The 72,089-nt window shown below is 36.4% G+C and overlaps 2 protein-coding genes and 1 long non-coding RNA gene across 13 annotated transcripts; 1 reads left to right on the plus strand and 2 right to left on the minus strand.

The window, feature by feature from the left end:
* The first annotated feature begins 7,085 nt into the window (after nt 1-7,085).
* Nucleotides 7,086-15,426, plus strand: ARP2 (actin related protein 2). Its single transcript, XM_028232640.2, has 15 exons — nt 7,086-7,349; nt 7,931-8,041; nt 10,329-10,463; nt 10,585-10,656; nt 10,767-10,845; nt 11,121-11,170; nt 11,970-12,073; nt 12,186-12,254; nt 12,342-12,405; nt 12,775-12,843; nt 13,375-13,458; nt 13,987-14,045; nt 14,384-14,450; nt 14,608-14,691; nt 15,009-15,426. The coding sequence occupies exons 1-15, from the start codon at nt 7,305-7,307 to the stop codon at nt 15,087-15,089; spliced, it is 1,173 nt and encodes a 390-aa protein (XP_028088441.1). The 5' UTR covers nt 7,086-7,304; the 3' UTR covers nt 15,090-15,426.
* Nucleotides 15,427-15,839: 413 nt separating this feature from the next.
* Nucleotides 15,840-17,162, minus strand: LOC114316343 (uncharacterized). Its single transcript, XM_028263004.2, has 2 exons — nt 16,738-17,162; nt 15,840-16,352 (listed from the first exon to the last, which is right to left on the minus strand). Exons 1-2 carry the CDS (start codon nt 17,096-17,098, stop codon nt 16,015-16,017), a joined length of 699 nt encoding a protein of 232 aa, XP_028118805.2. The 5' UTR covers nt 17,099-17,162; the 3' UTR covers nt 15,840-16,014.
* A 10,847-nt stretch (nt 17,163-28,009) lies between these two features.
* LOC114283276 (uncharacterized) lies at nt 28,010-46,631 on the minus strand. 11 transcript variants are annotated; one of them, XR_014328509.1, is made up of 5 exons: nt 46,418-46,584; nt 46,096-46,277; nt 31,760-31,835; nt 31,033-31,106; nt 28,010-28,365 (listed from the first exon to the last, which is right to left on the minus strand). It is a non-coding gene; the product is annotated as an uncharacterized LOC114283276 (long non-coding RNA). The 11 variants fall into 11 exon arrangements; XR_014328500.1 differs by lacking the exon at nt 31,760-31,835 and having other exon boundaries at nt 31,033-31,067; nt 46,418-46,631; XR_014328501.1 differs by lacking the exon at nt 31,760-31,835 and having other exon boundaries at nt 46,418-46,575.
* Between the last annotated feature and the right edge of the window lie 25,458 nt (nt 46,632-72,089).

Raw genomic sequence — 72,089 nt, forward strand, 5'->3', positions numbered from 1 at the left:
GCATTTGTAGATATAGTTCTGGAAAATTTAAAGAAAAATATACAACCATGACCAGCCTAGATTTTGAGATATTAAGTATAGTATATGCAATAAACAAATTTAGATTATTCTTACACAAGCCCTTTACAATCAAAACAGACTGTGAAGCTATAGTTAGATTCCATAATAAACTTAATGAGCGCAAACAAAGTACCAGAAGATGGGCAAAAATTTTAGATTGTATAATAGGACAAGGATATAAAGTAGAATCTGAACATATTAAAGGGAGTGACAATAAATTAACAGATTGGCTAAGTAGGAAGATTTATTTAGAAAAAGAAAATAACTAGTTTAATTTTTGTGCAGATAATGGAGAACAGCAAAACCATGAACTTTGGGGGATTTGCCCTTCCCATTTATGAAGGCAGAAACAAATTCAGACCATTAACGGGAATCGAGCTAGACCCAGTTCAACAGTGTCTTCTAGATAACCTTTGGAACAACCACCAAGCTAAACGTCTATCAGCCTTAAACTCTCTTAGTATATATTTTTCAAAAATCCAGAATAAACCTTTGTCTAAAAGCTTTTCTTTTTATGCAGTAGCTAAAGGAACCAAGCCTGGTATTTACCATGATTGGGTAGAAGTTGAACCCTTAGTTAAAATTTTTCCCGTATCTCAGTTTAAAGGATTTTATGATTTCAAGTCAGCCAGTACATATGCCCGTAAACAGATAGGGATCGGTTACTTTATCAGTCAAATAGCTAAAGATTATCTGGACACATTGGGCAAGATGCAGTCAACCATTCTTGCTACTAGTGGAGTTCCAGTTAGCCAGATAATTGGAAGCAGTAGTACTAACCATCAGACAGATTTTCAAAATCCTCTCCAAATGTGCAAACATTGTGAAGGCCTTACCAGAAATTTCAAAAAAATTATGGATAAAGGCAAAAAGGTCAGTGAAGAGCTAGACCAGCACCAAGACGAAGTAAAACAATTGAGAGCTACCATTTGAACCCTAACCAACCAACTTAAAAAACTATCTCTAAAAAAAGCACCCACTCCATTTCTTGACCTAGAAACCAGACAACTCACCAGTGAGGAATTTGAACAATTGAGTGCTAGAATGTATTTCTTCAGGCATTCTATCATTTGATCTTTTTGTGAGAAAAACCAAGAAATAGAGGACCTTAAACCCTATATATACTCCTTAGCCGAAGATAGCAGAAATAGTGAATTAGTCACTATACAACAGTTTCTTCAGGATCTCTTCATAGCAGGAGTTCAATGCCCTAGTATAGCCTATCAATGGACTTATCTCTACAAGGATTAAGAATAAGTACCCATTGCCGAAGATCGATGATTTGCTTGATCAACTACGAGGAGCACGAGTCTTTTCTAAAATTGATCTTAGGTCGGGTTACCATCAGCTTAAGGTTAAAGCCGAGGATGTTGAGAAGACCGCTTTTCGGACAAGATATGGCCACTACGAATTTTTGGTAATGCCTTTTGGAGTGACTAACGCTCCTGCAGCATTCATGGATTTGATTAATAGAGTCTTTAAGCCTTACCTAGATGTGTTTATGGTTGTTTTCATCAACGACATATTGATCTATTCCAAGAGTGAAATTGAGCATGAGAAGCATCTGAGACTTGCCTTACAGATTTTGAGAGACAGAAAGTTATATGCCAAGCTTAGCAAGTGTGAGTTTTGGCTTTCTAGCATTTCATTTTTGGGACATGTGATTAATGAAGAAGGTATTTCGGTTGATCCTAGCAAGATTGAAGCCATTGTGAATTGGCCGACACCGGCTAATGTGTTTGAGGTTCGTAGTTTTCTGGGCTTGGCAGGTTATTATAGAAAGTTTGTGAAGGACTTCTCGAAGATTGCAGTGCCATTGACACAATTGACTCAGAAGGGAGTGACAAATGAATGGACCGAGGCTAGAGAATCAGTCATTCAGGAACTCAAGACGAGGTTAGTTACAGCACCAGTTCTTGTATTGCCATCAGGTAATGAGGAATTTCAGATTTATAATGATGCTTCACATAAGGGTTTGGATTGTGTATTAATGCAAGGGGGTAAGGTTATAGCCTATGCATCTCGCCAGTTGAAGCCCCATGAAAAGAATTATCCCATCCATGATTTGGAACTAGCAGCCGTAGTATTCGCCTTGAAAATTTGCCGTCATTACTTGTATGGAGCCTTTTGCCAAGTTTTCACAGATCACAAGAGCCTAAAATACTTGTTCACTCAGAAGGAATTGCATATGAGACAGAGAAGATGGCTTGAGTTATTGAAAGACTACGATATGTAGATTCAGTACCATCCGGGTAAAGCGAACTCAGTGGCCGACGCGTTGAGCAGGAAGTTAGTTGGGAATTTGGCATGTTTGGCAATGATTTCAGTGGAGCCGACTATTATGGATGAAATGAGGACAAGACAGAGAGAGGATAAATTCTTCAAGAAGGTAATTGACGAGTTTGTCACCAAGCCGAGGTCAGGGTACACCATTGAGAATCAGGTACTAAAGTTTGAAGGGCGATTGTGCATGGCTGACATCCCGGAGTTGAAAAGGAGAATTTTGCAGGAATCCCATAGTTCCAGATTTGCCATTCATCCAGGAAATACCAAGATGCACCAAGATGTGAAGTAAACTTTTTGGTGGCCAAATATGAAAAGAGAAATAGCCGAGTTTGTATCTCAGTGTCTATATTGTCAACAAGTGAAAGCAAAGCATCAAAGGCCAGCAGGACTTCTTCAACCTTTATCAATTCCTGAGTGAAAATGGGAACACATCTCCATGGATTTTGTGATTGGTTTGCCGAGGACACAAAAGGGTATGGATTCGATTTGGGTTATAGTTGACAGATTAACCAAGTCAGCACACTTCTTGCCTATTAAGACTACATTTAATGCTGATCGACTTGCCTTGTTATATATGAATGAGATTGTTAGACTTCATGGAACGCCGATGTCTATCGTGTCAGACCGAGATCCGAAGTTTGTTTCTAGATTTTGGCAGAGTCTACAAAGAGCCTTGGGAGCCAAATTAAGGATTAGCACAGCTTTTCATCCCCAGACCGATAGGCAAACAGAAAGCACGATTCAGACACTTGAAGATATGCTCAGGTTATGTGTATTTGGACTTCAAGGGAAGTTGGGAAAAGCATTTGCCATTAGTGGAATTTGCCTACAACAACAGTTATCAAGCTAGCATTGGCATGGCGCCGTATGAAGCTTTGGATGGAAGGAAGTACAGATCGCCGATATGTTAGACCAAAGTAGAAGACAAAGCTTTAATTGGTCCCGAACTGGTTCAAGTGACAACTGAGAAGATTGAACATATCCAGCAAAGAATTAGAACTGCTCAGAGTCGACAAAAGAGTTACGCCAACCAGAGGAGAAGAGAGTTAGAATTTGAAGTTGGGGATCATGTGTTCTTGAAGAGTTCGCTAATGAAAGGAGTTTCAAGATTTGGGAAGAAAGGTAAATTAGCACCTCGTTATATTGGACCATTTGAAATTCTTGAGAAAGTTAACCCCGTTACTTACAGACTTGCTTTGCTGCCAGAACTAAGTCAAGTCCACAATGTGTTTCATATTTCGATGTTGAGGAAGTATATTCGGGATCCATTGCATGTGATTGATCATTTCGAGATTGTGATTAATGAAGATTTAGGTTATGAGGAAAAGCCAATGCGGATTCTTGATAGGCTAGTGAAACTGTTGAGGAACAAGTCGATACCAATGGTGAAGGTTGAATGGAAAGAGCATTATGGCAAGGATGCTACATGGGAAATGTAAGAAGAAATGAAAATCCAACATCCGGAGTTGTTTGTGGGACAAGGTAACTTAAGTTTGGGGACCAAACTTATTTAACGGGGGTAGGATGTAACAACCCTCACCTTGTCTCAGTCATGCTTGCATGCATTTGCATGATCTTTGTCTTGCTTAAACTTGCATCTGCAGACCTTGATTTGTTTTATCTAAGTGTTGATTGCATGCTTTGTTCCTTGCTTAGTTTGTCTTAAGCCGAGGTCACCTTTGAACTTCTTACACCTAGGACCATCTTGGAACTACTTTGGTTGACCTCCATCTTCACCCTGGCGTCTTGATCGAGATGTTATCATCTAGGCATCCGACATCCTTGAACCTTGCACCTAGTGATCTTGTTCTGGGACTGGAATGACCTAGACCGATGTGTGGCACATCTAGGCCGAGCTGTGGCACAGCTGGGCCAAGTATTATCCTTCCTGGCCGAGATCATTGAGACCTTACTTGCCGAAACCTATGTCTTGACCCGAGGTCCTTACCTTGTTAGAGTACCCTTGTCACCTTACTTGTTGTACACACTTTGTCATGTTCTTGTCTTGTCAGTCAGTCACCTTTTTGAGGAGAACCAACAAGTCGTTGCCACGTGCCCCAGCAGAGGGTTAAGTCAGCCGGTAGAGTGAGAAAACATATCATTTGTTATATCTTTGTCTTAGAAGGGAGAGAAGCTCTAGGAAGAGAGGAAGAAGAGTTTTTAGAGTGAGAATAGATTTTCAAGCTTGATCTTCACACCTTGAACCTTTAGATTCGTGTTGTGAGGTTAGATTCTTGATCTACTCTTGTTATTCTTTATGTTCATATGATCGCATTGCATGATCTAGCATGATTCATGAGCCATGCATTGATTTAAAACTTGTTTTAGAAAGAGAAAATGATGTTCCTGTGTTATTGAAATAAAACCATGTTTTGATCCGAAAGTTTGTATCAAGATCCATGTTTTTGTGTTTATTTTACAAGATCTTCAAGTATGGGTACCCAGGTCTATGTTTTCAAACTCATCTCATGAAATCTCAGATTTTGAATAAAGAAGTTATGATTTTAGCATTCATGTTCTTCAAAAAGAAACCTAGAATTTCTAAACTCCGTCTCCCTGAATGTGGTCGTCGGGACCATACCTTGGCCAAGAGGTGTGGGACCTCGGCCAAGATCTGGTTGGTACCCAACATGTTTTCCCGAGATGGGAAACAGTGTTTTAACTCTCCGCACATGTTTTGCTTTGTCTTGACTTAGTTTTGAAAGAAATGCCGAGATCATTTACACTTATGCAAAGCTTGTTTTAGGAATGCATTTCATATCTATCTTTGAACCTCTCTTCTAGTCTTCTTGAAATGCATTCAATGAGATTTATTATGTACTTGTACGCCTTGGATCCTTGCTTGAAATCCCCACACCCGAAGAGTTATGTGAGTGGTATTTTTAATAAAGCTATGCTCTAACGTTTGATAAAACTTTGCTTGTTTCGTTTTGGAAAAGTGTTTGTTCAAGCATGAATGATTATCCCTAATTTTTGTATTAAGTATTATGTTCGTTTTGATGACAGTCTTGGAAAGTCCTTAGTGCTAGGGGACTATAATGCAACTAGCGCGTTTGTCTTGGAAAGTCCTTAGTGTTAGGGTACTATAATGCAACTAGCGCATTTGTTTGAGATATCTCCTTTGTCTTGCCACCGATGGTTTTCCGCGTGGGTTTGTCCAGAATGTCATCCCTTGTATTATATTGATGCTAATAAGCATCCCTTGAAGTTTTGAAAGACTAGATAGATGAACTTGGTTCATCCTTTGATTTTGTACAAGCTATGACATGTATTGTTTGATAAAGATCTCGGATATTATTCATTTAAACCTTTATTACTAATATTATTCACTGAGTATCCAAGCTCACCCTCTCTTTATATATATGTAGGTGACGAGCAAGAAGGCGATGGCGCCTAGATGATTATTTGCAAGATGTTTTCGGATTCATGTTTTGCTAGCATCTTGAAGATTATGCTTTTTAACTTTGTATTACATGTTTTTTGTATATGTCGGCTTGAGAAGCCTTTTGATCAAGATGTAATATATACTTTATTTTATTTGTATCCAAGTTGTAAAGCCATGTTAAGTTGTATGTCATTTCATTTTATCTATGCACAACTCTTAGGGGCTATTTAGATTTAAATTTATTGCTTCCGCAGATGTAAGCCCCATATGTATACTCTGATTGTGTGTGAATCTTTGTAAGTTGGCCTTTGGTAATCTCGGATTACTGGCCTTCATGGCACCATTCTACTAGGGCGCGGGATAGGGTCGTGACAAGATTAGACAGATAGTTTTGGAAATAAACTTGCTCATTCAGTACTTTGTGTAATGGGAGAGTATCGTCCATATGTAGAAGCATTAATTGATAAAAAAACTACCAGAATTGAAAGGAATAAGGTGCCTCCCAGCCAAGCATAAAATGTATTTCAGAGGAACTTCAACATTTCCAAGATACCCAGGACTTCTCAATCGGAGACCCTGGCCATGCAGAAAATTTTCACTCAAAGATCAATTCAATAAATGGAGGAAATTTGCTAATAATCCTCTATTAGCGTATAATGGAAATTATGGACATCTAGTTTGCGAAGATAGAAATCAGAAGATATACTGCAACCTAGCTATCCCAGGTTATCCTTTCAGCAAAGAAACATTCGTCGATGAAAGTCAGTATCCCAACTATCAGCACAACGTCTTTCATGGTAATGACTAAGATAACCAATGGGGGAATGAACCAGTTATAGGGGATGATTTTTACGACCAACTTTCAGCAGCAGATCTTGACGATCTCTCATATTGAATGTATGAATTAAAAAAAAAAAAAAAAAGCTGCACTTGACATAATTAGACTCATACTTTCATATTCTATACAAAAAAATTGATTTCATATTGGCCTGGTTTGGAAAATGGGTTTACAGTTTTTTTTTAGTCTAAAATTTATAATAAGACAAAAAATGTTAAACGTCACATTAAGGCCAAGTTTGGCATCCTCCAAAAAATCTAAAAAGTCAAAAAATCACTATCCTATTTAAGTCACATTATCTTATTTAAGTCATATCACTCCTCTAACACTCACTCCAAATCCAACCCAAATCCAACTTATATTTCATAAAAAATCAAAAAGTACACTTATTTAGTTTTCCCAAACTTGACCTAAATTTACATTCATTTATTTTTTATCTCACAAGTATTACATCTAATTAAAAAAATTCAAATATCACAAAAATTTTAATTATTAAAATAACCGAAAACTAAAACAAGTTACTAAAAAACTTACCAAAGGAGGCCATCGTGTTGATTCATCTGATCCGAGCAAACCTAGCAATTGACGAGACATATTAACAACTGCAGAAAGAGTCCTTCTCCTTTCTGTTACTTCACGCATCTTCAGAGTCCAAGAGAGAAAGTGGCAATGGCGATTTGGTGAGAGACTTTAAACTCCAGCCAACAACAAGAGTAGAGAGTAAAGACGAGGACGATGATGGACAACAGAAATGTCGTAGTCTGCGACAACGGCACTGGGGTAACAACACTCCTCTCTCATCTTCTTCACTTTCCTCCAATCTTTCTTTCTTTTCTCCGATCCGCTAATTTATCTGAACCTGTTGTGTTGATCGAATTTTTGCAATTCCCTTTTTTTTTTCTTTTTTTTTTTTGTTTCCTTCTTTCTGGGTTTGTTATTTGCATTTCTCTATGTGAATGTGTTTTTCTCTTCACTCAGCAAATGCTCAGCTAATTGCAATCTTTCGATTATTTAGTTCGATCAAATTCAAGACTTCATAAAACTTGATTTTTCGGAGCTTTTTTTATTCGCTTGATGATCAGCCTCCACCCATCCTTAATTTTTTTTTTCTTTCGTTTCTTTCTTTTTTTAAGATTTTAAGTATAGACTCAAATATAGATCTAGACTCAATTATAAATCTAGACTCAAATATAGTGCCCCTTTGGATGATAGATTTGTATTATATGTCTCTTAAACAGAATTAGCAATTTAACTTCCATGAAAACATACAAACATACCACAGAGATATAGGAAATTCACCAATATGTAGAATACCAGTATTTTTCACTTCTTGAAAATGGACTTATTCATTGCATTTGCAGTATGTCAAGTGTGGTTTCGCTGGGGAAAACTTTCCCACCTCTGTGTTCCCTTGCGTGGTAGGAAGGCCGATGCTACGATATGAAGAATCCCTCATGGAACAAGAACTGAAGGTGCATATATGTATTTTTTACATTTTTGTTTATGGATAACAATATGCCTATATAGTAACTTACATGACAAAATTAACGAACACAACATTTTGTTTTTACATTTACTAGTTCTACTTATTTGTGTTGGCAATGCAAAATAAATCTCATTTTATTTCCTCATCAAGAAGACTTGAAAACTTTTTTGCCAAGCGGTTATGATTTCTTAAAAATCTCAGGGACCAATCATCTCTTATTTTACTATGGGTGCAATACTTATATACATACTAACGCCACCAAACAATTTAAATTGTCAAGTGATGATTTAGGATGGGTGTGGCAGATACACACTCTCCTACAAGCACTGAGACCAAGATTGATGTAGAGCAATGGAAATGAGTTTATTTAGGACTGAATTATATTTAGTTTTAGTGGCCAAAGGTTGCTAAAATTCTGAGGGTTATAATGGTGTATGGGGTAAGTTAGTGGTAGAGATTTGGAACTGAAAGTTCAGGGCTGTTTTGGGTGCTGTGATCTGTATACAAGAAAAGTAAATTTGCTCATTTTTGGTTTGGCTAGATGCTAAGGTTGTTGGATAAATGATGAAACAAATAGGCTTGTTTGATGGAGTGATTGGTAGTACAAACAAAGGAGCATTCGGATCTGGTTTTGGGATTCGAAAGGTTTTAAATTGTAAAAAATTAAGAGAAGAAAGAAGGCATTACACCTGGAAGCGAGTCCATAGGCATCAATCTTAGGATCAGTTTTTTTTGTTTGTTATATCAAAGTTGCAGTAAACAATCTCATTGGAGCTTTATAAAATTCTATAAAGTATCTTCTCCATTGAACTAGAAGCATTTCATAACTTGGTACAAATTTCTAGAAATTTCAAACCTTTGATTGTGGTTCCCAAATTTCAAAACTAAGAGTTTGTGATGTAGGACGAGTGGGAATTACTTTCCTACAAGTAGTGAGCCCGGTTTAAGTATACTGGCAGCAGTAACAATAGATTTATAAAGCTGGATTTGGTGGGATTTTGTGGCTGCAAAAATATTTAAAAATAGGAGTTTAAGGGTTTGTAAAATGATAAGGTTTTGGGAATGAAAACGCAAGTATTTAGGGGCTGTCGGGTGGCTGTTCTGAGCACTGTGAACAGTGATGTAAACAATAATCTTGCTGGATAGAAGAAGAGAGAGAGAGAGAGGTGTTTCACCCTCACAAGGGATAGGCCAATCACACAAACACAATATCAAAATTTTACAATATTAACTCTACTATTGAATCATTGAGATCACATATATATTTATAAGTTAAAGACTCTCCTAATTCTATAGGGACTATTACTCAGCTAAAAATATTAAGCAACTACTAATATTCTAGACCAACTATGACTTTCAATTCTACTTCAATCATAATAGGAAATTTAATGACTTCTAATTTTACTTCAGTACCCATTTAATAACTTGACCCAAAATAAAACCCATGGGCAACCCCACAACCCATGTCCAGCAAAACTAAAGTTACCATAATACCCTTAACTGCTAAACACTACCATGGACACTTCTCTTTGGATCAAAAAGGCTTCTTGACGAACATAGGACCCTCAAACTTTGTGTTGGACTTCCATAGCCTATTGTACTTGTTTAACCATGCAATAGATGCTGCATCAGTTTGACTTCTACAATCCATTTAAATTGAACTAAAGCATATATGCAAACAATTACAACATTACTTTACCTAGATTGCAAAGGCAGCCATACATGCTACAACTCATGTATAGAAAAAATTTAAGTTATGCATATACCCCCTATCGATAAGACATTATAAAGCATTGAGTAAACTCACCAGCACTACCCTAACCATAACATAAATATATTACTTATAAAAAAAGAAAAGAAAAAAAGAAGCTAACTTGATCCTTGAAATTGACCAATCAACCTTGAGGTAGTGGGTTTGAACTTGAGGCAACCACTTTGTGCAAATTATACCAAAGATTGGCTTTGTACCCAATCTACCCCTCTCAGTCCTCATCTAGTGGAGACTAAATTGGGTGTAATCTTTTTTATTTTTCCAATTTTTGCTACTCCTTAGAATTTTTTTTTTTTTTTTTTCATCTTATGGACATCAGGTGAATACACATTTCACACTATTATCCTGTTATTGCTATCAAGGAGACCATCTTAGGTTTCTTGGGGGTTTATATATGCTATAATTTGTATACAGAGTGAATACTTTTTTGCATTATTAGTCTTGGCTGCATAGCTTTACACTTCAGCTTGTTAGTTTTAAAGTATACCTCTTGTTTGTGTAGGATATTGTTGTTGGAGAAGCTTGCCTAGACTTGCGGCATCAGTTAGACGTTTCTTATCCAGTCAACAATGGTATTGTGCAAAACTGGGATGATATGGGTAATGTATGGGACCATGCATTTTTCAATGAGTTGAAGGTGAACCCTTTTGCCTCCTAACAACCTACCTTAATGTTTCATGGTTTTTATGTTTGTTTTTTGATATTTCAATAGTTTCATGATGACAGAACTAATGTTGTTACACATTCTCATTTAACAGATAGATCCAACAGAATGTAAAATTTTACTTACAGACCCACCTCTTAATCCGTCCAAAAACCGTGAAAAAATGGTCTGAGATCATCCTTTCTTAAATTTTATTCCATTTAGTTTCTTTAAATAATTTATCCAATTATGCACAAAAATATGCAGCCTTTGATCTGAAAAAACTTCATATTACAGGTTGAGACCATGTTTGAGAAGTACAACTTCGCTGGTGTCTTCATTCAAATCCAAGCTGTTTTGACATTGTATGCTCAAGGTGCTTATAGAAATGTTTAAAAGATCAAACCTCACAAATCATCTTCTTTTTTTTTTTTTTTTTAACACTCTCTTAGATGTTATATCAAATTTTTTACTTCCGTCTAAAGTCCAAGGAAATGACGGACACAAATCTACTTATTAACCTGTTCAAATTCTCTTTTGAAGATATTTCTTTCTACTATTGTTATTGCTGTTAATCAACATCCTCTGCAAATACGCAATATCCAGCATGTGAGTGATTTCATCTAAAAATTTATTTTTGAACTCGTGCAGGCTTACTGACTGGACTAGTCATTGACTCTGGTGATGGTGTCACTCATGTGGTAAATCATTCGAACCATTTGTGTAAAATGATTTTGAAGTGTCAAGAGGTCTTTCTTGCTTTTTTATTTGTATTTCCCCCTGTTTTTATTCAATTAAACCTTTGGCTGCCTGCATTCCTGCAAATGAAATCCTCACGTAACTGCTTATTGTCTAATATAATTTGAAATTTAATTTTGGTACGGTATTCTATGATATAGGTCCTTGTGGACTTTCCTAAATCGTTGTGTTTTTAAGGTTTTGCTTTTTGATTTGTGCAATGACTTCTTTCTAAAAGTCAATTTGTTGCTTCCAATTTATAGAAAACAAAAATGAAATGATTCCACTCCATGGGATGTTCAAATGTGACTAAAGTGTTTTCCTATGATTTGTATTGTGTGGCTTGACAACTCTGAAGTTGACTCATCTTTTAGTAAGACTAATTGCATGATCTTCTTAGTCTTAATGGGTATATATATATATATATATTTTAATTGAGTGTCTACATATAATCTTTATGTAAAGATGTTCATTTTGTGTGATCCATGAAGTTGGTAAGCACAAAGCAATTCAAGAAGTTGTGTGCTTGCATCCTCAGATTTGTTGGCTGTATCAACTTGGTTGGTAATGCATTTCACTATTTGATAAATTTAGAATTGGACTCTTAGTGCCATATTGTTGACAAATCTGGTATAGAATTATTAGTAAGTGAGAGGAGCTATTATTGCTGTGACCCTAGATAGGGAATCACTACTTGGGGAGTATAATTACTCGAATCTTCTATTTGGGTCTCACTGGCTGATGGCTAAATCTTCTCTCCAGGTTCCAGTTGTTGATGGCTACTCATTCCCACATCTTACAAAACGAATGAATGTAGCTGGACGGCACATAACATCTTATCTTGTTGATTTGCTTCTGCGTAGAGGGTATGGCCAACATCTTTCTAAATAGTCAGTAAGATTAGTATCATTTTTGCCATACCTGTTCTTCACAGTAATTACTTTTGTTTTGATTGGAATACAAACTTCTTTCCTGAAGGTATGCGATGAATAGGACTGCTGACTTTGAGACTGTTAGGGATATCAAAGAGAAGCTTTGCTACATAAGGTGACCAAATAACATCATTGTGTGGTATGCTTTTATGGAATTTTTTTCATTGCAATTTTGCAATTTATTGGATCTGTTTCCTTGCAGTTATGATTACAAGAGGGAATATCAATTGGGACTTGAGACTACCATCCTTGTTAAGAATTATACTGTAAGTTAATTCTGTTAGTATGTGTAGTTGTTTAATATCTTGTACCTAATATTCAATTTTCAATTCTTTTATGTGTGAGTGTGATTGTCACACAGAAGGCCCAAGTAGAGAGGTTCCAAGCATTATTAGTAACTTATATAAAAAATAAAAAAATAACAATTTGTATTATAATAGTTTCATGTGCTTTTCCTGCTGAATTCTTTAGCAGTTGTACGTGTATATATATCATTTGACCTTTTCTCATTCATTGGTATCTTCATTTTCTAGTTTCTAAGACATTAAAACCATATGTTTGACGTAGGTGATTCTTTTTCTTGTTAAAATTGTTTGTGCGTTTTGTTAATTTATCAAGAAAATTACTTTAATCAGCTGCCAGATGGAAGGGTCATCAAAGTTGGCACGGAAAGGTTCCAAGCTCCGGAGGCTCTTTTTACTCCTGTAAGTCTATTTTTCTTATTAGTTGCTTATCTTCAAGAAAATGGGAATTTTAAGTTTATCTCTTCTTTATATGTCTCTTGTTCATCTGAACATGGTATGCTGACTTTCACGAGTTTAGTCTCTATTTATATATTTGACCATATTAATTTATGTTGTTCTAATAATGTGAACTATTGAAGCTCAGAATTTGGAAACGTGATGGTATATTTGCAGGCTTTCTACTAAGTATTAACAAAATCTTTGTCAACTTATAAAGTTTTCATAATAAAGACCATCAGATGTTCATAATCAGTTTGGTATGCTGATAAAACAATCATTTTCAATTGACGATAGACCTTGACCTAAATCAGACAGTTTCATTGGTGGAATTCAGTATAAACTATGATATTGTTGGAGCATTCTCAACACCTAGAATGCTGATTTTCAGGCCTTTTAGTGTGCTTGTATTCACAAGCTAGTATGTCACACAGTTCTAATATCGTTTTGATAAATCGAAATAAATAAAAGTTTAAGAGTGCTTTCTTATTGCAGGAACTCATAGATGTCGAAGGTGATGGAATGGCTGACATGGTATTTCGTTGTATTCAAGAAATGGATATTGATAATCGGATGATGGTATGTAGATCATTTCATAAGAAATAATCCCTGTAGTTCTTAACTTTTATTTGACATATTCTTAATAGCTTGGCACATATATGTTAACTAGTTTGATGAAGATATTCTTTCTATACTTCTTTGTTCCCTGAAAAAATTTTAAAGATGAAATCTTGTGGCAGATTGTCATATCATGGATAGGGTTTCTACTATTTGGTACATATACACAGCTATGAGGGCTGGTTGATGGATCTTTTTGCCTTAATTAAAATATGGGCACACTTCCTCTGCACATGTGCTTTAACAAGATGATTGTGAATAGGTTAAAATTGTTGGTTTGTACAACTTTCTAAGACACTTTGTAAATTGATGGGTATATATGATCAATTGAAGAATCCAAATTGATGGGTATATGCACTACAACTATAGAGGCAGGTCCTTTTGCCAAGGGCCACTCCTTACCTCGTGCAATATACACTTTGTAATGCATTTGGGTTTATTTCATTTATTTTGTTTTATTTAACTTTTAAGTTGTTTTATTTTTCACAGCTGTACCAACACATAGTTTTAAGTGGGGGGAGTACTATGTATCCTGGATTGCCTAGTCGGTAAGAAATTTAAATCCCCTTTTGCATTATATAAAATCATTGCACTGCTTTCTTCTTGGTGATTAATTTATCTCTCACAAGTTATATTTGCAGTGATTTTTCAACTTATTGGACTTTTTGAAAACTTGGTATTAATTGCTCTATGTTCTTCTCTTGGAAAACATCTGTTCACATGTGTTACAGTCTTGCAACTAAAGTAGTCTTCTGCCTTTGTGATTTTAATAATGAATCGCTAATCTAGTTTTGTAAGAACCCAAGGAGATGCCCTCTTTAGTTCTGATACCTCGATATAGCTTTAAATTTAGTTATTGAAGTTTTTCATTTTTATTTTCCTACAGCCTGGAGAAAGAAATTTTAGACCGTTATCTTGAAGCTGTACTGAAGGGAAACAAGGATGGGTTGAAGGTAAGGCCCAAGTTACATGTGTTATGGTATGGAAGGAGAAGAAAAAAGAAAAAATTATCATGTTTTTTTTAATTTTGTTCATCCAATTTAACAATGAGGCTCTCACTTCATGTTAGCGAACAATTCTTCTGATCTTCTTCTACTTCTACTGTAACAGAAACTACGGTTGCGGATAGAGGATCCACCGCGAAGAAAGCATATGGTGTACCTTGGAGGAGCAGTCCTTGCAGGAATTATGAAGGTACAGTATTGCCTCTCTCTCTCTCATACAAACCAGGACACAGTGGTTTCAGTGATGTGTTCTGTCAACTTGCATTTTTCACCCCCATTTTAAGCATGTCTTATGCTTCTAAAAGTAGACCACAATATTTGGATAGTGCATTTGTTGCTTTCAGATTTGTGAAAAGCAAACTGAAATGAAGAGCAAAAAAGGAAAGCAAGAAAAGAAAAAATAAAGGAAAAATAAGTTTCTTAACAAAAAGCAATTTTTCAGATATAGGGAACAAAAACATGAATTGATATGAAGTTGGACATTGAGAAATTTGATTACTTGTGCAGGATGCACCGGAGTTTTGGATTAGCAGAGAAGATTACCTGGAAGAGGGAATTGCATGTCTAAGCAAGTGTGGCCAAGCATGAATTTTTGGATAGGAGAGAGTGTTAGCATTTAAGTCTTCCAAGAGTTAGGTGGCTATGCAGTGATCTATTTTTGTGATAATTCTAGCGAAAGTTTCGCTATGCCATATGTATCGCCCAAAAAAAAAAAATCTCACCATGCCATACCCCTATCGCTAGGTATAGGGAAAAAATTATGTATTTTAATGCTTCCCGCATATCTTTGTATTGGTGGAGCAGATGTCTATCATGTATATCATTGTAACAATTTTTGTGCTTGAATTTTCCTTTTATCCTATTTGGTCATATATAATACAGGGAAATAAATGAACTTGTAGTTTTGGAGTTTCTAACCATGTCAGTGACCATTCTGCATACTCTTGAAATATGACGTATTTTGCTTCTCTTGCTCACCATGGTTATTGAGTATTTTAATCTTTATGGTGTCTCATCTATCGTAGGAAATTATTTAGGCATTTCTATTTATGTTGTGTGGTTGAGCTCATTGCTGGGATTTCATGATACTTTTCGCTGCTAATAATTTTAAGTAATTAAGAGAGTTGTGAATTAGAGAGGATGAAACTGATGTGCTATCAGAGAAGAACTTGTTTGAAAATTCCGCACTTTTGAGGCCTTATAACCGTACAATCAGCTGTATAATAAGTGAATTTGTATTAGACAGTTCCAATATTGGAGAGATTCCTAATCCCTATGTTTGAATTATGTAAAAGTTAACCAACATAGGTGTCAATCAACTCTCTTTCTCCTCAATGCTTTCTGGATAATGCTTGCAAATTTCATTTTTATTGTAGTAAAATGAAAAACTTGAATACAACATATTCATGCAACCAAATTGTACATACGCGAAAATTTTTGTGGGTAGTTATTCTTAGAGCATGAGACTTGGAAAAGGCAGAGTAGGCAGATGGAAAGAACTTTAGTACAGTTCCTAATTTTTACACAAGGTAATATCTCTCCTGGATGGTCTGTAATTCAATGCATTTAGGCTGTAAATGCAGAGATTGGATCGTCTTGATTTAACTGCTATCCCATCTGACGTGGTTATGTGACCAGGAATGTTGCATGAAGAAGATGAGCTCCACATCAAGCTTGCCCTGCAGGATGACACCATTGCTTTATCCCTTGCACAATCAATTCCATCAACTGAAGGTATTTCCGACTTATAGACTCCATACTGGTTTGTAGTTCTATTGACCGAGAATGCTATCTGTTCAATTGTTTGTGGAGAAGTTGCTTTGAATGTGCAGTCTATTTTAACATCCACACCTGCTTATACAATTTAATATGTGAAGAAGCATGAGGTTCTATTATATTCTCTACCTAGATAAGTAAAAGGGCAGACCAATGCACAAAGTTTCCGTCATCCCGTATGCCGTATGTGGAGTGTGTTATGAACCCATGATGCCCATATTACAGTAAAGCCCAGTTACCCTTGTGCTAAGCACCTCCCCGTTTGATGGGGTTTGTACCCAACAAGGGGCTCATTGGTTCAGTGATTAAAACTCAGCCTACAAACCGTGAGGTTGTGAATTTGAACACAAGAGCAGTCACTTTGTGCAAATTATGCCAAATGTTACCCAATCTACCTAGATATGAATATAAAAATAAAAACAAATGACAAAAGTAGAAGTGGGTATTTGAATTTGAGAACCTGGTAAGAAGTAGCTGTGCCTGGAGAAGGTGTTGTTGGAGCAGATATCACAGTAAACAATACCCATAACAGTGATTTGGGGGTTGGCTGTTGTTGCTGGTTCAATTTCTTGAGCTAGTGATAGAGTTAACAAGGATGAAAGTAGAAAAAGAATTTTAGAATCCATAAGAACCAAAATTCTGGAAGATAAAAGTTCTTCCTTTAGGCTTGTGCACCAATAACTAGCAAGCAATCTAGTTCTCTCTCTGCAGTTGAGAATTGGGTGCGAGTGTGTGTGGTGTGAATAATGAGTGACAGATGGTGAACCAACTGTAAGCGAAGAGTTGGAGGAAATTTTTATATTCACAACAAACAAAGACATGTGAATGTCCTTTGGCAGATAGTGGAGTGGCTGGATGTTTAGAAGAGAGAGAGAACAGCTGCTTGCTTTTGGAAACATTTGGAGAATGGTTCTCCAAAACTCTTTTATCTTTGGATAAATTACAAACACACTCCTTGAGATTTGATTAAAATACGAATCGCTTCTGTAATTTTAAAAATTACATTCCATCCCCTGAGATTTTTTTCATAACAAATTGCCCATTTTATTAATAAATCATCAAGTCAATTAACAGTTTTTAATGATGTTAGAAATATATCTCAATTAATAATTTAGGTAATTTTATTATTGTGTAGGAGGGTAATTATGAATTTCATTTTCTTAGTTAATTCTGTTAAATAAAAAATACTAACATTGAGATATTTGTAAATTTTTAAACCACGGGAAACGATTTGTATTTTAAGCAAATCTCAAGAGTTGTATTTGTAATTTATTCTTTATCTTTTATGTGAATTTTAATGTAGTATAACAACTTATATTATTAAGTATGATGAGCCTTGTACATACATATAACTGTCATCGTACAAATCCTGTATTAATACACCTAAAAGATGAAACAAAGTGACAATGATAAATAATATTTCAAAAATGCTAGAGGCCTCAAAAATTTTACCAAAAGTTTTACCAAATGTCTCACATGGGTGTAGGACCCACATGGGACCCACATTGTGTAGGTCCCACACCCATATGAGACATTTGATAAAACTTTTGGTAGAATATTTGGGGTCTCTAACATTACTCATAATATTTTCTCTTTGGATGGAGAATCAATCAGATATCAATCAAGGAGTTTTATTGTGTAATTATCTAGCTCAAACTTTTTAACTACTGCAGGGTGGTTCTTTGCATGAGAAAGCCCAACCACTACCTAATAACTGAATTTGCAGTTGTTTTTGCTTTATTGATTTTGCTTGGGAGAGTAACTGTTAGGGAAGGATAAGCATTTGAGGAATTATGTTGCTGTGACGAACTTTTTAAGAAATTGAAATTGCACCACAAAGTTTCACCAAGTTATGACATTTATGTCCTTGGTTTTGACCTATTATAAGGCCTGTTTGGTAGAGCTTATAAACTGCTTATTTCAGTTTTTAGTTTAATTTAAGCTAAAATAGTGTGTTTGGTGCAGTTTAAGTTAACCAACTTATAGCTTAAATCAAGCTATTTCTCAACTTATCTCAAAAGTTGGTCGGAGGTGCTTAAATTTTTGAATTAAGCATGCAGTTGGTGTAAGGGGGCTAAAATTACTTAAATGTCCTCGTCAATACTCAAATATTAATATTAATTTAAAAATAAAAAATTGTATACTTCTAAGAAAAAGAAAAAAAAATCAATATTAATTGAAAAATTAATTGGTATTAATTATTAATAAATTCATGTTGTATATTTTTATATTAATTAAAAAATAAAAAATTGTATATTCCTAAAGAAAAAGAAAAAAAAAATCAACATTAATTAAAAAAATCAATATTAATTGGTGTTAATTATTAGTAAATTAATATTGTATACTTTTGTAATGAATTAATTATTAATTGATACTAATTAATAACAATTGTTGATTATTAATATTAATTGATACTAATAAAAATTAAATATTAATATTAATTTATACTAATTAATAATTTTAGTATTAATTGAGACTAATTAAGCCATTAATTGATACTAATTAAGCAATTAATTAATACTAATTAATTTATAATGGGAAATAATTGTGACAATAATACTTCCATTCATTTTTAGCAAATGTATCAATTTTTATATTAATTGATACTAATTAATACTAATTATATTAACTTTTATTAATGAAAATTAAAACTGAAAAAAATAACCAAATAATTATTTTTATATCATATAAGGGTAGAAAGGACAATTATACAGTAAAAAACTATTTTACAGCTGTAGACACCCCATTTTTGACCGACCTTGAGACTCAGACGTCACCAGTTGAGCGCTCGGTGATATTGCATATTGTGCTCGTTCAGAAGTTTCAGAGTCTCGGCTGCGAGCCTTGCCTCCGGACTCTTGGACTCTTTTGTGCTTTGCCTCGGTTTGCGAACCAGGCTCCATTTTCTCTGTTTTCTCTTTCCGAAGGGAAGGAGAGGTCTCGTAGATCATCTCTCAGTGGCCGTAGGCTACGTTTCGTGGTCGTAGGCCGTTTTGCCCGTTTGGAGTCCAGTTTCCGATTTTTCGGAGCCGTTAGCCGTGTGCCTCAGTTCGGGACCGTTTAACCACCTCCGTTTGCTCCAGTTTTTGGCATGCATCTTATTTACTCCCTTTTGAGGGACACTGCGTTCCGAGAGACCAACTTTGTGGTCGGACACAACTTCCGGTGCCTAACAGCCCACTTTCGGGGCCCCGAACTGCGTGTTTTGGCTCCCGAACCTTCATTCTACATTTTTGGGCTCCGACCCGAACTCGAAATAGTCATATTTTGAGGTCCTTTCATGTTTGATTAAGGACCTTTTGCTGTTTGAGATCTCCTCCTATCACTTGCTTCTTTAACGCTCTTTTAGGCCTATTTTTGCACGGTATTTTAGGCTTACTTGTGAGCTGTTTCGGACTTGGTCATAAACTACAAAGTGTCTTGTTTTGAGCCCCTCTTCAACTTTGTTGAAGGGCTCTCGGCCATTTGGGTCCAGCAGCTACCACTTGCCTTTATATCCCACTTTTTGGCCTTTTTTGGGGGGAAACTTGAATTGTTTTCCCCCCCTTTTTTCCCCCTCTTTTCCAACTCTTTTGCTTATAAAACCAGCAGCTCCCAGCTGTGTTGGAGAGTTAGAAAATTTTGATTTTGAGCTCTCTCATTAAATTTCTCTCTCTCTCTACTCTAAACCTCAAAACCCCTTAAGTTCTTAACCATTTTTACACACCATCACCTAGCACCACACCACCACTTCCATTTCCAGCAGCTTGGAGGTCTTCTCAGAGGCTAGGAGGCAGCAAATTTGGTCCAAGAAGTTGCTAAAGATTGGTTTACAAGGGTGAGTTACCATTTCCCTTTTTCTAGCTCACTTTTTGCAACATTTCTTAGCCTCTCTTTCTTGTATATCTGAGCTCCGGCCATAAATGAAAGTAGTGTTTTTTTGAGCTCTATTTCATGTTTCATTAAGGGACTTTTGTCATTTGAGGTCCCCATCTTGCACTTGCTTCATTATCTCTCTTATATGCCTATTTCTTGCGTAGTATTTTAGGCTTATGTATAATCTGTTTTGAGGCATGTCATAAACTGAAGAGTTGCTTATTTTGAGCCCTTCTTCAACATTGTTGAAGGGCTCATTGCTGTTTGTGGCCTCCATTTACTACTTGTCATTATATCTCTCTTTTGGCCATTTTTTTTGCATGATTTGTTAGCCTCGGATGCTTCTGTTTTTGGTCTCTTTTCAGAACTAAAAACAGTCTTATTTTGACCCCCTCTTCATGTTTCATTAAGGGTCTTTCATGGTTTGAGGCATCTTTTATATACTTTGTGTTATGTCCCTATTTTTGGCCTTATTTTGCATAGCATTTTGAGCATTCTTGCATACTGTTTTGGGTCCGGCCATCAACTGTAAAGTGCATTATTTTTGGCCCCTCTTCAACATTGTTGAAGGGCCCTTTTGTGTTTAAGGCCAGCAACCACTACTTGCTTCTTTGTCCATCTTTTGGCCTTTTTCTTGCATGAGAGCTTAGCCATACCTGTGTTGGTTTTTGTGGTTTGCCATAAACTGTAAAACATCATATTTTGGGCCCTTCTTCAACATTGTTGAAGGGTCCTAATCTGTTTGGGGTCAGCAGCTGTGAGTTGCTTCTTTATCTCACATTTAGGGCTATTTTTGCATGCTAGTTTTGCCCTATTTGTGTTTGCTGTTTGGCCTCGCTTAGAACTGTAAACATGCTTGTTTTGGGGCTGCCTTGAATCTGTCTTCACATGTCATGATCAAATAATGCATGCTTGATGTAGCTACAAGTCATTCCATGAGCTTAATCTTGCATTTCGGGACCATTTCATGCATCGGGTGCCATATTCCTATGATTCGGGGCTGTTTTGGGTCATGTTTTGCTGCTGAAACTTGCATGTTTGAATGCCATTTTTCATGCCTTGCCATGTCTTATTAGAGTGACATTTGGTGCCTTAGGGTCGATCCTCGATTTGCGTGCATGCGTGCACGCATCTCGAGTTGTCTCATTTTCATCTAATGGGCTCCTATGTGAGTGTGGCTGAGGCCTACTTGTGTTGGTGTAAGCCCATATTGCATTGTGTATGCCATCTCATTTCATAGCATTGCGTATGCTAGATTGTATGTTAGCGCATTGTGTATGCCATGTTACCTCGTGCATCGTGTATGCCATTTCATAGCATTGTGCATGCTAGGTTGTATATTAGTTGCATTCATGCATCTCATGCATATTGCATTGTGCTTGGGGTAGGAGTTAGCCCGGGCACGGGAAACGAGGTACGTTTCGTACTCTGAGTGACGAAATGTGTCTCAATTCCCAGTCACCGACACTCCGGATTATCCATGATGGAGTCTAGGTTTCATTGTGTTTTTCATGTGCATTCATTCCATATTGAGTTGCACAATTCGACCCCTCGGCCATCATGCATCGAGATGCGTGATTGGTGGCACGAGGATTGAGGCATGCATACATCTGTGAAAATACATTGCTATGCCCCTTTCCTGCTCTCTGTTGCAGCAAATCAATAATTAGCAGCCTTCCGGAGCTTGGCGCGCTTTCCAAGAAATTATTATGAAACAGAGGCTAATCGGGGTATCGCTGTGGATTTCCGCGCAAGGCATCCCAGACATGCATCATTCATCAGAGTCAAGGCAGTCCCTGGCTTGCATGCCAGTTTATAGCTTTCCTAGATTAATTTGTAAATTAATTAGGATTTTTGTATCTATTTGGGACTGTAATTATTTATTTGGGACTGTATATTTATTCGGACCCTCTGCGCGAGGGCATAACTGTAATAAGTGTGCGTGTGTGTGATGTATGTCTTCCAACCCCACGTCTTTCTCCCTTTTATTTACCCGCTTATGATGGTTAGATTAGGGCATGTTTCAATTAGCATACAGTATGATAGCATGTTTGCATTCATTCATCTGTTTTGCATGCACCGGGCTCGGCGCATCATACTAACTGCATTGTATTTTCAATTCCAAGTTGAATACATGTTAGCTGTAGTATTTCATATGCCATGTCTAGAATAGCCAAGCCTGTTATAGTTGCATTTTTGCATGTGTTGCATTAGGCACTTATGTATAATTAGGATCATGCATAGATTTCTAATTAGCTTCTTTTTTGGCTTGGAGTACCCGGTGAGTTTTATGCTTTAGCATCTTTGCATGCGTGTGAGTGACTGCCATGAATAACATACTTACCACGAGGCTATTTGCTTATGTGATATAACTGCCTGAATGCCTGTGGGTAAAGGTTGAGTTACTTAAATTGGAACAAATCATTGACTGTGAGTTTTAAGCCCACTAGATAGTGGCAAAACCATCTTTCCTTAAGCTCACCTGAGGGTGGCAAAATCTGCATTTTAAGCCTACTTACGAGTAGCAAACCATCTTTCAAAAACAAACATGAAATGTTTTGTTCCAATTCAGGCGATCCAGTCTATACTTGTATGCTGTGCGCATCACATAGTAATCTAGGCTAATAACCGGAATAAGAACGCATAACGTTTTCAAAAATAGATATCATGGTTAGTAGAGGTCGATCTTTGATCGGGCGAGCGGGGGTGCTCACGAAGTGACCTTCCCCAATCGTACCCAAGTTCCCGAGCCGAGGCAACTTTGGTGATGACGGACACGTGGCCTTAGGCAAACGAGTCAGGGTGTCCTAAATTTCCCCAAAATAAAATATTTAGGTGGCGACTCTGTATCTGGCAAAGCAGTCCATGTTTGACACTTCTTTTCTAAAAATCTGTTTTCTCAAAACGATTTGCCGGATTTGGACTCTTTGGTTCAGATTAAGAACCGTGACAATTTCGAGAGTCCTGAGCTGTAGTGACCCCAAATGAACAGAACGGGAGTTCACCCTCCCGGGGCGTTCGGGGGACGTCTACAACAGCTTATTAACCAAACACTACTCTGTTGCTTAAATTCATAATCCCACAGCTACACCAAACAGGTTAACAGTTTATGTTCACAGCTATAAGCCATAATCTATTAAGTTATAATCTATAATCACTTTTCCACAACTCTACCAAATGGGACCATAGTTTTGGCTATGACTTGAGTTATAATCTATAATCACTTTTCCACAGCTCTACCAAACGGGGCCATAGTTTTGGCTATGACTTGATTCTGATTCATTGTAATATTATTTGGGTAAATTACACTTACATCCCCTGAGATTTAGGTTTAATATATATCACTCCCTGACGTTTGGAAAATTATACTAACTCCCTTGTCATTATAATTATTTAGACGGAATGAAGACATTGAACTCTTACACTTTTTCTTTTTTTCCTTTGCTTTACTTTCTTTTTTTTTTTCCCTCTTTCCTTTACTTTTTTTTTTTTTTTTTTAAATGTAATTTCTTCTGTTTTTTTACTAAAAGTTGTTAACTTTTATATAAGCAAGGAGCTTGTGAAATGAGACTATTAACCATAAGGGTGAGAATGTAATTTCTAAAACGTCAAGGGATAAGTAGTAATTGGATCAAACCTCAAGGGGTGTCAATGTAATTTACCCATATTATTTATAACTCATTGTAATGTTGTTTATGACCTATTGGCATTATTATTTTAGTTATATGTTATGTAGTGTTTGTTTATGATACTATTATTTTTTTAGTTATGACTTAAAATGATTTAGTTATGATACAAATAATAGGTCAAAACCAAGTTACTATTTTTTGAAATTTACTTAAAATACAAATTGCTCCATGTAATTTCTAAAATTACAACTACCCCATCATCAGAATTTTTATTTAATAGAATTAACAAAGAAATGAAATTTGTAATTACGCTTCTACACAACAATAAAATTATTTGAATCAAATGCATTTTTGACATTAAAAATTATTAATTAACTTGTTAATTAAAGTGGAGTGGGAATAACAGCTTCCTTTATTAATATGGGGACTTACGTATAGGTCTTAATAAGTGGACTTATTGGCATTTTTCATTAAATACTATTAAAAAAATGTTACTAATTGTTAATTTTCAGTGAGAATTTGAAAATTATCACAAAAAGTCACTAATTATAAGTTTTAGCGACATCGTCACAAAATAAAAAATCACTAATTTTTAACTTTCAAAGACAGTTTGAAAAATGTCAAAAAAAGTCGCTAATTGTAAGTTTTAGCGATAATTTATAAAAATCGTAACAAAAAAAGTAACTAATTGTCAATTTTAAGCAACATATGCAAAAAATTGTCACAAAAAATTATTTTTAGCGACAATTTAGACTTATTTTCAATAAGATTTGATAGGAATTAAGTCCAACTATTATGAATTATTAGTAGTTTATCCTTTATTTGGCACCTACCTTTTTTTATTTTTTATTTTTTCTTTTTCCTTTTTCCTTCGAACCCCCACATTTTCTTTATTTTTTTTATTACAATTTTGTCCTAACACCAATTTTCATTTTTACCCATCTCTAACCTTCTAACTCTAACCCTAACCCTAACCCTAACCATCCACCTCCACCTCCACCTCCACCTCCACTCTAGCCGGCACCATCTCTCTCTCTCTTTCTCTCTTCTTTTTCTTCGTCTTCTTCTTCTTCAGCAGATCTGATCACCCTTCCACCATTGCGATCCCTTTCCATTTCTCTCTCTCTCTCTCTCTCTCTCTCTCTCTCTCTTCTTTTTCTTCTTCTTCTTCTTCTTCTAGGTTCGCAGTTATCTCGCCATCGTGAACTCCTCACCGCCAAGCTGTTGAGTCCAACCATTTTCTTCTTCTGGGTTCGTGGTTCTCTCACCGTCGCAAACTCCTCACCGCCATGGCCATAGACTTCGACTTTGATCTCGGTCCCTAACCATCTTCTTCTTCTTCCTTACCTTCTCTCAAAACCTTAACCCTAGCCCTAGGGTTTTTTGAAATGGCAGCGATGATTTGGGCTGCGATGGGAAGAAAAGAAGAGGAGGCAGTGAGGTGAAAAAGAAGGAAAATGGAAAAAGAAATAGGAAGGCAGCGACAATGGTGGGACTGCCGACAATGAGGGCTCTGATAAGTGAGCTGCCGAAGGTGGTGGTTGGGAGTGGGGGCTAGGGTTTGGGTTTGGATTTGGATTTGGGTTTGGGTTTGGGTTTGGGATTAAAGGTATAGTTGGTTCTAAGGTAGGCAATTCAAAGAAAAAATAGAGGGGCTTTATTTTGCTAGGTGGGGGTTCAAAGAAGTTCAGAGGCCAAGGTAAAAAGGTGGGAGCAAATAGTAGCCCTCATTAATTAATAAAATGGGTTATTTGTTATGTTAATAAAAGAAGTTATTTGTTATGCGATTAGAAACTTGAATGACAAGATGTAATTTTTAACTACAGAAGTAATTCATATTTTAAGCAAATCGCAAATAATGTATTTGTAATTTATACATAATAAAATCATTTGATAAAAGGACTTCCCATTTTATGTAACAGGTAATTGAAATACAAAATATAGAACAGAGAAAAGTCACAAAATTAAAAAATTTCTCAATTTATTGAGATTGAGAAATTTCTCAATTTTCTAATCATTTATGTAACAATAAATAAATAATAAATAAATAAAAGAAATTAGAAGAATTTATTCAAAAAAGAAAAGAAATCTCTTATACATAAGCCCTCTTGGGGTGTTTGTATATCTATTTGATATATTTATAAATCACACAATTTATATAACACATTTGCGTGTGTAGAAAATGCCAATGGAATTGGCTTCCCTCTAGTCCGTGATCGGATTGGAGGGTGTTGTTGAGCCTGTGGGGACTCACCACGGGTCCCGTTTCAATAATTTGAGTTGTTCAATGTGTAGAATTCGTCGAGTACTATATGCTTGTAAAAAAATCACGTTGATCGGATATCGATAGTTATTTCATCGGATCACATTTTTGTCAACCGTTTATTACCGTCTAATTTTTTTACAAAACTAATTTGATCACATAACTATCGATGTCCGATTAATGTGATTTGTACAGATACATAGTACTCTACAAATTTTACACATTGAATGATTCAAATTATCAAAACGGGACCTATGATGGGCCTTCATAGCCCTAACAGCACCTCCAGTCCGGACTGGAGGGAAGCCAAACCCAATGCTAATATACATATATGTACATAGTTTCACAATCAAATGTGACGGTCCTTGTTAAAAGTATGATATGCACGAAAACAAAAGAAAATATGAAGCTTACATATTAATAAGGGAAACCAGAAATTGATAATATGGAGGGAATTTCGTATAACAATATTCACCCAAAAAATAATATTTTTTTATATAATTTTATATTTAATATAAATTTCATGTGATATATCTCGATGAATGATTTCAAAAAATATATAAATTTTATTTAAAATGGATCTATGCCATGAAAATAATGAGATTTGAACTAAAAAATAATATTTTTTTTTATATGATTTGATATATTAATATTGATTTTGTTTATTTGCTGGTCGTATGGTATAGCCAAAGGCGGACCCACGAGTGCCATTATTAGTAAAAAGGATAAGACTTATGATTTTATGTTGGGTCAAAAAATATAATAAGGAACATGATATTTAGTGATTGGTGTGATGTATTACTACATAGATCACCTAATAATTTTTCTTAGAAGGGGGATTGGATCCATGTTTGTGAGAAAATGAATTAGCAATAGTTACTCTTAACGACAATATCATATAGAAAAGGAAAATAATCTAGAAAGATGGCTTGAGTTGAGGGTTATAAAATTTAGAGTAAGACTTAAAAACTACCATCAATTTTGTAAACAATATTTTTAGGTAATTAATCGTAAAAATAAGAGAGCTTCTACCTATATCAACTAAATTTCTCATTACTCATTTTACAAATTGATGTAACACTAGTACATACATGTGAGCGTAAAGAGAAATTAATGCCGTGTAACAGTTCATGATCAACATGATTATTCATACTCTTACAGATTGGAACATCTTCCAAAAATATGAGAATCACACTTGGAAAATAAAAATAAAAAATTATAAAAAAAAATTAAAAAATCCAAATTAATTTTTTTTTTCTTTTCCCCAAATTTCAAACCTAAAAAAAATATGAAAAAAAATATGATCAAATACAACTGAATTCACTTTATGAGCAAATAGGTGATTAGAGTTTAACTTGAATCTTCAAAAAATATGATCAAATAAAACCAAATTCACTTAAAAATATGAGCAAATATGGTGATTAGAGTTAATTTGAACCTTGATGGTGGTTACTTAAGAGGCCGTCGAGGCACACCCCAAGCCGACTCCCAAAATCCTCTTTTTAAAATAAGCTTGACATAGGTTCAAGTGAATTTAAAAAGAGGTGGGGGAAAAAAACAAAAATCCAATATCTTATTGATCAATCCAATTTAAGCAATATAAGAAAAAGCATAGAGCAATTTCAAACATTCTAAAATGAATTAATCCAAGAAATTAACAAATTACATCAAACACCTTCTAGAGCAAGCCAATTGGGACTCGATTGCCACTCTGGCAAGATCCCATACAACGTTCTAAAACCCAGAATAAATCTTATTATTATTTTCTTTTATCACTTATCACAAAAAGCAAGTTATTCACTAAACAAACAACAACCAACGAAAAAATACACAAATTTCTAAAATATATAAGTTCCGTTTTGTAGCTTGAATTTCATTTGGCTCAAGTGGCTCAACTGCTCAAAACGACGTCTTTTTTTTTTTTTTTTTTCTTTTTCAGATGAAGAAAAAGAATAAGGAGGAGGAGAGAAGAGGGAGCTGTGTGAAAGAGAGAGAGCATATCATCATCATCATCATCAAGAACAACAAACAACACCACATTATCATCAACACGTTTTGGCATCAACAACATATCATCATCAACAACAAACAACACCACATCCTCTTATCTTTTTTTTTTCTTTTTTTCTTTTCAGATAACTCAGAACATAGAGAGAGAGATAGATCTATACACACACGCACACAAAGAAAGAGAAATACATAGATCTATGTATACACACACAGATCAGTTGATGATGGCGCCGATGATGGCGCGGTGATGGCTCTCTCCTCTCTGTTCCCTCTTCTTCTCTCTTCTCTCTCTTTCGCTTTCTCTTCTTCTCTCTTCTCTCTCTTCCTCCCTCTGTTTCAGAATATAAGAGGAAAAAAAAATGACGTTGTTTTGAGTAGTCCAGCCACTCGGGTCAAACAAATTTCAAGCTACGAAGGATTATTCAATCAACTATATTCTGATACCAACATTCCACTCTTGTTAGATTAATGCAATTCTCATCTACTCTTCACATATAATTTTGAATCTCATCAATGCCATTAAAGCTCCAAAGACTCATTTTCCTTTTTTCGCCAAAATGCTTAGAATGAATTAAAAATAAAAATGTGTTGTATTCTATCTTATTATATAAATATCCACACAAAAAAAAAAAAAAAAAAAAAAATTGAAGTGTTGGATACTATCTTATTATATAGATAGATATCCATTAAAATCTTAAGAACTGCTACATTTTAAGCTAAATATGAGATGAAAAAAAAAGGTTGCAATATGGGCAAGACCAGTCAATGGCACCATAAACTAATTGTTGAGTGTTTTCGAAGGGCCTTGAATATGGCCTCAAAGCAAAAACGAAAATAAAGAAATTAGAGATCATATGCTGATAGTAAAAATTAAAGATAATGTGAAGCATTATTCTCTTTCCCAAATATCCAATTTCTGAGTAAAAGAGAACTAACCAAATTGGGAAATACTCTTAAACAGTAATCAAGTTATAGTAACCTAATAGATTTCCCAACAAGGAATGATTTTCTTTCATGCTACTATGAATTTGTGATAATGCAAACTCCTAACCCCTATTCAATTGAATGCCTTTTTTTTCCCATCATGATTGAACCTCTTGAATTAAATCCTAGCTCTGCTATAGTAAAGTAACTCATCACCTATAAAAAAATCCTAGCTATTGAATGGTAATGTTTACTATAGTAAAGCATCCAAAACCCTTATTTCCAACGTAGTTTATCAAAAACAGGAATCTCTATCCAACAGCAATGAAAGCATATTAACTCACTTCAATTGTTAGAAACATTTTATACACAAAATTACAAATAATTGGTCTGCTCTAAAGCACCAAAACTAACACCCAATTAGTGCCCATTAACGGTTGTTTGGCAGTTAATAGGTGTTTGGGTAAGGTTAGATAGGGTACATACCTAACATTTGGCATAAATATACAAATTGGTTGTCCTCAGACTTGAACCGATAAACTCAAGTTTAGTAGGCCAAGGTTCACTAACAAAAAATTTTGAAGTTTAAGCCAGTATAGCACCATTAACCCATATAAATAACATATACCTATGTACACATACACATACAGACAAAAATAAATAAATAAATTAGATTCATAAACATACTGGCAAAATCATACTAAAAACAGAATCTCTTTAAGGTACATAACAAGGAAACGGAAAAGGCTTCATCATAAAGTATCATCCAACTCCAATCCAAAAAAAAAATCTTTAATTATGGGTCATCATTAATTACCAAAGAATTTGATGTACAGTCTATGACGTTTAAAAATATATGCAACAAATATAGACTTAAGAACATAAACCAGAAATGTAAAAGAAAATGAACCATTTAAAAATAACAAACACATGTCATATCTACTTCAAAGAGATTTTAATAGCAAACAAAAAAATTTTACCAAATTTCTTTACAAAAATTGGTATGGCACACAATAAAAAAGCCTTGGTATTGAAATGGGACCCTTGAAATTAAATTATGGGAATAACTCATCTGCCACATCAATTAGTAAACTAAGTTTGTAAAAAAGGTTTTGTTTGTGTAGCATTACTATAAATAAAAAAAAAACATAAACCCTGATGGTAGGATTGCTTTTGTACGTTAGCCCTTTTGTATGTGTAGTTTGAAAATACAAAAGCAAACATTAAAAGCAGTCATTTTCTTTGATCAACAAATATAAAAGCATTACTTTTCTTTGATAATAATCTAGTAGAAAAAGCAAGAAATTTGTTTTGCAGACCCAAAGCTTCCTGTCATTTTCTCTGATACCCAAAATATTCAATCTGATAGCTGTGAAGCAAAGTCCCACATCACCGAAGTAAGGAAATGTGAAATATATAAGCATGAAGGCACCCTCACCTCAATAGCTAGCTTTTGGGGTTGATTGGTTTGCTGCCGTAATACACATAATGCTTAAATCTTTTACTATTTTTGTGAAAAAGGACTTCGTTGTTTTTTAAAGAAAATTAGAATGAAACAATATGATGAGAGTTGTAACATCAAATTTTACAGCAACCTATTGGTAAAAAATCTATGTTTTCTACAATCAAGCAATTGATGAGTGATAAATAAATGTAAAGGATCAATGGTGAAACCAGTCAAGCAGATCACCCTCCTCATGGACTTGAATAGAGCATGTGGTGCCGCAAAATGAATGCGATTTGTGTATATAGTGGAGTCCGTCATTTTATGTTGATGTTTGAAGAGACAACAATGGTGGTGGTATTTGGTGATTGGTATGTGGCATTGCCATGTGGTGTCCATGGGCAAATTTTTTCACTGGAACACCACCCCTAATTAAAGGAAAGAGGCTTACACATCCCCTTTTAGAAGATTAGTGTTGCTACTTTTTTGTTACCATGCTTACATAAAAAAAGAAATTTTAAAAAAAAAGTAACATAGATGTTTATTTACTCCAGTGATGAGAGAAAAAGCTGAAACCCTTTAAAAAGAAAATCTGATAGCAAAAGCAAGGAAAAAAGGATAGAAGTGTACCTCTTGGTATTGCCTTCCTCCTTTCTAAAGTTGTTCTGCATAGTTTTCCGCAATAGTGACTACTCAATTTCATGCTAACAGTAACAAATTAAGGAGCACCATCTCAAAGTCCAAATTGAAGACAACAAGGTAAATAATTCTTGAACCTAAAAATATACTTCTTCTCTTTTCAGTAAAACAAAACAACAAAACTCAACTCAATTACACTAAACAATGTTACTACTTGCTCTTCTCTAGCTACAAGAAATATCAACTCCCATTGTTTTACTACATACATTAAAAATTTAAATACAAGAATAATTTGTTCTAACAACATTAACAAACTATATGCACTACAATCAATTTCATCCAACAAACTATTCTAAGCACATTAATTATTTGAGTGAAAAAATGTAATAAAGTTCTCACCTTTGTAACAATTTCATCAATCAATGGAACTAGCCTATCCATCAATTTGTTCAAAAGCATCAACAAACCGTTCTATTTTGATAGAATTAACAAATAATAAATTAAAGCCAACCATACAAAGGTTAACCCAGAGATTTCGAGGCCATTCATAGATTCCATATTAACAGAAGAAAAAAAAAGGTGAACCCAGAGATTTCAAAGCCAATAAGCATAAGCATGTGGATGTAAACCAGACATATACAAAACCAAAGAGAGTAACAAAAAATAAATTGCAAAAATAAGATTTCAATTCACCAAAGTGAATAAACCTGGGGGATACCTCCCTCTCCCAATCAAAAAAATGAACCCCTAGTCAGAGGTCAGAGTGTCAGTACAACATCGAAGTCTGCCAGACTCTGAGAAAACAAAATTTTTAAATAATTAATATTACTAAATTATATCTACAAATAGGCTTAGAGGGAAAAGAAAATTGACTGTTTCTTGCCAAAACAAAGATGGGAAATTGCAAAACCCCTCACTTGCTTCCCCTAACTGTACAACCAACTCCCTATTTTTATCTTAACCCCCTACCACACAACGCAACAACCCTCCTTACTACTCTATCATACTATAATTTTTAAAACAAAACTTTTTGATTTTTTGGCTAAAATATGAGGTAAAAAAAATTAGGGCTGGTTTGACAACTCAAAAATAATCCAAAAAGCCAAAAAGTTACACAAAAAGAAAAAAAAGACATTACTATTCACAACTAAAAAATATTTTATATATTACAATACTACAAATGGACTGAGTAGCTGTTCTCAGCTGTACTTGTGATAGCGACAAGCATTACACACTTTGTTTGGGGCAAAAAAAAAATTCTATATGTAAAGTCACAAAAATGTTGGGGCCATGGGGGCCTACTAAAGACTCCTTTTTGATAATCCGAACCGTTCAACATGTAGAACTCGTCGATTAATATATTTCTGTAAAAAATCATGTTGATCGGATATCGTTAACTATATAATCAAATCAGCTTTGTATAAACAAAACGGATGGTATGATAGTTAACTGTTGAAAAAAACACTAATTTGATCATATAGCTGTTGATATTCGATCAATGTGATTTTTTACAGGCATATAATACTCGACGAGTTGTACATATTGAACGATTCAAATTATTAAAATGGAACCCATGGTGGACTCTCATGGACTGACCATTACTATCCAAACACTTTGTCCCGAATGAGGCAATTATTTTCTTTATAAAACCTGCTGAGCACAGCTGGACAGTCGTACTGTCCAATCACCTTTCTTTCACTATACACTTTATTTATACAATTTTTTATTATACATATTTTCGTAAAAAGATAAAAAGTTAACCCAAACATCCATTTTTTTTTCTCAACTTTTTAGTTCAAAAAGACAAAAAGTGCACTTATTTAGGACACCCCAAACAACCCCCTAGAGTATGTTTGGAATGACTCTTTGGTTTTTTTACAAATAGATGTGCAAAAAGTAGAAGAGAGAAAATGAAATCTTTGACTTTTTGAAATAGGTTGTTGGCTTTTTAATTTTTTTAGTAATTTTTTTACTTTTAGGCTAAAATATTGAGCCGCCAAACGAGGCCTAAGTTTTAATGGAGATTCTGAGAAAGAGAAGTCCATTTTTTCTATTCTCAAATATTGAGATCCACAAGTTATGAATTCTTCTCTCACGATTCCTTCGCAAACAAATAAACCAAAACACAAAAATAAAACAATCAAACAATATGTAATATACTAATTAAAAAACAAAACAAAATATAAAATAATAATAAATAAAAAAAGAAATTAGAAACCAAGGCTATGCTTTTCATTGCGAAGAAATCATGGAGAGAAATGCTTAGCCTCAATGGAGACTCCAAGAGAGAGATGTCCGTTTTTCCTATTCTCAAGTATTGAGATCCAAAAGTTAAGAATTCTTCTCTCACGATTTCTTCGCAAACAAAAAAAAAATATAAACAAACAAATAAATAACATACTTGTTAAAAAACAAACAAAATATGAAAAAGCTAATTACAAACTAAAACTATAATATTGATTGCGAAGAAAATCATGAAGCGAAGCTTAGTTTCAAATCTCAATGGAGGCTCCGAGAGAAAGATGTCCACTATTCATTCCTATTCACAAGTATTGAGATCCAAAAAGTTATGAATTCTTCTTTCATGATTTCTTTCCAAACAAATAAACCAAAAAACAAAAACAAAAAACTCAAACAATAAAATAATATACTTAATAAAAAATGAAACAAAATATGAAAATGCTAATTAGAGACTAGGACTACAATTTTGATTGCAAAGAAATCATGGAGAAAAATTTAGCCTCAATGAAGACTTCGAGAGAGAGACGTTCGTTTTTCCTATTCTCAAATATTGAGATCCAAAAGTTACGAATTCTTCTCTCACGATTTCTTGGCAAACATATAAACCAAAAAACAAAAACAATAAATAACATACTCATCAAAAAAACGAAACAAAAAATGAAAAAGCTAATAAGCAAATAAGACTATAATTTTGATTGCAAAGAAATCATAGAGAGAAGCTTAGCCTCAATGGAGACTTTGAGAGAGAGATATCCTATTCTCATGTATTGAGATCCAAAAGTTATTAATTGTTCTCTCACGATTTCTTGACAAACAAATAAACCAAAAAAGAAAAATAAAAATATCAAACAATAAAAATATACTTATTAAAAAACGAAACAATATGAAAATGCAAATTAGAAACTAAAACTATAATATTAATTGCATTTAAATCGTGGAGAGGAACTTAGTCTCAATGGAGACTCTGAGAGAGAGATGTCCGTTTTCCTATTCCCAAGTGTTGAGATCCAAAAGTTACGAATTCTTCTATCACGATTTCTTTGCAAACAAATAAACTAAAAATCAAATAATAAATAATATAATTATTAAAAAACGAAACAAGAAAAAGCTTGTTAGAAACTAAAACTATAAAGAAATCATGGATAGAAGCTCAGTCTCAATGGAAACTCCGAGAGAAAGATGTCCATGTTTCCTATTCTCAAGTATTGAGATTCAAAAGTTGTTAATTCTTCTCTCACGATTTCTTCGCAAACAAATAAAACCCAAAAAAAAAAAAAAAATCAAAAAATATGTAATATACTTACAAAAAAAAAAAAAACAAAATATGAAATCATGGAAAGAAGCTTAGCCTCAATGGAGAACCAAAGAAAGAGATTTCCGTTTTTCCTAATTCTCATATATTGAGATCCAAACGTTATGAATTCTTCTCTCACGATTTCCAGGCAAACAAATAAACCAAAAGACAAAAAAATAAAAAATCAAACAATAAATAATGTACCTGTTAAAAAACACAACAAAATATTAAATAGCTAATTAGAAACTAGGACTATAATTTTTATTGCAAAGAAATCATGGAGAGAAGCTTAGTCTCAATGGAGACTCCGAGAGAGAGAGAGAGAGAGAGAGAGATGTCCATTTTTCCTACTCTCAAATATTAAGATCCAAAAGTTATGAATTCCCTCACGATTTCTTGGCAAACAAATAAACCAAAAAGTAAAAACAAAAAACTCAAACTATATAATATACTTATTACAAAATGAAAAAAATATAAAAAACCTAATTAGAAACTAAGACTATAATTTTGATTGCGAAGAAATCATGAAGACAAACTTAGCCACAATGGAGACTCCAAGATTGAGAGTTCTGTTTTTTCTATTATCAAGTATTGAGATCCAGAAGTTATGAATTATTCTCTCACGGTTTCTAAGAAAACAAATAAACCCAAATACAAAAATCAAACAATAAATAATAAATAATATAATTATTAAAAAACAAAACAAAAAAATAAAAAATATAATTAGAAACTAAGACTACAATTTTGATTGTAAAGAAATCATGTAGAAAAGCTTAGCCTCAATGGAGACTTCGAGTGAGAGATATCCATTTTTCCTAATCTCAAGTATTGATATCCGAAAGTTATGAATTCTTCTCCCCCGATTTCTTGGCAAACAAATAAACCAAAAAACAAAAACAAAAAAAACACAAACAATATTATATACTAATTAAAAAACGAAACAAAATATGAAAAGACTACGATTTTGATTGCGAATAAATCATGTAGAGAAGCTTACTCTCAATGGAGACTCCGAGAGAGAGATGTCATTTTTCCTAATCTCAAGTGTTGAGATCCGAAAGTTATGAATTCTTCTGTCAGGATTTCTTGGCAAACAAATAAACCAAAAAACAAAAACGAAAAACTCAAACAACAAATTATATATTTATTAAAAAACGAAACAAAATATAACTAAACTAAGACTATAATATTGATTGCGAAGAAATCATGGAGAGAACCTTAGTCTCAATGGAGAGAACCTTAGTCTCAATGGAGACTCAGAGAGAGAGAGAGATGTCCGTTATTCATATTCTCCAATATTGAGATCCAAAAGTTATGAATTCCTCCTCTCACGATTTCTTCGCGAACAAATAAACCAAAAATCAAATAATAAGTAATATACTTATTAAAAAATGAATGAAAATATGAAAAAGCTAATTAGTAATTAAGACTATAATTTTGACTGCGAAGAAATCATGGAGGGAAGCTTTGTCTCAATGGAAACTTCGAAAGAGAGAAGTCCGTTTTTCTTATTCTCAAGTATTGAGATCCGAAAGTTATGAATTCTTCTCTCACAATTTCTTGGCAAGCAAATAAACCAAGAAACAAAACAAAAACAAAAAATCAAACAATAAATAATATACTTGTTTAACAAAACAAAACAAAATATGAAAAAGCTAATTACAAACTAAGACTATAATAATAATATTGATTGTGAGGAAAATCATGAAGAGAAGCTTAGTCTCAAACCTCAATGGAGACTCCGAGAGAAAGATGTCCACATTTCCTATCCACAAATATTGCGATCCAAAAGTTACGAATTCTTCTCTCAAGATTTCTTTCCAAACAAATAAACCAAAAAACAAAAACAAAAAACTCAAACAACAAATAATATACTCAATAAAAAACGAAACAAAATATGAGAATACTAATTAGAAACTAGGACTACAATTTTGATTGTGAAGAAATCATAGAGAGAAACTTAGCCTCAATGAAGACTTCAAGAGAGAGACTGTGAGAATGTATTGTGTAAATTACGACTATTATGTAAATATGGAATTAGGTTGCTATATAATTATGGAATGCTATGTAAATATGGAATTCGGTTGCTTGTGAATAGTCGATCGATTGATTGTATTTCGTATTCTAGATTAGGGTTAGGGATTCCTATAAATATTGATTGTAATCTTTGTATTATTTACAAGTTGAATATACAATAGTCTTCAGAAACTTACATGGTATCAAAGCAGGTTGAGAAACCCTATCGCCATCGATCTCTCTCCTTCTCTCAGACCTGATTGTTGATCGAAGCCCTTTGCTTCATCAATCGTCAGTCGTGAATTTTCGCCTTGGCACAGTCTGGTTCGCGATTTCTCTCTCTCTCTGCCCTGGTTGTCGGACGAAGCTTCTTGCTTCGTCGATCATCTGGTTGGGTCTGATTCATCTGATTCCTTGCAATTGTTCAACACGCCGTCTTCACTCTTGTTTTGGATCGCGTGTGTTGGCTTCAAGTTCTCACTCCTCTGGTCTGGATCTCTTGGCTCCGTCTGTTAACTAAGTTCGTGACACATCTCAATTTGGTTCTTTAGTGTTTCGTTTATTATACTTTGACCCAACTATTCTATAACTTTGCTTTATAATGGACCCTAATATTCAAACCATTAGATGCAAACTCATTAGTGACAATTATGCCTATTGGGCCAATATCATGAAAATTTTTCTTCTTGGTCAAAAAAAATGGAGTTATGTTTCTGATTCTGTTCTTTGGCCATTGGAATCAAAGGTGGAAGGATATTTGATTTCCTGTGATACTTGGGATTGTGATAATGCCCAAATTCTAACCTGGTTTCATAATTCTGTGGATAGATGATCGTATTGGAATGATATTTTCTAAATACAGTAGCCAAGGAGTTGTGGGATTATTTACTGGGTATGTATCAGCAGTCCAACTTTGCCAAGCAGTATGAGTTGGAAACAGCTATTTAGAGTGCTCGTCAGTGGGATCAAAATATTCAGGATTTTTATATTGAGATGACAGGTCTCTGAGATCAATTGGCTCTCATGGAACCATCTAGCCTCAAGACACTAGATGCTTATGTTGAGTTTCGGGAGCAAGGTTGTTTAGTACAGTTCTTAACGGCTCTCTTCCCTCAGTATGAGGCTATCCGTGGTGGCATCTTTCATTGGTCTCCTCTCCCCTCTGTGGATGCTATTGTTTGTGAGCTCCTCTCCGAGGAAACCCGTCTTAAGACGGCTTGTCAGACTCTATCTCTATCTGTCTTCTTGGCTTCTACTCAGCCTCCTCTGTTGTCAGCCCCACCAATTCATTAGCTTCAGGGCATGCTAAGCCCAAGAAGGGGCCACTAGGCTCTAATGAGTGTGCTTTTTGCAATCAGAAGAGCCATTGAAAGTACAACTGTCCCAAGAAGGGCCGTCAGTCTGCTCAGTCTTCTCAGCCATCTCAGCCACAGTTTCGCAGTCCTGCTCCGAGCACGTTTCGCCCTTTTGCTGCTTATACTGCATCTGCTCCGGCTTCTAATCCTGACTTGGCTTCCTTGAGTGCCCAGATTGCTTAACTTCAGCATCTCTAGTCCACCTCTCAGTCATCTTCATCTGCCTCTACTCTCACCTCTCTTCATTTAGGTTTGCTTGGGTCCTCTTCAGGTATTCCTTCCTCTGTTTGGCTCTTTGATTTTGGTGCCTTTCATCATATGACTCATCACCTTTCCTTACTCCAAAACTGTATCCCCCCTCCCTTTCCTATTATTATTAATACTGTTAATGGGTCAGGTATGTCTGTCCTATCTATTGGGTCTGTCTTATCCTCTGCCATGTCTGCTGTTACTACTCCCTCTGTTCTTTATGTTCCTCAACTGTCTGTTAGCTTGCTTTCTATCAGGCAGCTTGATGTTTTTGGTTTTGATGTTATCTTTTCTTCTTTTGTCTGTTGTGTGCAAGATCGGGTGTCCAAGAAGCAGATTGGGACCGACCGTAGAGTTGGAGATCTCTATGTGGTGGAAAGCCTGCATCTTTCTCTGTCTAACTCCCTTATTGCACTTTCATTTTTTCAGTTAGATTCTCAGTCAAATCAGTTTTATTTATGGCATTTTCGCTTAGGTCATTTGTCTGTTGACCGCTTGCGGTCTTTAGCTCAATCGGGATTGTTAGGTAAAGTTTCTTCTAGTCAAATTAATAAGTGTCGAGAGTATAAACTTGCTAAAATGACAGCTTTACCTTTTGATAACAGTACTTCTATTTCTGCTTCCCCTTTTTCTCTTGTACATACTGATGTCTAGGGGACCTTCTCCTGTTCTCACTAAAGGAGGCTCTGTGTACTATGTGTCCTTTGTTGATGATTGTACCCGCTAAACCTAATTTTATCTGATGTCTCATAAATCTGACTTCTACCAGACATATTGTACCTTTCAATCTATGATCACTACACAGTTTGGGACCACAATTAAAATACTCTGGTCTGACTTGGGTGGGGAATACTTTAAAACTGAATTCTGTGAGTATTTGGCTACATTGGGCACCATTTACCAAACCTCTTGTACTAATACCCTTGCCCAAAATGGTCGTGCTGAGCGTAAACACCGTCATCTCATTGAGACAGCTCAATCTCTCCTTTTTGCCTCTTTTCCAGCACCATTCTGGGGTGAAACAGTTCTTAATGCTGCTTTCCTCCTTAATCACATGCCGACTCCCCTACTCTCCGGTCAATCCCCTTATAAGGCTCTCTGTATTAACCTTCTAATTATTCCCTCCTCCATGTCTTTGGGTCTGCTAATTTTGTCCTCCTTCCCCGTAAAGATAGGACCAAACTCAGTGCCCAGTCTGTCTTGTGTGTCTTTTTGGGTTATAGTTTTACTCAGAAAGGCTACCGATGTTACGACCCTATCTCTCGGTGCCTTTATGTCTCCCGTCATGTTATCTTTCTCGAACGTCTGTCTTACTTTCAGCTTCCCCTTCTCACTGCTCCCGTTTCCAAAGAAGATTTGATTCACATTGACCCATTTCCTTTTGAGGTCCCGTCTAATGAGTACATCTTCATTGTTCCTCTTGAGGCCATTCATACTTCTTTGTCTGCGTCACCCATGGCTCCTTCTCCTCCTTTGGCTTCTTCTTCCCCTTCGTTGTTGGTCTATTCTCGTCTCAAGGCTCCCTCACCACCAGTTGTCTCTACTCCTATTGCTGCTCCTTCTGCTTCTGACGACCCTGATCCTGTTGCACACCGATATCCTACTTGTGAGCGTCGTCCTCCAAACAGGTTAGATTGGTCTAATACATGTTTTTCTGCTTCCTATCGTACTTTTTTGTCTGTTATTTATTCTTTTTTAGAACTTCAGTCTTATACGGAGGCCTGTCAGGATCCTACTTGGATTCAAGCTATGGAGAATGAATTGTTTGCCTTGCAGAAGACTAACACTTGGGAGTTGGTTCCTTTGCCTACTGGCAAGAATCTAGTTGGTTGCAAATGGATCTATAAAGTCAAGACTCATTCTGATGGTTCTCTCGAGCACTACAAAGCTCGCTTGGTTGCCAAGGGTTTCTCACAGGAGTATGGTATTGATTATGAGGAGACATTTGCCCCTATTGCCAAGATGACTGTTGTCCGTACCTTGATCTCTGTTGCTGCTGTTCGACATTGGCCGCTTTATCAGATGGACATTAAGAATGCTTTTCTTAACGGTCATCTCACTGAGGAGGTCTACATGCGTCCTCCCCGCCTTCTCTACTCCTCTGGGCAGGTTTGTCATCTTCGACGTACTCTATATGGTTTGAAACAGTCTCCTCGTGCTTGGTATGATCGCTTTCAGACTGCCATTACCAAGCTTGGGTTTCATCCTTCTGCTTCCGACTCTGCTTTGTTTCTGAGACATACCTCGGCTGGTTTTGTTGCTCTCCTACTTTATGTGGATGATATGATCATCACTGGCTCTAACTCTTCTGCTATCTCTAAGGTCAAGCATCATCTCTTCCGCACCTTCGAAATGAAGGATCTGGGTCCATTGTGATATTTTCTTGGTATTGAGGTTACCTCTTCTCCAAAGAACTATTTTCTGTCTCAGGCCAAGTATGCTAATAAGGTTATTCACCGTGCCAGTCTTACTAATACTAAGGTTTCTGATACACTTATTGAGCTTAATGTGAAGCACAACTCTACTGATGGTGTCCCTCTGGATGATCCCACAATCTATCGCGAGCTTGTAGGTTGTTTAGTTTATTTGACTGTCACTCGCCCTGATCTTGCTTATGTTGTTCATGTGGTTAGTCAGTTTGTTTCTGCTCCTCGCTCTACCCATTGGGCTACTTTGGTTCACATTCTTTGCTATCTCCAGGATACCATCTTTCAAAGTTTGCTGTTGTCCTTTACTTCCTCTTTAGACTTGGTGGCCTATGCTGATGCTATTGGGTTGGTGATGTTAATGATCGCAAGTCCACCTCTAGTTTCTGTATGTTTCTTGGCGATTCCTTGATCTCCTGAAAAAACAAGAAACAAACTGTTGTTGCTCGCTCTACTGCCGAAGCTGAGTACCGTGCTATGGCTCATGCTACTGCTGAGCTTGTTTAACTTCGTTGTCTTCTCTCTGATTTGGGTGTCCCTCGGTCTTCTCCGACCTCTCTCTATTGTGACAACCACAATGCTATCCAGATTGCCCACAATACTGTCTTCCATGAACAAATGAAACACATTGAGATTGATTGTCACTTTGTCCAACAACATCTGCAGTCTAGCTGCTCTCTTGCTTCCTTTCGTCTCCTCAGTTTTGCAACTTGCGAACTTCTTCACCAAGACTCACACTATCGCTCGGTTTCAGTTTCTTCTTAGCAAACTCTCAGTGTTTTCTGCTAAACACCTTGAGTTTGAGCGGGGGTGTGAGAATATATTGTGTAAATTATGACTATTATGTAAATATGGAATTAGGTTGCTATGTAATTATGGGATGCTATGTAAATATGGAATTAGGTTGCTTGTGAATAGTCAATTGATTGATTGTATTTCCTATTCTAGATTAGGGTTAGGATTCTTATAAATATTGGTTGCAATCTTTGTATTATTTACAAGTTGAATATACAATGGTCTTCAGAAACTTACAAAGACGTCCGTTTTTCCTATTCTCAAATATTGAGATCCAAAAGTAACGAATTCTTCTTTCATGATTTCTTGGCAAACAAATAAACTATAAAAAAAAAAACCTCAAATAATAAATAATATACTTATTAAAAATGAAACAAAAAATGAAAAAGCTAATTATTAGAAAATGATAATATAATTTTTATTGCGAAGAAATCATTGAGAGAAGCTTAGCCTCAATAGAGACTTCGAGAGAGAGATATCCTATTCTCATGTCTCTCACGAGTTCTTGACAAACAAATAAACCAAAGAACAAAAATCAAAAAATCAAACAATAAACAATGTACTTACTAAAAAACGAAACAAAATATGAAAACGCAAATTACAAATTTAAATTATAATATTGATTGCGGATAAATCGTGAAGAGGAACGTAGTCTCAATTGAGACTCCGAGAGAGAGATGTTTGTTTTCCTATTGCCAAGTATTGAGATCCAAAAGTTGCGAATTCTTCTCTCACAATTTCTTCGCAAACAAATAAACCAAAAATCAAAGAATAAATAATATAATTATTAAAAAACGAGACAACAAAAAGCTAATTAGAAACCATTTTTTTCCCCTATTCTCAAATATTGAGATTCAAAAGTTATTAATTCTTCTCTTACAACTTCGCAAACAAATAAATAAAAAAATTTAAAAAAAATCAAAAAATATGTAATATACTCATTAAAAAATGAAACAAAATATGAAATCATGGAAAGAAGCTTAGCCTCAATGAAGACTTCGAGAGAGATCCAAACGTTATGAATTCTTCTCTTATGGTTCCACGCAAACAAATAAGCCAAAAATCCAAAAACAAAAAAAATCAAACAATAAATAATGTACTTATTAAAAAATGAAACAAAATATGAAAACGCTAATTAGAAACTAAAACTATAATATCGATTGCAAAGAAATCGTGGAGAAGAACTTAGTCTCAATGTAGACTCCGAGATAGAAATATCCGTTTTTCCTATTTTCAAGTATTGAGATACAAAACTCTCACGATTTCTTGACAAAATAAACAAAAAAACAAAAAAAAATAAACAATAAATAATATAATTATTAAAAAACGAAACAAAATATGAAAACGCTAATTAGAAACTAAAACTATAATATTCATTGCGAAGAAATCGTCGCGAGAAACCTAGTCTCAATGGAGACTCAGAGAGAGATATCTGTTTTTCCTATTCTCAAGTATTGAGATCCAAAACTCTCACGATTGCTTGACAAAAAAATGAACCAAAAAACAAAAATAAAAAAATCAAACAATAAATAATGTACTTATTAAAACACAAAACAAACTATGAAAACACTAATTAAAAACTAAAACTATAATATTGATTGCGAAGAAATCTTGGAGAGGAACTTAGTCTCAATAGAGACTTTAAGACAGAGATCCGTTTTTCATATTCTCAAGTATTGAGATACAAAAGTTATGTTCTCTCACGATTTCTTGACAAGCAAATATACCAAAAAACAAAAATAAATAATTCAAACAATAAATAATATACTTGTTAAAAAATGAAACAAGATATGAAAATGCTAATTAGAAACTAAAATTATAAAATTGATTGTGAAGAAATCGTGGAGAGGAACTTAGTCTCAATGTAGACTTCAATATAAAGATATCCATTTTTCCTATTTTCAAGTATTGAGATCCAAAACTCTCACGATTTCTTGACAGACAAATAAACTAAAAAACAAAAATAAAAAAATCAAACAATAAATAATATACTTACTAAAACACGAAACAAAATATGAAATCCGTTTTTCCTATTCTCAAGTATTGAGATCCAAAACTCTCACGATTGCTTGACAAACAAATGAACCAAAAAACAAAAATCAAAAAATCAAACAATAAATAATGTACTTATTAAAAAACGAAACAAACTATGAAAACACTAATTAGAAACTAAAACTATAATATTGATTGCGAAGAAATCGTGGAGAGGAACTTAGTCTCAATGGAGAATTTGAGAGAGCAATATCCATTTTTCATATTCTCAAGTATTGAGATACAAAAGTTATGTTCTCTCATGATTTCTTGACAAACAAACTATGTTACATGGACTCGGGTACGGGAGTCGGGTGCGGGTATGTATCTAGAGGTCGGACTCATCAAATCATAAATTTAAGGATACGCGGACTCGGCAAAAAAATGTCATATTTTTATATTTTTAATCTAATATGTGAGATAAAATGGTATTATATTTAACTTATAGTGTCAAAATGACATTTGTAGCAATTATATAACAATATATACATATAATAATAGTGTTATATACAATTATATAAGAAGTATCCGTTGAAAAGTATCCGACACATATCCCATACCCTTGTCCGAGTGTCGGGTGTCCGACACGGGTATTTGATTTAATTTGAAGAGTCCATGTAACATAGCAAACAAATATACCAAAAAACAAAAATAAATAATTCAAACAATAAATTACATATTTGTTAAAAAACGAAACAAAATATGAAAATGCTAATTAGAAACTAAAACTATAATATTGATTGCGAAGAAATCATGGAGAGGAACTTAGTCTCAATGGAGACTTTGGGAGAGAGAGATCCGTTTTTCATATTCTCAAGTATTGAGATACAAAAGTTATGTTTTCTCACAGTTTCTTGACAAACAAATATACCAAAAAACAAAAATAAAAAAATGCAACAGCAGTAATATGCTTATTAACAAACGAAACAAAATATGAAAACACTAATTAGAAACTAGAACTATAATATTGATTGCAAAGAAATCGTGGTGAGGAACTTAGTCTCAATGGAGGCTCCGAGATAGAGATATCAATTTTTCCTATTTTCAAGTATTGAGATCCAAAAGTTATGAATTCTTCTCTCACAATTTCTTTGCAAATAAATAAACCAAAAATCAAATAGTAAAAAATCAAACAACAAATAATATACTTATTAAAAAACGAAACAAAATATGAAAAAAGCTAATTAGATACTAAACTATAAAGAAATCATGGATAGAAGTTTAGTCTCAATGGAGACTCCGAGAGAAAGATGTCCGTTTTTCCTATTCTCAAGTATTGAGATCCAAAAGTTATTTATTCTTCACTCACGATTTCTTCACAAACCAATAAACCCAAAACCAAAAACAATAAATAAACCATTAATAGTATCTTTATTAACAAAAAAAAAAAAAAAGCAATATATGAAAAAGTTAAACAATAAATAAAAAAACAAACAAACAGAAAATAAACCAAAAATAAAAATAAACAAACCAAAATTGCATTATTATTAAAACTAAGACTATTATTTTGATTACAAGGAAAGCTAAGAGCAATGCAACCAAAATTGCAAACAAATATCAAATTGAGAGAGAGAGAGAGAGAGAGAGAACAAAATGAGTTGTATATAAATGTCCACTCTAGTGGGATAAGTGTCCTAATAGTTGTGGTCTATCAATAGATGATGTACGGGTCAATGTACTCAGTTATTTTATTTTATTTTATTAAAAGAATATACATTTTGATGGGGGGTAGAGCCTTGGTTTCTCTCTAATCCTTAGGGGTTTACACCCTAATTGGGGATTTTTTCTTTCTTGATTTTAGATTCTTGATTTCATTTTATTTGTATCACAAAATATATATTCTACTAATAAAAAAGTATCACCTATTTATAGACTACAACTAGGCTACAACTAATAGCCACCTAATGTTTCAATTGTAAATAGATTAAAATAAAAATGGAAAGTAAGTTTTTTTCAAAAGAAGAAGAAGAAGAAGAAGAAGAAAGGATGGGGGCCACAATCCATGCAATTAGATGATACAGGGGAAGGAGTGCTCTCCTCACATCTATTCCTTCAAGGTATTATTTACCAATCTTCCTCCCACTTTTCTTTTCTATCTAAAAGTGCGCTACTGTTTCTTTCAAGAATTAGACAAAACATGTAGGCCCAATTTTCCATTCAATATATTATTGCACACACTTACGCTGTGCTTGATTGAGGGATTTGTGAAAGGATTTGGAAAAGAAAAGAGAAAAGGTAGGTAAATATGAATAAAATATACCTATATTTCACCTTATTTCACACACTTTTTTCATTTCCAAATCCATTCCTAAATCCCTCAACCAAACACAGCATTATAGAAATTATTAAACAAAGCATAGTAAGAAACTAATAAGAACTACCAAAATCCATGAGTACAAATCAAATAATTGATGATATAAAGAAGAAGAAGAAGAAGAAGAAGAAGAAGAATAAGCATATATACACCCAATTTTCTATTCAATATATTATTGCAAACCACACCACACCGCAACACACTTGTAGTACATATTAAACAGGAATAGTAAGAAACTAATAAGGCGTAAGAAAATCCACGAGTACAAATCAAATAATTGAATTGAATATATATATATACCAACAATTAACAGAGAGAGAGAGAGAGATTTACCGGGCGTAGGTTGTCATTTGGGTCGATTCTGGCATCGAATTCGACTACCACGAAGTTGGTCCAAGTAGTGTGAATCAATTCTGGTATCCAATTTGCGATGAACTTGTTCAAAGCCAAGCCAAATTGTAAAATCAAACGAATCGCCGAGAAGAGTGAGGTTTGGAAGGTAAAAGACGGGAAATCTGTGAACAACAAACAATGGCTGACTGTTGGCTATGAGAATTCGAAAAAAGCACAGATCAAAACCAAACAATAATATAATAAGGTTTTGTATTGTAATAATTTCAGCGAGAGTGAAAAAGAAGGGAAAATCAAAACTCACAAACATCATGAGAACTCGAAGAGCACAAATCGGCCAAGATCTCGAAGACGGTGGGAGAGAGGAGAGAGGTTCCCCCCCCCCCCCCCCCCCCCCCCCCGGTAAAGAGTGAACGATGAGATGAGAGAACGATGAGATGAGATATCAAAATCGAAAGAGATGTCCTCCAAATATTCCACCAAAATATATATATATATTTTTTTATTCAAAATATTCTACTAAAATATTTTAGCACCATGCACACACTTTTAAGTATGAGATTTGATAGAATATTTAGATCCATAGGGTAACTCAAATCTAAATCGAAATCGTAGGGTAACTCAAATCTAAATCAAAATCGGAACCGAAACTCGCATCTAATCAAATATTTAATGCTTGTAGAAATCAAATATTTGATAGTTATGGATGTTGCGGATCTTGAGCACACCAGGGGACACTCACAAGCAAAAACACAAGACTTTTAACGTGGTTCGGCAAACCGGCCTACGTCCACGGGAGCGATATTGTTATATATCAACAAATGGAGGAGATTACACACTCTCAACTCACTGTCTCTCTATATAACACGCTCTCTCACACTCTCTGATACACAAACAGAATATAGCCCTCACTAGCTCTCTCTGTTTTGTGCCTCTCTCTCAGCAGTGTGTTTCTCTCATGTTTGCCGTGTATTCAACTCACCATCACCATTCCATTTTATACACCAAAACAGAAGGTGGAGGAGGCCTCATGGGTGTGTTGGCTGCCAGCCCAATATTCTCCTTTGAGCTGCTGTCCAGTTGAAAGCTTTGTCCCACCATGTGAAGACTTCACATGGCCAACTCCATGCTTTCTCCTTTGTTGCTGGCGCATGGCAAGCCTCATGGCTGCCAACTCAAGCCTCATGACTTGCCAACTCAAGCCTCATGACTTGCCAACTCATGCCAACCTCTTTTGCCTTCCTTTTACCATGTGGGTTGGCTACCCTTCCATGTGGCTGCCAACTCAATTTGGGTTGATCTCCTACAAATCACCCCCTCAACCCATATGAGGTGATCCATAATAGCACCCCCTGCCTGGAGTGCCCGGCACCCCCTCACTGGGGTGCCATGCAAAGCTTACTTTGCAACTCTTTGAGATGGCATCTCTCCCTTCCATCCAGTCTTGGAGAGATCCCAATATGTCTCTAATTCAAGAGCAAAAGAAACTTTCTTCCATGGGACATGCTTTGCTGTCTTGGTCTCTTTGCTCTGAGCTGTCTTTAAAATTGGCCACAATGGCTCCGTCTTGTGCACCTCCGAACTGCCTCCATGCGTTCTTGTACACTTTGGTTGCCATATCTGTTGGGCCCTATGTCTCTTCTGTGCATGTCTTGTACGTCTTGCCCGGTAAGTGACAGTAGCTCCGTCTGTCACAACCTTCTCCACAAGCCTGTACAGATTCCCCTCCAGTCGTCCATGTAGCATCACCGTATCTCCATGGATGACTTTGAGATTTCCTTTGCTAGATGTGAAGCTATAACCCTTCATGTCTAGCATACTTAAGGAAATTAGATTCTTCTTCAGTCTTGGCACGTGTCGGACTCCATCCAACGTGAAAATTTTTCCATCTTCCATTCTCAGCCGTACTGTTCCCATGCCAACAATCTTACTCACAGTGTTGTTAGCCACTCGAACAATACCTCAATCCTTGGCTTGGTAGGTAGAAAAAAGTTTCTTATCCATGCATATATGATATGTGCTTCCGGAATCTAAGATCCAGTCAGGTTTCGTCATACTCGACGAAACTGTAAATGCATACTCATCCTTAGCATTTACTGCAGCAGCGACATTTGATGAGCTCGCCTGTTCCTTGTGTGCCTTGTCCTCCTTGAGCTTTGCACAGTCTTTTATGAGGTGATCCTCCTGATCACAGTAATAACACTTTCTCCTGAAGCCTGACCTTGATTGCGAACGTCCTCTTGATTTGGATCTACCCCGTCTATCATTGGACCTACCTCTGCCTTGCTCATTTTCTGAGGCAACCATGGCATTTCCTTCTGGGTGTTTGCTACTGCTACCTTCCTGTTTCTTCATCGACTCATGAGAAATGAGCGTAGCAATCACCTCATCCAGTCCAAGAGCATCCTTCCCGTACAATAGAGTTGTCCTGAGATGCTCATATGATGCAGGTAGAGAGACCAGCAAGATCATAGCCCTATCTTCCTCCTGGGTCTTGTCTCCAATGGTGTCCAATTCCATTGTGATCCTATTGAACTCGTCCAGATGTTCTGTGAGGTTCGCACCTTCTGGCATTCTAAGTGTATATAGCTGCCTCTTCAGAGATAACCGGTTTGTCAAAGACTTTGACTTGTACCTCATCTCTAACTTTGCCCATAGCTCCGCCGGATCTACTTCACTGATGACTTCCCGGAGTGTGTTGTTCCCGAGATACAACTGAATTGTACTGTTTGCCAATTTCCTCAACTCCTCCCACTTGTCATCCTTCATGTCTTCCGGTTTGTTGGACTTTTTGAGAAGAGCTTTCACCAGACCTTCTCGTGTTAAAATGTTTTTCACCCTTTGCTGCCACAGGGTAAAGTCATTACTGCCATTAAAAGGCTCAATCATGAAACTTGCGCCTTTTCCTGCCATTGTAAATTTCTTCCCTTTTTAAAGAAATTCCGATTTAAGAATCTGACCATACGGATGGGTCCGGAATATTCCAAATAGTTGGAACGCACTATTGGATCGCCAAAAAACGGACTCCAAATGGCCTAGATCTAGCCAAAAGAGTTTGAATGCCTCCAATTCAAAAACTAACCGTACGGATGTGTCCGGAATACTCCAAATAGTTGGAACTCACTATTGGATCGCCAAAAACGGACTCCGAATGGCCTAGATCTAGCCAAAACAGTTTCAACGGTTCAGATCTGCTGAATCTGGTGCGCCTGAGAAGCACCAGATAATTCCTCCGGATCAGCTGGTCAACGGCGCAGTCAGCGGCTCGGTCAACGGCGCAGGGGCGCGGTCAACGGCGGCTCAACGGCGCGGCTTGGCTGGCGGCGCGGCTCCGGCGCGGCTCGGCCTGGTCTGCGGCGCGGTCAACGGCTCGACGGCTCGGCTCGGCTCAGGATGACGTCAGCTTGACGTCAGTTTCACGCGCGCCCCCACTCGTCTTCTTCCTTTGTCGGCGCGTGGGGAGCGTGGGTGCGAGTGGCCTTCACTCTCGATCTTCAGGTGGCGCGTGGAGACGCGTTAGAGCTCCGATTGGCCTGTGGTTTGAAGTTTTGGACTCCTCTCCTCCTGACCTTCCTCCTGGTATGCTCAAAATTGGATTTCGACCACTTCAAAATCTGGACACTTTCGGAAAAAACTCGATTTTTCTCTACCCGGGCTCTAATACCAATTGTTGCGGATCTTGGGCACACCAGGGGACACTCACAAGCAAAAACACAAGACTTTTAACGTGGTTCGGCAAACCGGCCTACGTCCACGGGAGCGATGTTGTTATATATCAACAAATGGAGGAGATTACACACTCTCAACTCACTGTCTCTCTATATAACACACTCTCTCACACTCTCTGATACACAAACAGAATATAGCTCTCACTAGCTCTCTCTGTTTTGTGCCTCTCTCTCAGTAGTGTGTTTCTCTCATGTTTGCCGTGTATTCAACTCACCATCACCATTCCATTTTATACACCAAAACAGAAAGGTGGAGGAGGCCTCATGGGTGTGTTGGCTGCCAGCCCAATATTCTCCTTTGAGCTGCTGTCCAGTTGAAAGCTTTGTCCCACCATGTGAAGACTTCACATGGCCAACTCCATGCTTTCTCCTTTGTTGCTGGCGCATGGCAAGCCTCATGGCTGCCAACTCAAGCCTCATGACTTGCCAACTCATGCCAACCTCTTTTGCCTTCCTTTTATCATGTGGGTTGGCCACCCTTCCATGTGGCTGCCAACTCAATTTGGGTTGATCTCCTACAATGGATTGAGATCTTGAAGAATACGAAACCATTGAACGGTCATACGTTGTTTGGGACAGATATGCTGATTATTTAGGTCAAGGTTGACATAATATAAAAAATTTAAAAAGTTAAAAAGTTACTATATTATTGTCACATCATCTCATTTAAATCACATCATCTCTCTATCACATTAATTCAAATTCAACTCATATTTCATGTTTTTTTGTAAAAAGTCAAAAAGTACACTTACTTAGATTATTTCAAACAACCCTTTAGTATTCTCGGAATATGGACACGGGGTGTTTTATAAGATTTTAATTGGTGGAGAGACATAAAGGCTCACGATTTATGTTGGAGAAAGGGGACAACATGAGACTAACAAATTGATAATTGATTTAGAGTATGGATACATCATATTTCGAAAATATTGAATAATTTCCCGACAGACACTGTTAAAGCATGGCATGGGTTTATCATCAGGCTTCGGCCCATTATTCAACTCAAAGCCCAATAAAGAGAACCTTTACCCCAATCCATAAGCAGGGCTCCAAACCCGGACAGCATGATAAGACATGTTCATCAAATGGAACTCTAAAAATCAATCTTTGCGACCCATCATTTTTGCTTCTCCTCCAAGCCCACCCATGTCCATCTTTTAAACCATAAATGTTTTATTAAAAATTCGAAACATTTGAAAAAAGTTTATTTGTGAATTCATTTTATTTTTAATATTTTTCTTTCAAAATTATGTTCATTTTTTTTTTTACTTCTTTGGTCCATTTTGTTTAGACAAATCTAAAAAGTTAAAAAAATAATAATGATTTGAAAAAATCTAAAAAAGTTCATTTAGTCGAGTAGAACCCTAAAGATTTTTTAAAATTGAAAAAAAAAATTATGAAAGACTGGAAAAAAAAAAAACTAACAAAAAAGCTACTAAAAATGCAACTCTAAATACTCACTACAGATTAAAATAATCTAACTATTTTAGGCTTTTTCCACAAAAACAGGTTATGTTCTCTCTTCAGTGGCCTTTTAATTTTTATTTTTATTTTTTTTTTAAATTTCAGGATTGTCTATAATTTTAAAAAAATTTAACTATAGCAAAAATAAACAAACAAGCAAAAAAATAAAAATAAAAAACACTTATTAAGATTCAATCCAGAAATGATTTTTACTTCTTTCTTTTTTAAAATCAAATATTAACAAATAATATATATTTGAAATTGATATAATATAAATTATATTGATAATAAATTTAATTAACATATATTAGGGGTGGGTGCGGGTCAATTGTGATCACGGAACCTCTAATCCGCCAACCGTCTGCCAAATTGGCGGATTGGAGAAAATCAATCCGCATCCATCCGCCAATCCGACAAATATGGATTGAGCGGATTGGCGGATGGATGCGAATTGGTTTGGCGGTTTAAAATTTATAAATTTTTAACATAATTCAATTTGTGCACTTACTCAAAAAAAAAAAAAAATATATATATAGTACAGTCAATGTCTTAAAAAAATATTACAATCACTGAATGCCTCATCCAAAGAAAGAAAGTTTGAAATTTTAGAATATTACAATCACTACATGCCTCATCCACATATTACAATCACAGCATGCCTCATCCACATAGGGTGTGTTTGTTTGGACGGATTGGATAAAGGGAGATTGTAATCTATTGGACTGGTAGTCTTCGATACATTGTCCTTGGACTATTTGGTTGGATTAGATTTGTATCTTATGTTTGTTAAGTCATGGGATTAGAGGTCTGAATTAGACTATTCTATTGAATCTCATGTTTGTTTGGGATATTGTGGAGAAGGATAAATGTTCAAAAGACTATTTTGCCGTTTTGAATTATTTGCTAAATAATAGTAATATTAAATCTGAATTATAAATTTTATTTAATTTTTTTATTAGAAATTTTAAAAAATTAAATAAATAGAATATTAATAAATATTACATAAATTTATTTTAATTTGTAATTGAGATTTTTAAATTTTATGACTACTAAATAATTTTCCAGCACTACTAAGCTGCGATTTGGCAATCGTTTTCGGACTAAATAAGCACAACACGACAAAAATTGGTTTAAAAATCACAAGCAGACGAACGGAAGACTACGCGTATGGAAGGAAACAGGTGTAGAACGGACAATGACGAAAATACCCCTGGTCAATTGGATTTTGCTTTACATATATTTTCTGAAAGGGTTTGCTGATGAAACACACTTCAACGAAACGGCGACGAAGAACCAAAGAGGGGGAGACGGCAACACAACAACGCTCGACTGATCCAGGCCTACAGTGCTTCGTTAACGCGTCGACCATCCTTTACGCGTAACATTGTGCCGTCGTTGCATCTCTTGTACGCATAACTCGCTCTATTTTGGGGTTTTCGTAACATTGTATCGTCGTTGCATCTGTCGTTCTGAAGTTGGATCACTGGTAAAACATGTATTTTGGTGTCAATGGTGGTTTAAAACCGAAAATGGTATTGTTGATTTTGATCTGTTGTGGATGAAACGAAGCAACGTTGGATGGTACTATTCATTAGGTGTAGACACCCCATTTTTGACCGACCTTGAGACTCAGATGTCACCAGTTGAGCGCTCGGTAATATTGCATATTGTGCTCGTTCAGAAGTTTCAGAGTCTCGGCTGCGAGCCTTGCCTCCGGACTTTCGGACTCTTTTGTGCTTTGCCTCGGTTTGCGAACCAGGCTCCATTTTCTCTGTTTTCTCTTCCCGAAGGGAGGGAGAGGTCTTGTAGATCATCTCTCAGTGGCTGTAGGCTACGTTTCGTGGTCGTAGGTCGTTTTGCCCGTTTGGAGTCCGGTTTCCGATTTTTCGGAGCCGTTGGACGTGTGCCTTGGTTCGGGACAGCTTAACCACCTCCGTTTGCTCCAATTTTTGGCATGCATATTATTTACTCCCTTTTGAGGGACACTGCGGTCCGAGAGACCAACTTCGTGGTCGGACACCACTTCCGGTGCCTAACAGCCCACTTTCGGGGCCCCAAACTGCGTGTTTTGGCTCCCGAACCTTCATTCTGCATTTTTGGGCTCTGACCCAAACTTGAGATAGTCATATTTTGAGATTCTTTTCATGTTTGATTAAGGACCTTTTGTTGTTTGAGATATCCTACTGCCACTTGCTTCTTTACCCCTCTTTTAGGCATTTTCTTGCATGATAGTTTAGGCCTACTTGTATTTATTTTCGTGGCTTGTCATAAACTACAAAGTGTCTTATTTTGAGCCCTCTTCAACTTTGTTGAAGAGCTCTCTTCGGTTTGAGATCTCCTACTATCACTTGCCCCTTTATCTCCCTTTTAGGCCAATTTTGGAGGGGAATTTGAATTTCATTTCCCCCCCATTTTTCCCCCTCTTTTCCACCCTCTTGTGTCTATATAACAGACCCCCCAGCTGTGTTTTAGGGGTTAGAAAATTTTGGTTTAGAGCTCTCACATTAAATCTCTCTCTCTCTCTACTCTAAGCCTTAAAAAAACCTTTTGATTCTTACACCATTTCCTCACCATCACCTAGCACCACACCACCACTCCATTCCAGCAGCTTGGAGGGTCTTCTCAGAGCTTAGGAGGCAGCATTTCTTGATCCAAAAGGCTGTCAAAGATTAATCTTCAAGGATAAGTCCTCTTCTCCCCTTTTTGACCCTTTTCTTGGTTCACATCTTAGCTCTTTGTGCTTGCATGTTGGGGCTCCGACCCTAATTAAAAATATCATTTTTTTGAGCTCTATTTCATGTTTGTTTAAGGGCCTCTCACTGTTTGAGGCTCCCTTTTTGCACTTGCTTCATTACCTCCTTTGTATGCCCTTTTCTTACATATTATTTTAGGCCTATATGTAAACTGTTTTGAGCTCTAGTCCGAACTGTAAAGAAACTTATTTTGAGCCCTTCTTCAATATTGTTGAAGGGCTCATCACTGTTTGTGGCTTCCATTTGCCACTTGCCTTTATATCCCTCTTTTGGCCTCATTTTTGCATGATTTGTTAGCCCCTTGTGTTTGTGTTTCTGGACTTTGGTCCAAACTGTAAATGGCCTTATTTTGACCCCCTCTTCATGTTTAATTAAGGGTCTTTTGCTGTTTGATGTTTCATTTTTCCTCCTTGTGTTTAGACCTCTTTTTAGGCCTTATTTTGTATAGTATTTTGAGCATACTTGTGTACTGTTTTTGGCTCGGCTACCAACTGTAGAATACCATATTTTGGGCCCCTCTTCAACATTGTAGAAGGGCCCTTCTATTTTTAGGGACAGCAGCTGCCACTTGCTTCATTATCTCTCTTTCGGGGCCATTTTTTGCATGCTAGCTTAGCCCCATTTGTGTTCACTTTTTGGCATTGCTTAGAACTGTAAATATGCTTGTTTTGGGACTTCCTTGAATCTGTCTTCATGCTTCATGATCAAATAGTGCATGTTTTGTATAGCTATAGGCCATTGCGCATGCCTAGTTTTGAGTTTCGGGTCTCATTTCATGCATCGGGTACCGTATTGCCATGTTTTGGGGCTGTTTTGCATCACATTTTGGTACTGAAATTTGCATGTTTGCATACCATGTTTCATGCCTTGCCATGCTTTGGTAGAGTGGCATTCGTGCCTTAGGTTCGGTCCTCAGTTTGCGTGTACGTGTGCACGCATTCCGAGTGTCTCATTTTCATCTCATGGCCTCTGATGTGAGTGTGGCTGAGATCTACTCATGTTGGTGTAAGTCCATTATGCATTGTGTATGCCATTTCATTTCATAGCATTGCGTATGCTAGGTTGTATGTTAGAGCATTGTGTATGCCATGTTACCTCGTGCATCGTGTATGCCATTTCATAGCATTGTGCATGCTAGGTTGTATATTAGTTGCATTCATGCATGTCATGCATATTGCATTGTGCTTGGGATAGAAGTTAGCCCGAGCACGGGAAACGAGGGACGTTTCGTACTCCGAGTGACAGGACGTGTCTCAATTCCCAGTCACCGACACTCCGGATTATCCATGATGGAGTTTAGGTTTTGTTGTGTTTATGTGTGCATTCATTCTATATTGAGTTTCACAATTCGACTCCTCGGCCATCATGCATCGAGATGCGTGATTGGTGGCACGAGGATCGAGGCATGCATACATTTGTAAAAATACATTGCTATGTCCCTTTCCTGCTCTCTGTTGCAGCAAATCAAGAATCAGCAGTCCTCCGGGGCTTGGCGCGCTTTCCAAAAAATATTACAAAGCAGAGGCTAATTGGGGCATCACAGTGGATTTCCGTGCAAAGGCGACCCGGACATGCATCATCCATCATCTGAAGAAGAGTCAAGGCAGTCCTTGGCTTGCATGCCAGTTTATTGTTTTCTTAGTTAATTTGGTAATTAATTAGGATTTTTTGTAATTATTTGGGCTGTAATTATTTGGGATTGTATATTATTTATTCGGACCCTCTGCGCGAGGGCACAACTGTAATAAGTGTGCGTGTGTGTGATGTGTGTCTTCCAACCCCACGTCTTTCTCCTTTTTATTTACCCGCTTATGATGGTTAGATTAGGGCATATTTCAATTATCATACAGTATGATAGCATGTTTGCATTCATTCATCTGTTTTGTATGCACCGGGCTCGGCACATCATACTAACTGCATTGTATTTTCAATTCCAAGTTGAATACATGTTAGCTGTAGCATTTCATATGCCATGTTTAGAATAGCCGAACCTGCTATAGTTGCATTTTTGCATGTGTTGCATTAGGCATTTCTGTATAATTAAGATCATGCATGGATTTCTAATTAGTTTCTGTTTTGGCTTAGAGTACTCGGTAAGTTTTATGCTTTAGCATCCTTGCATGCGCGTGAGTGACTGCCATGAATAGCATGCTTACCATGAGGCTATGTGCTTATGTGATATAACTGCCTAAATGCCTGTGGGTGAATGTTGGGTTATTTGGATTGGAACAATTCATCAACTGTGTGTTTTAAGCCCACTAGATAGTGGCAAAATCATGTTTTCTAAGCCCACCCGAGGGTGGCAAATTCACGTTTTAGCCTACTTGCGGGTAACACCATCAAACCATTTTCAAACAAACAAACATGAAATGTTTTGTTCCAATTCAGGCGATCTAGTCTATACTTGTATGCTGTGCGCATCACATAGTAAATCTAGGCTAATAACAGGAATAAGAACACATAATGTTTTCAAAAATAGATATCATGGTTAGTAAAGGCCGATCTTTGATCGGACGAGCGGGGGTGCTCACGAAGTTACCTTTCCCAATCGTACCCAAGTTCCCGAGCTGAGGCAACTTTGGTAATGACGGACACGTGGCCTTAGGCAAACGAGTCAGGGTTTCCTAAATTTCCCCAAAATAAAATATTTAGGTGGCGACTCTGTATCTGGTAAAGCAGTCCATGTTTGACACTTCTTTTCTAGAACAATCTGTTTTCTCAAAATGATTTGCCAGATTTGGACTCTTTGGTTCAGACTTAGAACCGTGACAATTTAAGAGTCCTGAACTGTAGTGAGCCCAATATCGAACGGAACGGGGGACTCGTTCCTCCCGGGGCGTTCGGGGGACGTCTACATTAGGTTTATTTTATTTATTTATTTATTTTTAAATTTTGTGTTCGGTTTTTTCTTCTGCAATTTTCCTTAATTTTTTTGCTGAACTGTTGTTCGGTGTTCTTGTGGAATTTGGAGGAATTTTTTCCTTTTTTCTAACTAGGGACGTCGAACTGGTTTTTTTTTTTTCTCTTTTATTTTTTTATCTGTGTTTGTTGTTACTCATTGAACGCAATTCTTTTTTAGCTCAAACTACAAATGGTTGTATGCTAGTTGGTGAAGTAGACAGAGCAATTAGAATGTTATCTGTTAATTTGGTTTGTTTGAACAAAGCAAAATTTTTTGTTACAAGGCAATTCAATTTATCTGTTAATTTCTTACATCTGTTACCATTTTGTAAATTACGAATGTGAACCATTTTGTATTCAACATCTGTTAGGAATGCTTTAATTTTTTTTTTCTTACTTCAGTGGACCTGTTGTCCAATAGTTGGTTGTATTCGGATTTTGATTGAAGAAGCATTTTCTGAAATACAGACAAAACAGAGCACAACATTTGAACTTGTTAATTTTTTTTTTCTTTCTATTTTGTCTTTCAAATCTGTTACCAATTCTTGGTTTTTTTGTAATGTCTGACTATTTGTTGGCCTTTTCTCTGTCACCACCCAATAGTTGTGCCTTCGTCTGAACTCTCTGTTACTTTCTATATGTGTTTCTGCCTGGTCTTCAATGTAATCATAATTAAATGGCCAACTAACTAACTGAACATATGCCCTAGCCGCTAATGGTAGTTTCTTTTTTGTAATTATACTGTGTTAATTTAAGTCATTTCAATTATGTTGGATTAGTAACACTGTCCTAACTGATAAACGGAAAACAATCAGCATTCTTTTTCAATTCTCTTGGATTGGGTCCATTGGAGAATGTTGCTTATGTGTATGCAATCCTATAGGTGTATGCGTGTTATTGTATTTATGCCATAAACAATATTGGTAATCCACTTATGTAGTTAAGTGCAACAGGGTGTATGCTAACAAATCATGTAGGTCATAACCATGTCATTACCACACATATCATATACAACAAGCACACAACTTATTGACGAAAATGTACGAAACAGCTTTTCCCACACCTTATGTTTGTCTACTATTCATCTATTGTAATAACCCAACCCTCGTATACGATTATGATATATTTTCAGTCCCTATTCTGTGCATTTTAATGCTTAATGTAAAATGTCGTGAGAAATTAAGTTTAAGCCATGGATCTTATGGGTTGAGGCCCATATTTGTTTGGTAAGAAAGGTATCTGTTACAAATATAATGTTTGGATCAGAAATTGAGGGCCTTAAATAAAGACCTGATAATCCGAAATTGATTTTATATTTGAAATCAACATAATTTTTAAGTCATAATAAGCATTTCTGTGAAAATTTAATGTAGGATGATTAAACTTATTAATTTTCGTCTTTATTCACTTTTATATAGATATCTATGTTCCTTGGACATTTGAGGGAAAAACCATCATAAGAGAAGCTCCTGAGAGAGAGAGAGAACTAGAGAGGAAGAGGGTTTGAAAGGAAGTGCATCAAGAAGAAGATTAGAAAACAAAAATTGAGAAGGTTCATAGAGATTCCAACTCAAGGTGTGTTTAATTTATTCTAATTGACCCTTTCTTTGAGTAAGTAAGAATCCTTCTATGTTTTATAAATCGGAGTCATCTTGGAGATCAAGTGTGTGTGAGTATTGTCCTCTTGAGGAGTGATCTTAGTACTTAGTTGGTTGAAAATAAATTGTGTTATATAGAAGCATGGTAAATTATCTATTGAATTTCATGTTGAAGTTATATTTTACTTTTTGTTTCTAAATTGAATCTACATAGCAATATTTATGTGGATAATGTTAAAAGAATTGAGTTGTGATTGAATATGATTGTGAGCTCAAAATGAATAAGGATTAAAGGAGGTTGTGAGTATGTTTTTAGATGGTTTTGAGTCTAATTCTTGCATTATATTTACCTATTTTGAATCTTACTCCATGTGTATCAAGATAGATTTTGTGTGAATTTCGGACTGTGCAGCACAGGAAATCACCGCACGTGCGGGGGTCATGGCTGCACGTGCGGAAGTCATGGCCACACGTGCGGGAAATGACAAAATTTGAGACTTTGGCTACTATCTAAAAAGCAGGTGCGGGCCTCACTGCCGCACGTGCAGGACCAACCGCCACGCGTGCGGGGCTTACAGCTGCACGTGCGGCCCATGCTGAGAAATACGGTTTGCTCCGTTTCGCATGCTTGACCCTCGGATATTTTTAGAATTTGTGTTTTATGCCTGATGATGTTTGTAAATTCATTGAAGTGAAATGACTCAGGAAGTAATTCAACAAAGAGAAATAAACTAATTTGCAAGTTATAAATGTGTGCAGGACACACTCCGGGAGGAACTAGCACTTCGTCACAACACTGTAAATAGTAGTACTGCAACCGTACATTTACTACTGTTAATAATTCTTATTATTATCGCTCTGCTCTTTACAAGCAATTATGTTAACGTTTATGTTGTTTGGAAATCGGTGAGAACGTGGAAAGACTTTGTGTGCATCGGCATGATTCTGGTACTACTCTGCATTCTGGTTACGATTAATAGTTAGTATTAATGTACAACAACCTGTAAGTTACTTATGACTCCGTATAAGAATTACATACAAATTATTAATACTATGCAGTTGATTGATGAAAAAGGAATTGGGGATGTAAACCTCGCTTACGGAAACATGATATTTGAATGTCCTATTATGGACTCCTATAATCTGGTTGATTCGACGCACCTTTTATGACATAGATATTTGCCTAGCATGGATTATCGAAATGAATAATCGGATAGAACTACGGGTTGCCTTATACGTCAAAGAATTGAATATCAACAACATCGTTATATGACCCATGTTATGGTGTGAATTAGTCCGCCCTCATGAATAGTACTGTAATGATGTATGTGTTTTTGTAAACAATTATTATTAATGCTTTGTTATACATAAGACAATTGTATCATTCTGTAACATACGCTCTACTTGCAGCTAATGATGGCCAGTAGCATTATGTTAACGCATGCCAATTATGTAACTATGTGAAGGATTCAAAAAATGTGAATGAATGATGGAAAGAATGTGTATACTTTCCCATGACTCTGGAACTCTATAAGATTCTGAAACTAATCTGCTCTGATGATATCTGGGCTTATGGCCAATCTGTATTTTCTGGTGTGAAACAAAGTGCTGTACAGAACTAAGTGCTACAATGTGAGTCACCTCTAGAATCCGTGCGAGACACCTCTTAAGTTCACACATTCTGATAAGGGCTATATGCCATTCTGATAAGGGCTTAATGTCATTCTGATAAGGGCTGAATGCCACTCTGTTTAAGGGCTCAATGCCACTCTGTTCAAGGGCTTAAAGCCATTCTGTTTGAAGACTGGGCCCAAGGCCATTCTGGAAACAACTACAAGATAAGATTAACTACATGTATTTGGCATTAAAGATTAACTACATGTATTTGGCATTATACACACATTAATATGCATCGTAATTCAAGTTGATCATTGAATGATTAAAGTACTATTATTCACTGAGATTGTCTCACTCCGTATTTTGTCTGATTTTGTAGGTAGCAAATCTGGAGGTCAGCCTTAACCCTCGATGCTCGTCCCTCTCTTGTCAACCTTTGTGTGTCCAGGCATTTGGTTGAAGCCTGCCCATTTTATGGAGTTTTGCTAAGCTTTTGATTTGTACGCTAATTGTCTATATTATGTTTTTCAATGTTTTTATTATACGTCCAAGCAAGGGGCGGTGTTTATATATGTGTATGTAAATACTCACCATCTGATGCACTGTTTGTGATCCTGGCATAATAGTGGTCGCTCAATGGATGTAGTTTCTTTTTATTTTATGTTATTTTATTATATGTAATGCTTCCGTTCAGGTCCCATATTTTATGTACATCGAGTTAAGTGTCCGTTTCTGAAGTGGTCATGCCCAAACTTTTAGGGACAGGTTTGGGGCATGACATCTATGCTACAAAACAAAGAATCGCTTCATTCATGTCAAGTGGCACATCTACTCCATGGCCACGTCGTACGTGTGCCTGTGGCTACGGTCAATGTGTTGTCAAAATTTTTAGATCTCATAAAAATCTAGGACGGGCATACTATGCGTATCCGAATCCTGTGGTGAGTACACCCAATTATTTTGTAACATATTGTCATTTCTTTTAAACCAGTTTACTAATAGCTTTGTACGTACATTTCGTCAGCCATGTTTAAGTTAGATTGGTTGGTGCGACGAACCTAGGTGACTGAACACAGAGTCTGACTCCGCCATGCACGACATTGTCATGCAGTTGCGGGATGATGTCATTCACATGCAACAAACGCTGCGTATCTTGAAAACCATTGTTTATGTGCTGTGCATTGTTGTTGTAATCTTATTGTTGCGTATGTGATAATGTGAAAAGTGTCTTGTAACACCCTAACAAAGCTAATATTGTAATGACTTATGTTTGTTGTGGACATGATACGTACAAGTCATTGTCAATGACGTGTAATGGAATGGTGGTTTCGATCAACAATGAATATTTATTGGTAGTTCATCTTTATTTTATGTGCAAATAAATGTGAAACCGGTTACGTTTATAATTTTTTGTGCCAATTCGTTTGGGTGAGTGATACGCATATATTTATAAGGTACTTATGCTTTAATTTATCAGTTACATTTTTGGTATGGATTCCACACAAACTTCACCGCGTACCGTTGCCAAAAATAAAGGGGTTGGAAGTGCCCGAGCTAATGTTCCAGCCAAAATGTTCACAAAGCTATGTGGGATTATGAATCCACACAGTTTTTCCTACAGCTTATTACCAATGAGATTGTTGAGGGCAACCAACTATTCATGGTTTTGAGCAGTGATGGGTATAAGTCTTTGGCCAAGAAGTTTGAAAAAAAAAAACAGGTCGAAGACATGATGTGATGCAGTTGAAGAACAAGTATGTATGCTTGAAACGAGAATGAACTGCTTGGATGAAGTTGATGGACTGTACAAAAGGCGTAACTGGAATTGGCTTTGACGCTGAAATAGGCATGTTTCATGCTTCTGATAATGGTAGGATCGTATGGAACTGGTAAATTATTTATACTATTTTGTTACCTTTGTACATTGCTTTAATTTTTTTTTTTAACATATTGTCACTAATGGTTTGTGTTTCCTTTGCTGCAGATAAACAAGAGTTGTGCAAAGTTCAGGACTAAGACTTTGGAGCACCAGGAGTTGATGGAGATTGTCTTCACAGGCGCTGCTGCAACAGGCAGACATCATTGGACACCGGGGGAGAGGACTATCGAAGATTTCGAGGGATCTTCTGATTCGGTTCAAAACCTTGGTATGCGGCCTTTCGTAGATCCAATCCCTTCTGTTGGTATTGATGTAGATGTTGAGTCGTCAATTGAAGGTGTTGAACCTGCGGTTGACCCCGGCGCAAAAAGGAAAAGGAATACTCTCGCAAGTTCAGGAAAGTCGAGGAAGCCGACTAGTGGAGCATCTGCCATAGCTGACAACGTTAACAATTTGAGCAATTTTGTCCGTATTAAAAACCAAGAAGTTAGTGTGAGGCACTTAACTAGGAATGAGTCCTTGTACACAATTTCAGAGTGCATGGAAAGGTTGAAATCTATTCCCGCCTTGGTCAGTACACCATTGTTCCACTTTGCATCATCTCTTATAGACAACGTTGATTATCGAGAGGTTATGATGTGCCAGCCCGATGATAACCATGTTATCAGGTGGCTTACGCAGAAGCAACTACAAAGCAGCACTGCAGCTCTATTTGTCAACCTTTTTGGTGCACGGCGGGTTTGATGGATTCTGGGATAGAGGCCATGTCTAACGTTTTAAGGCGAACTTGTTACAGTGTCAGATATTTAGGACTCTCTATGTTATTTTCATTGTTTTTTTGGACACTTTTTGATTTGGGTTTGTTTTGGTTGCTTAAGTGGGATGTTTATGTGTTTGGTGGAACAATATGACCAGGTTGTGTTGTGTTTATTATGTTTTCCATTTTGCTTTGTTGGTTTCGATGGAATGGTTAAGTTAGGCATGTCCAGTAGTTGCTTGTTTACTTTTTCAATACTCTTACGCATGGTCCGTTGGTCATGTATATATGTCATGTTAGTTAATGATGGACATATGTGTTATAGGCCTCGTCGAAGTGGTGGCCATGTCTAACGGGGAAGGTAGCAGAAACGCTGACTTCGTCGAGCAAATTAACCAAATGGCAATTCAGATACAAGAATAAAATAACTGGACGTACGTGCAAGCATGTCGGTACGTACAACAATATTACGCAAACTATATGTCAAAATCACCATGTCGAACATCAATATTGACTGGAGGTGCATGGATATGTGAATTATATGACGGACACGTTGGTCGTTTCGAAGAAAATGTTTGTATGGCAAAGCATGTATTTTCCTTGTTGTGTAACACGTTAGTTAGAGATTTTGGTTTATGTGTTAACCAACGTTGTCATGGATTAGCCGTGGAAGAAAGCGTAGCAATGTTCATACATGTGTTAAGAGGGTTTAAGAATAGAGCCATCCAAGAACGCTTTCAACATTCGGGTGAAAATCGTATCACGCCATGTACATAATGTTTTGGAGGAGATGAAGAAATTCACGGTTGTGCATTGTAGGCCAACAACAAATCAAAATGTGTGACATCCTCACTTGCGGTCAAAAATGAAATACCTACCATTCAAGGTACAACTTATTGACGAAAATGTGTCAAGTTTTGGGCCATATTACATGTTTTAAATTTTGCTGAACTTTTGTGCTTTTAGGATTGCATGACAGTAGAGTTTTTACTGAAATAATAAACAATGAAAATGTGCCGTTTCCATATCCGGAGGAAGGTAATGTAGAATTATCATTTAAAAATTCACTATGTACAAATATGCACAAGAGTTGTTCAAATAATCATATTTGGTTTGTTTCCGACAGGGAAATATTATATTGTTGATTCGGGCTATCCTAATCAAACGGGTTACCTCGCTCCATACAAGGGCCACCATTACCACCAAGAAGATTTTCGGTGAGGTGCACGGAACGCAGTGAACTCACGAGAATTATTTAACAAGGCACACTCGTCGGTGCGTAGTGTCGTGGAATGAACCTTTGGGTCGTGGAAAAGTCGATGGGGTTTTCTGGAAAATATGCTTCGTTATGATTTTGCGACTGCGCAGGTGCAGTTAGTTGGTGCGTCGATGGCATTGCATAACTACATACGGAGAAATATGGGAAATCCAACCAATGTTCAACCCATAGTAACAGAGGCCGACACGACAAACATAATCAATGGCATTCCGGTGTTTGCTCCTCCTGGAGGGGATGGAGTAATCATTGGGGATGATGATCCAGATACGGAACTTGTCCGAAATGTCATACGACATCGTTTGGTACACATGCGCAATCATGGCATGTTGGGAAATATATAGGACAAAGTCGGTAACCCAAGTTCGGTCGTTCTTGTTTTTTGTATGTGTAGGGAATTGTAGGATCACGTTTAGTATTTATGGTATTGTATGTATGTACGTTATCTAATTAGGTTTGTACGTTGCCGTTATGGTCCGCCGAAGAAGTTGGTTATTTTCAGAGATCAAATTACCAACAAATGTTTGTTATTATGGAGTTGCCTATTTTATTTTATTAATGTATTGTAGCGCTCTTTATATTATTTTATTTTTATTTATTTATTTATTCTTTTTTTGTTTGGAACAATGGCTTGGTGGAAATGAGAGTGTACAACCGTTTTAACAAATGTTGCAACACATAATTTGGCTTGTTTATGTCCACTTGGTGAAGGGAGTAATTGGTTTGTTTGGTTACTTGGCCATCATGGGGAGCACAAGACTACCAAACCTCTGTAGCATGAAGAAATTGAAAAAAATTGTGGAAAAAGGGAAAGTAAAAAAAAAAAAAATTATTGGGTCACAAAAAAAAAAAAAAAAAACATTTTGGGGTCACAATGTGTAAAATTTGTAGGCGTAGTTGGATTTTGCCGGCATGAGGGTAATTTAGTCATTTTACTCATTCAAACATCACTTAAAATACAAAAAGTCAAAAAAGCCTAACAAGAATACCAAACGAACAAAAAAGTCTCAGGCTAAAAAAGTCAAAAAACCAATTAAAAAAGTCATTGTCAAACGATACCTAAATAATTTTCCAAATCTTTGAGATGACAGTCTGTCTAGGAATGGCATCGGGGCGGGGCGGGGCTGTGCTGGGGACCACACTCCCCGTCCCCGATCCCCGATGCCCGAATTTTTCCCGACCCCGGCCCCGATCCCCAACGAGGAAAATGTCACTGCCCCCACCCCTGCCCCCAACGGGGATCGGGTTTCCCCGACCCCGAGCATTCCCCGGCTAAAAAAAAAAAAAAAAATCAGAATATACAACTCATCAACAACAACAAGTTTATCATCTAAAAACAGATCTGAAACAAAAAAAAAAATCAGAAAATTTCATCATTAACAATAACAAGTTCATCATCTAAAAAAAGTTTCAGAAAATAGAACTCATCATCATCATCAACAACAACAAGAAGTTAATCATCTAAAAACAAATCTGAAACAAAAAAAAATTCAGAAAAGTTTTAGAAATTTTCAAAAAATTTCATCATCAACAACAACTAAAAAAAGTTTCAGAAAATACAAGAAAAAAGAGGGATCTGTGAGGGAGTGGACAGATCTGAAAAAAAAAAAAAAAAAAGAAGATCTGATCTGTGAGGGAGTGGATGAGACGCGGTGGCTGGCGGTGACGTCGAGAAGAGGGAGTGGATGAGACGCGGTGGTGGAGTGGATGAGAGACGCGATGTGGTGGTGGTGGTGGTGGTGGTGGTAGTGGTGGTGGTGCGAGCTGAACCTGGACGGTGGCAGTGGTGTGGTGGATCTGAGAGAGAGAGAGAAGTCAGTGAGGTAGAGAGTTGAGAGACGAGGTAGAGGAGAGAAATGAGATCTGAGACTGAGAGACCTAGTTTATATATATATATATATAAGGGTAAAATTGTAATTTAACAGCGGGGATAAATCGGGCCGGGGATCGGGGACGGGGCCGGGGCCGGGCCGGGTACGGGGCTGGGATACTAATCCCCGTCCACGGCCCGAATCTATTCGGGGATTGATTTTTAAATACCATCCCCGTCCCGTCGGGGGTATTTTTCGGGGAAAACCCGCTCAATTCGGGGTTGGGGAGTCGGGTCACCATCGGGCCGGTTTCAAATTGTCATCCCTAAGTCTGTCACATGAGAAGAAAGTATTAAATAAAAATAAAAATAGAACACAGACATTGGAGGAGGTAGCAAAGAACGAGGGGGCCACGTGCCCCCCCTAAATTTTGGGAATTTTTTTTTTTTTTTTTTTTAAAAAAGAAAGAAAGAAAGAGGGTGACTATTGGTTCAATAGTTAAGACTTGGGTTTAAGGTTTTGGGTTCAAGTCTTGGGACCACTACTTTGTGCATTATGTCAAAGGTTAGGTGTGTACTAAATCTTTCTTCTTCCAAACACACATTAATGTGTACTAATTGGGCGTTGTTGTTGTTGGTGTTTTGTTACAAATATAAAGAAAATATTTTAAATAAAAAAAACTAAAAAAATATTATTAGAGTGAAATGTCAATGACATTTTAAAAATTATGAGAAAAATAATGGTTGTTTTGAATGAAAATGAAGAAACTATTATAAACCATATTATCTATGAAATTTTTTGAATGTAACGGTGATGTCATTATTATTGACATGCAAGTATAAGTAATCTCACTATAAAGATATGAAATTTATTGGATTGTTAGTTACATTTGACATGTGAGGTTCACTCTCTATGTGTTTATTTACTATTAGTTGGTGATATCACATACTAATGGTGACGTGATATTACCATTATATTGAATTTTTAATCAAATTTTTAATCAAATTTTGTATAAATTTTTTTTATCATTATATAATTTATTTTAAGACTTATATCCATATTTTTTTTATATTTTTCATGATACACTAGTTATAAATAACATTATTTTTTTTATGTTTCTCGAAATTAATCATAAAAACTTGTGTTAAATATTTTTGTAAGATTTTTCAATATTATAATTAATAAGTGCCCCCTCTAATTTGATTTTCTGGCTCCGCCACTGCACACAGATGCAAGAAGTTTCCTTGGGCAAAAGATGAAGCTACTGTGCAAGCAAAATGGGCAAAAGATGAACAACTGAGGATCAAAAATGTAATTTATTGGCTAATCCCACGGGATAACTTATCCCACGAATTTTGTCCCAACCCCCCTCCGGATATAATAAGCCAACAAATATAAGATTAATAGTCCGGAGCAAAATTTAATACCAAACAACGGATTATTAGTCCATCTGGACTAATAGTCCAATCCGATAGTCTAATCCTTCAAAACAAACACCCCCATAAAGTATTAGAATTTTTAAAATATAAAAACAATTCAAACCACCAAAACCATGAACAGAGCAGTAGTAGAGATTGTATGCCTCTATATTATTACATCTATATCTGTTTTTGAAAACAAAAACCAACCAGCATATATCATTTATTTATTTATTTATTATTTTTAGAGTTAGATTTAAAAACTAAAAAATATAGATAAATAATACATTTTTTTTTCAATTCAAAAAATATATTCAAGTTGAAAACTTTTTTCAACAGAATGTATTTAACAGAATATTTAAACTCTTTTTCAATTGAAAATACAAATAGAATATCTAAACAAATTAAAAACACAAAGTCTTTCAAATTACTAGAGGTGCTCGTGGTTTGGCAATTCGGTTGTGGTCAAAGGAATCTCAAATCCGCAATTTATCCAAAATTAGGTGGATAGGAAAAAATCAATCCGCAACCGTTAGCTCGTTATCACGCATGTGTCCAAAATACAACGAATCAGTTCAATTCAATCAGTTTAAACGGATTGATATATCCGCTACTCACCCCTAACTTTTATGGGTCATGCTTAAGTGTGCAACCCCCTTAAGGTTGCACACCATATGCAACCCAATTGTTAGCCGTTAGATTACAATAATTGATCAAGACCATTGAATTGTTTAATCGTGAAAAAGTTGAAACCGGGGCAACCGGTTAATGCTTGTATTTGCATGATTGCATCCCACTCACTCTCTGTATTTCGTCTCTATCTCTCTCTGTTCTCCTCTCTGTGTAAGGTTGAGTCAGTGTAACCGTTGATTTCCATTAACAGGGAGAAGCCCCTGTTGGGTTCGTTCCATTGACGAAGCTCTGTAGGGAACAGTATAACGGGCGATTTCCGACAACAACGTAACTAGAAGGCTGTGTTGGTTCCATTGCTGAAGTGAAGCCCTTCTCTCGAACTAGATATGAGGTATGGAGCTGTGTCCCTCTCTTTGTCTCCCTCTCTGTCTCTCTGGCCTGTTCACTTCAGCTATTTTCCCTCAACTAAACCCCCATCCTAACTTCAACCGCTCTACGCTTCGCTCCAACGGAAACCCCTCCATTGGCAGCTAACCTTTCTCTTTCTGTTTCTCAAGCGAGTGTTTGTGTTTGCACAAACAGGTAAACCGTGTGAAAATGTCATGTTTGTGTTTGTGTTAACAATTTTCGGTCATCAAGTAATTGTTGGTAGTAATGTCATGTGCAGTATGGCCCCAGCGGAAGTTAAAAGGGAAGGTGATGATTATGACATTCCAAATGAAGCAGATGACATCCGTTTGATGAATGAAAGTCGGGCAGAACCTGATCATGGTTGCGAAGCTGGTCCGAGCAATGAAGAAGCAACCAACATGAACGTTGAAGATGGCGGAGCCGATGTGAAAAAAGAAATGGTTGACGATGCTCATCGCAATGACATGGTTGGTGATGTTGAACGTGCTATTCTGGAACAGAAATTTGATTCGGTCGAAGATGGAGAAGATTTCTACAATGCGTATGCTAAAGCCAAGGGATTTAGTATACGAAAATCCAGATTTAACACAAATAAAGAGGGAAAGGTCGTTAGTAGGCTGTGGTTGTGTTCAAGGGAAGGTCAGAGATTACCAAAATACTTGGACCGTGTTGCTGAGAAGAGTAGAGCTCCCAAGGCACTAACAAGAGTAGGTTGCAAAGCCCAATTTCGCATACGGTACGATGCGGATGCTGGTGAAGGGGGAAAGTATGTTGTGACTCACTTCGTCGCAGACCACAACCATGAATTGGCGGAACAACACTGTGTGATGTATCTGAGGTCACATCGCAGTTTAAACAGCGGTGACAAAGCTCAAGCAATGGCTATGCGCAATGTCGGTGTGAAGACTAGCCAAATCATGGACTATATGGTAAATCAGTCCGGGTCTTATGAGAATGTTGGTTTCATCCGCACGGATCTGCACAACCATATTCAAGCCGAACGTAGAGCAGAAGTTGAGGATGGTGATGCGCAGGGTGCGTTGGTTTACCTATGCGCAAAACTTGATGTTGATGCACGTTTTTTTTACAAGTATGATGTGTGTAACGATAACAAGTTACAAAATCTGTTCTGGGCAGATTCGAAATCGCGGGCCGACTACGCAAAGTTTGGTGATGTGTTGATATTTGACTCAACTTACAGAACCAATGCATACAAGAAACCGTTTGTCATGTTGGCTGGTGTGACTAGCCACTTTAGGACCACGATATTTGCATGTGTTTTGCTAGCTAATGAGACAATTGAGACATACACATGGGTTTTGGAAACATTTATGGAGGCGATGGGCAATAAAGCACCTGTGTCCGTACTGACAGATGGGGGTAAGTCGATGCGAGAGGCAATCAGAAGAGTATTTCCAGATGCAAGACATCGATTATGTAATTGGCATCTTGGGAAAAATGCTGTTTCAAATGTTCACATAAGTGGCTTTGCACATGCTTTCAAGCAGTGCATGGACATGGAAACGGATGAGACAAAGTTTGAGCATGGCTGGACGACAATGGTCGAAGAATTTGGACTTCAAACCAACAGTTGGGTGTTGGAGACATATGAGAAGCGTCATATGTGGGCTGAGGCATATATGCGTGGACATTTCTTTGCTGGGATGAAGAGCACTTAGCGCTCGGAGTGTATGAATGCTTATTTCAATCCCTTCCTCCAACACAAATTGAAGCTATATGAATTTGTTAGGCACTATGATCGGGCTCTTGCAAGGATAAGGTATAACGAGGCTGGAGATGATGCTGAAACAAATAACACTTTTCCGGTATTGATTACTCCATTGCGAGATATAGAGAGACATGGAGCTGAGCTATTCACCCGAAATATATTTAGAATGTTCCGTGATGAAATCTTAGAAGAGGGGAAGTTGAATGTGAAGGATGTGTTCCCTTTGCTGGATGGTCAGAAATGCTACTATATTCATAAGTACAGAGTGAAGGACAGATCATGGATAGTAACACATAGTCCAATGGATGCTGCAATGAGATGTTCTTGCATGAAGTTTGAGTCGTTGGGGCTACCTTGCTGCCACATGATATGTGTTATGAAAGCTGAAAATTTAACGCAAATTCCCCCAACTTGTGTGCTGCATAGATGGACAAGGGCTGCAAGCAAAGATGGCCAGCAATGGCCTCAACCCTCAATTGATAGCACTACAACACAGACGGCCCGGTATGGGATATTGTGTTCTTCCTACAACGAAATGTGTTTCTATGCCTCGCAATCAACAGAAGGTTTCAAGGATGCTAGGGATGCATGTCTTCCGATGACGAGCCGGATGAAGGAGTTATATGAGAGGAATTTGAACGGTGGGAATGGAGACAAAGGGAAACATTCATTCCGTCGACAATTTGGAGTAGAAGATCCTGATGTTGTGAAGACAAAAGGGAACCCAGGACGGGCCTCGTCCAACTGTCAAAGACCAAGAAAATGTGGGAATTGCAAATGCATTGGGCACACAAAACGAACGTGTCCTAAGGTTCGGTTTAGCCGAACAGTGGGTAATAACTCAGATGCAGATACACCCCACATAACTGACCGTGAGTACAATGTGGAGTCATTGCCCGTTCGCTGCAAAACTGGGTTGGTGGATCCAAGTACACCGCACATTAAGCAACGGCGACTATTTTTTTATGTTTCTCCTAATTCCAAGCAGCCTGTGGGCCAATACGGTAGTGTTGAAGCAGTAGTGTGGAAAAATGATTCGAACACAATTGATGAGGTGAATCAGGTAATTGTATAATTTGTATGATTTACTTATTCCCTTAGCTATTGAAAACACATGGAAATAATGTATGTAGTTTTCATTTTGCATGGATTGCTGTACGTAACGTGTAAATAATTGGTTATGTACAATGCCAGGAAATGGCACAACGTTACTTATGTACAAGGCCACGAGTTGTAAATTTCCCATATTGTTTAGAGTGATGTTGTCATTTGTGTTTGCAGTGACTTGTCATTTTCAAAACTAACTGAAGGTGAGGTGAGATATATATGGGTTGTCTGTGTGTTGTTTTGGGTGGGAAATTGGCTTATGTCTGTATTCCAAGATTCCTATTGCGGGTTGCTTGTTTCTGTTCCATATTTGGTTGGATCTAACTGAAGGGTTTTTTGCGGTGTGGTTTATCAACTAACGATGTGTTTCGCTTCGTATTGATTTGTTATGACTTGTGTCCGTAAATTAGTATTATATTTCGAGTAAAATACGAATTTTGTCCAAGTGGTTTGCAAAATTACATACCAGCACATGCATTTTGTATATAATCCAAGTGGCAGTTAATTTTGGGTGTTACTTGGAGAAAGTAACCCAACGAACTCGTTACTTTATCTCCATGCCGATCGGTATATGAATTACGAGTTACGAACAGGAGTTGTGAAATTATTTAATGTTTACTATGGAAGTATGGGTTTATTGTTAGTAAAATTATGGTGGGCCTATATGGACAGCAACGAAGCAGTAATTTAAAGTTGACAAGTTCAAGAAGAAAATCAAGCAATTGTGGTATTGGTTCAAATGCCTGAAATGGATGAAGACTTCTTTCGATGAACTGATGGTAACAAAGTAGAAAGTAGAAAGTAGAAAGTAAGTTGTTGTGTTGTTGTATTGTTTGTAACAAAGTAGAAAGTAGAAGGGAAAAAACTACACAGAAGTTACAATGTAGAAAGTAA

The sequence above is a fragment of the Camellia sinensis genome, chromosome 4 (genome assembly GCF_055761805.1).
Source record: "Camellia sinensis isolate YWXY chromosome 4, ASM5576180v1, whole genome shotgun sequence".
Classification (NCBI taxonomy): Eukaryota; Viridiplantae; Streptophyta; class Magnoliopsida; order Ericales; family Theaceae; genus Camellia; species Camellia sinensis.

Coding starts and splice junctions, on each gene's coding strand:
- ARP2 (XM_028232640.2), top strand. CDS start 7,305: ATGATGGACAACAGAAATGTCGTAGTCTGCGACAACGGCACTGGG. Junction 10,657..10,766: donor CCAAAAACCGTGAAAAAATG/GTCTGAGATCAT, acceptor TTCATATTACAG/GTTGAGACCATGTTTGAGAA. Junction 12,255..12,341: donor GAGAAGCTTTGCTACATAAG/GTGACCAAATAA, acceptor GTTTCCTTGCAG/TTATGATTACAAGAGGGAAT.
- LOC114316343 (XM_028263004.2), bottom strand. CDS start 17,098: ATGTCTTTGTTTGTTGTGAATATAAAAATTTCCTCCAACTCTTCGCTT. Junction 16,353..16,737: donor GCACAGCTACTTCTTACCAG/GTTCTCAAATTC, acceptor TTGTATAAGCAG/GTGTGGATGTTAAAATAGAC.